General features: G+C 31.7%; 2 protein-coding genes and 1 pseudogene across 2 annotated transcripts; all 3 read right to left on the bottom strand.

The window, feature by feature from the left end:
- Positions 1-15,088: 15,088 nt before the first annotated feature.
- On the bottom strand, positions 15,089-16,948 carry LOC114174418. The gene is made up of 5 exons (XM_028059262.1): positions 16,864-16,948; positions 16,232-16,756; positions 15,835-16,146; positions 15,516-15,603; positions 15,089-15,428 (listed from the first exon to the last, which is right to left on the bottom strand). The coding sequence occupies exons 1-5, from the start codon at positions 16,946-16,948 to the stop codon at positions 15,089-15,091; spliced, it is 1,350 nt and encodes a 449-aa protein (XP_027915063.1).
- Positions 16,949-20,489: 3,541 nt separating this feature from the next.
- On the bottom strand, positions 20,490-23,710 carry LOC114169462 (probable peroxygenase 5). Its single transcript, XM_028054622.1, has 6 exons — positions 23,401-23,710; positions 23,158-23,277; positions 22,816-22,901; positions 21,591-21,685; positions 21,338-21,463; positions 20,490-20,854 (listed from the first exon to the last, which is right to left on the bottom strand). Exons 1-6 carry the CDS (start codon positions 23,438-23,440, stop codon positions 20,707-20,709), a joined length of 615 nt encoding a protein of 204 aa, XP_027910423.1. The 5' UTR covers positions 23,441-23,710; the 3' UTR covers positions 20,490-20,706.
- A 27,097-nt stretch (positions 23,711-50,807) lies between these two features.
- Positions 50,808-69,773, bottom strand: LOC114174417 (annotated as a pseudogene).
- Between the last annotated feature and the right edge of the window lie 2,316 nt (positions 69,774-72,089).

Genomic DNA, 72,089 nt, shown 5'->3' with positions numbered 1-72,089 from the left:
TAGCAGACGAAAATAGAAGAGCCCAGTATGATGTAAAAGCCAGAAATATAATATCATCTGCACTAACTCTTGATGAATTTTATAGAATTTCAGTTTGTACAAGTGCCCAAGAAATGTGGGAGATTTTACGAGTAACCCATGAAGGAACAGATGATGTTAAGCGTGCAAGGAAGAACTCATTAATTCAAGAATATGAGATGTTTCGAATGCAACAAGGCGAAACCATTTATGATGTGCAGAAGAGATTCACCCACATCGTTAATCATCTCTCTGGGTTAGGTAAAAATTTTGATATAGATGAATTAAATATTAAAATGTTGAAATCTTTGAACAGGACATGGCAGCCAAAGGTTACGGCGATCACTGAATCTCAAAATCTTACAACAATGTCCATGGCGGCTCTTTTTGGTAAATTGAGAGAGCATGAACTTGAACTTGGGTGTTTAAATGAAGAAGAGAACCAAGGAAGGAAAAGGAACATAGCTTTCAAATTTGAGATCATCAAAAGCAAAAGCCCCAAAGAAGATAATGACTCTGATGATGAGAATATGAGTCTAATGATAAAGAAGTTCACAAAGTTTATGAAGAGCAATGGCAAAGGTCATCACAAAAGGTATAAAAATGAAAACCAAAACTTTGTTTCAAATTTCAATTGCTATGGATGTGGTGAAACAGGTCACGTAAAAGCGGACTGTCCAAATGCTAAAAAGGGTAAAGAGAAGAAGGGCAAAAAGGTTTTCAAGAAAAAGAAATGGGAGGATAACGATTCAAGTTCTTCTTCAAGCTCATTCAGCTCTAGTGAATCTGATGAGGAAGCAAATCTATGTTTGATTGCTGAACATGATTCTTCTAACAGTGAGGTAAGTTCTTGTAGTAATGACAATGATTATGATTCTTTGTATGATGCATTTCAACAACTACTTCATAAATCTAGTAAGTTAGATGCTGCTCACAAGAAATTAAAATATGATTTTAAGGAGTTACAAAGTAAGTTTGAAAAATCTCTTGAAGAAGAAGAAATTTTGAAAAATAAAATTTCAATTTTAGAAAATAAAGAGACTGAAATTATTGAATGTGCATCTTGTAAAAGCTATATGTTTGATTTAAATATTCTAGAAAAACAACTTGAAGATGCATTAGAAATTAAAAGTGTTAAAAAGCCTAATTTTAAGAAAAATGATTTAAGTAACAACAAGCAAGCTCCTAAGAATAAGAATAAAAGAGTCCATAGGGTATGGGTAGAAAAAGGTAAACCTTATTCTAGGAATATAAATTGTGTAACATGTTTTTATTGTATGCTAAAGGGGCACACTTCAAATAAATGTAGAATCAAACATTTTGATGTCCCTAATGGAAGATATGCTTGGATTCCTATTATAAAGTAACATGCCTCTAACCTCAAAGGACCCAAAGAAGTTTATTGGGGACCAAAATTTTATTGTTCTCTATCTCACAGGTTATTTAAAAAATAAAAATAAAAAATCAAGAAAGTCCCTTTGGATGTTCAAAGATCTAGTATATTTATCAAACCTTTGGTATCCTGGTGAGTTATATGATCTTATAATGGGTTTGAGAATATTAGATATGTGAAAAAGTGATAAAAATCATTAATTTCAGTGTTTTCCGAAAAACTCCGCTGTGATAATCGATTATCTCAGGTGATAATCGATTATCAGTAATCGATTATCTCAGGTAATAATCGATTATCAGCAAATCTGGAAATTTTTGTTCATGGGTATGAACCAATAATCGATTATCTTAAGCTAATAATCGATTATGTTGCATAGTAGGACACATATTTTCAAATTTTTTACTGTTTGAGTGAGCTTTTCAAAAATTTAGACCATGAGCAACAACTAGGTACTTCGTAAATGCAAATTAAATGTTGGAGTTCATTTTGTTAATATAACATTTCCTTCTTTAAACCCATATTTTTTAATCTTTATAGTCTTTCTTTGATTTAGGGAGAGTCTTTGATTTAGGGGGAGTCTTTGATTAAGGGGGAGTCTTTGTTCTTGAAATGTTTGTATCAAAAAGGAGTTTTTATATCTTAAACAATTTTTTAAGGGAACTTAAGTTATCTGATTTAAGGGGAATTGTCTAAAGAATTCATTTTTGATTATGATCAAAAAGGGGGAGATATATTTGTGTTATTATCTTGTGATAAGTTGTACCTATTTAAAGGGAAGATATATGTTTATTGATATCTTGTAATATCTTATGTTTTAAAAGGAGAGAAAAATTAATTATCTTTTATTTTGATTAACTACTCTTTTCTTTTAAGTTGTTTATTAAGAACAGGACATATCACAAGTCTTCAGTAATTTTTGATCATCATCAAAAAGGGGGAGATTGTTGACAAAAAGAAGAAGATGAACATCTTCCTCTAATAAGGAATTTTGATGATGATGATGACTATAAAGAAGTATGGAAGACTTGATGATGATGCATGGAAAATGTTGAAGACTTAAAAGAATGTTTCGATTCAAGAGATTAATTGAAGACTTAATAGTTTAGTTGTTTAAAGTCTTGTAATATGTGTACATTATTTAAGATAGTTAAAATAATAGGTCAAGAGTCAAAAGGCAGAACCCAAACAACAAAGCACTGAGAGAAAATTCTTATTTTTACAAAACGCACTGTGATAATCGATTATCACTTATGATAATCGATTATCATAAGTTTTCTTTTAAATTTTTCAGAAACTGCTCTGAAATAATCGATTATTTCAGAGGATAATCGATTATCAGTACGAAACAATGTTTTTTAGAAACTGCTCTGGAATAATCGATTATCACTTATGATAATCGATTATCTATGGCAGTTGTGACTTAACCTTTCATATTCTTAACCTAATTTCTAAATAGGCCTCTATAAATAGAGTGGTTGGCTTCTATTGTAAATATACAGAAGTTAGAAAAGTTTGAGTACTTGAGAACTCTCTGTGGGAAGGCTTTGAAAAACCTAGTGTGGGTAGAGCGATAACTTTCATCAAGTGAGATCTTGAGTGATTGAGTGCTGCTGCTGTTGCTAGGAGAAGCCGATCATCCTTTGTGGGATTCAAAGGAGGTGTTCATTCCTTGTGTGATTCAAGGAAGGTGTTTTCATCCCTTGTGGATTTCAAGGGAGGTGTCTTCATCTCTTGTGTGATTCATGAGAGGTGTTTTCTAAACCCTAATCTTTCTTATCATTGATTGTAAGTTTGGTTTATTTTAGTGATTTAGTTAATCTCGTTTTTGAAAGATTAACAACTGGACGTAGGGTCTTTTGATCCGAACCAGTATAAATACTTTGTGCAATTTTCTCTTCTCTACTCTCTTTATTTTATTGTGTTTATTAAAATAAAGGAAAGATTTTTAATTGATCTTTGATACAAAAAGGGAAAATATTAAAAGCACAATTTTTATTAAGAACCCAATTCACCCTCCTCTTAGTTTTTGTCTGCACGCTCAAACATTCCGCTACGCGATACCAACAGTATTTTTATACATAAAGAGGCTTATATGATTAAGGTGCTTAAAATGTTCTAAATGGACAAGTCATGTCCATTATGCACTCCAATAGTTATGAGGTCGTTAGATGTTGATAAAGACTCTTCTTAGACCTCAAGAAAATGATGAAGATCTTCTTGGTCTAGAAGCACCATATCTTAGTGTCATAGAAACACTAATGTATCTTGCAAATTATATTCGATCTAATATTGCATTTGCTATAAATTTGTTAAGCAAGATATAGTTCTTCAACTACAAGAAGAAAATGGTTTGGAGTAAAACATATACTTCGTTACTTTAAGGGTACTACGAATATGAGCTTATTTCATCCAAATGATTCAGATTCAGACCAATGGGTTATGGATATGCATGTTATTTTACATATTCTTACAATGTCACAATGGTTGATCACAAACAAGATGTTTGTTCACATGTGGTAGCACAATGGTTTCATGAAGGTATATGAAACAAACCATAGTAGCAACATCGTCTAATCATACAAAAGTATGAGGAAAGTTGTGAATATGTTTGGTTAAGGTTTATAATTCAACATGTGCAAGAAACTTGTGACTATCCCCGAGAAAGATGGAATCAACAACCATATATGAAGACAATAGTGTATTGTTCAATTGAAAGGATGATATAGATATCCAAAAATTTGTTCATCTGAAAATATGACAAGTCTATTTGTAAAATTTTTGCCAAGAAAAACTTTTGAGCAAATGACTCACAAATTCGGACTCACCTTAATGATGTAAGTTTACATGAGGGGGAGAAATAGAATATGTGATGAACAATATTGTATTAAAGAATACAGAATGTTGTACTCTTTTCCTTCACTAGGTTTTTTATCCCAAAGGGTTTTTCCTAGTAAGGTTTTAACGAGGCACATTCTTTATCAATGGACACTCAAGGGGGAGTGTTATGAATTAATGATTGTCCATTGATTTGATACATTTACTGATATGATTCATTACTCTTTGTGGTAAATATTTGTATTAACTAAGTTGATTTGTTTCCTTTATGGATTACATATTGTATCTATAAATAGGACTCTTCCTATCAATAATAATATACAGATGAGTTGCTCCCTATTCTCTATTCTCTATTGTTTCTTTCTCTTCTCTCTTATCTATTATTCTTTCTTCTCTCTGTTATTCGCTTTATTTCATAACAAAAACATGATATTAAAATTTGTAAATAAAAACACATAGATATCAACAAACATATACAAAATATTGAAATAGATTGATATATGAAATCAAATATATTATTATTTTTTTAATCATAAATATTAAAATTACAAAATAACATTTGAATCAATAGTTAAATATTAAAATAGTTAATAAACATTACTAAAGACTATTTAAAAATATATATATATATATATATATATATATATATATATATATATATATATATATATATATATATATATCACAGTAAAAAATATTAAAAAGTAATGGATATGGATAGCTAGAATTAGTATTTAAACATATTTGAAGGTATTATATACTTAAAATAAACTTAAAATTTGAATTAAAATTTAAACTAATTTATCTTTTTTTTTTATACTTTATCTATTTCAATTATACTACAAATACTTTATCACTTTTCTACTTTTCTAATTTAAGTAATGCATTTATATTATTTATAACGACATTTATAAATATCCAATTAATAAATTTCAACACAAAGAAACTAAAATATCTCCAAAAAAAATATATATTTTCAAACATATTCACAAAATTATATTTATTTTTATTGATAAAAATTCACCGAAAAATAACAGTTTCAACAATATTTTGTTAGTCTCTCCAACTCTTAATCCCCTATGAAAATAGCAAGAATTTTTCATTAATTTTACTACCATCACCTAAATATAGATGACAGTGTAATTTTCTGAAATTTACGGGAATATTTTGGATTGTTTCCTAGGAAATCATTTTCTCAGTTAGATAGTTGATCCTATTACTTACTGTGAACAATAAATAATGTGAATGCAAATAACATCAAAGACTTTTGGACATGATCAATGATTTGGCAAAATTAGAGGAGACAACACCACTATTGTTAGAGCAATCTAGATGTTAAATTCTTTATGACCATAAAAGGCGCATTTTTTTTATTATCAATCAAGTAAAATGATTTACAACTTAAATGGAAAGAAAAACAGATTCTATAAAACCTTGCCAATAATTACAATCTCAAGATTACCATAAGTTAGATCATGCAAACATTGGAAAAACCAAATGTTGGCACCAGAATATTCACATAGAACATGGTTATGCCATAAATTTGATAAAAAAAAGGTTAAAATACCTTTTTGGTCCAAATTTTCGTCAAGTTTATTGAAACAAGTCCTAATTTTGATTTTGTGTTCAAATAGGTTCCAATTTTCGTCAATTTTGTTCAATTGGGTCCTTTTTTGCTAACACCGTTTAAATCATTAATGACCATGAACAGGGACTGCCACGTGTCACTTCTTGGTTTTTTTGAATTTTTTTTATTTATATTTTTATTTTTTTTAATTTTTTTTAAAAATTTTTTTTAATTTTTTTTAAATATACACGTGTCAACCCAAGAGTGTGCCACATGTCACTTTGTGGTTTTTTTGAATTTTTTATTTTATTTTTTTGAATTTTTTTTGAATTTTTTTTGAATTATTTTTTAAATGTCCACGTGTCAATCTAGTAGTGTGCCACGTGTCAAAGTTAACATTCTATATTCAATTTGGTCCCTATATTTGTTATTTTTGTTCAATTAGGTCCTAATTTTTGTTAAGATTAACCAATTTGGTCCCTATAGAAGATGTGACCTAATTTAATTTTTATATCAAAGTTATAATGATGTGAATTTTAATATATTAAATAAAGATATTTAATAAAAAATATGAATTTTAATATAAAAATTAAATTTGGTTTTAATTTAGAGAGGGACCAAATTGGTTAATGTTAACAAAAATTTGGACCTAATTGAACAAAAATAACAAATATAGGGACCAAATTGAATTTAGAACATTGACTTTGACACGTGCCACGCTACTGGGTTGACACGTGGACATTTAAAAAAAAAATTTTTAAAAATTTAAAATTTTTTTTAAAAAAATTCAAAAAAATTCAAAAAAACCACAAAGTGACACGTGGCACACCCCTAGGTTGACACGTGTACATTTAAAAAAAATTAAAAAAATTAAAAAAAATTAAAAAAATTAAAAATAAAAATAAAAAAAATTCAAAAAAATCACGAAGTGACACGTGACAGTCACTGTTCATGGCCGTTAATGATTTAAACGGTGTTAGCAAAAAAGGACCAAATTGAACAAAATTGACGAAAATTGGGACCTATTTGAACACAAAACCAAAATTAGGACTTGTTTCAAAAAACTTGACGAAAATTGGGACCAGAAAGGTATTTTAACCAAAAAAAGAATGTAGTTAAATATTCCAAGAGGATCTTTGACATTGTTCCCAGGCTTCGGAGTAGCATCCTACATTGTCCAACTATCTGCATGAACCTTTTGCCCCATTTATACCAATGCATTAATCCTCACTTTGAACTCTTCATAGTCCCTCTTTGTTAACAAACATGAGAATAACAAATGCAGTCAATTATTGGTTGATGCCAAATAGAAGGGATGAAAGATGATAGGCAACAATAAAGGACAAAACTTAGGTACAACTCTCTATGTTTTTAACATTATTATTCAATGATTTGGAATTCATTTAAGTGACTATATTAATTTGTAATGCTAACATTTAGTATGTAAATTTTCTAGTAGAACTTTAACTTTGATAGAAGAACACCAAAATAGTAGATATGGGTTTTAGGGTAATATCCCTAATAGTTAGTTTTCTTAGTTTTTAAGTAGATAATTAGAGTATAAATCATTTCATTAATCTCAGAATTTTAAAAATACAAATGCTTGAGCACCATTCACGTGATACATGCATTATGCTGGAAAGACATTAATAAACCTCAACACAAAGAAAATTTTCACTGCTTTCAATTTCAACTTTAATCACTTCCTCTCTTTCGTCGGCTCTCCAAAACCCCACCTGCTAAAAACCCACAAAAAAGAATCAAGGACACATAATCCTCTGTGGTGGCCAGCGACCAATCCTCCATAGACCCTTCTTTATGCCTTTATGATCAACAACTGTCCCTCAGTCTTTCCCAAGTTAAACTCACGATGGCTCAATCAAGAAAGATCCCCGAAAAATTGCAAGAAAGTAAGTATCTTTATAAAAATATTTAATGGGCAAACTAAATCATCAACAACAAAATAGGAGAAATATGGTGGATCATTTCTACAAGCTATTTTATAGAACCTATGGTTTAAAGCATAGAGGAACATGATTCTCCAAGTAAGTTACACTACTCTTTCCCTATTTTAAGCTCATCCACGGGCATCTCATTTCAAACTGTTATTAGGAAAGGGGGCATTTTATTTCTTCACCACCATTTTCAATCAAATTAACTCTGTTAATTCCAAAACTAAACCATGCATGCTTCAATATAATACAAGAATGAGAGTTTCAGAAGAGACATACCGGGCGATACTAAATCATTCTATTCAAAATTGTCAAACAGATTGCCTCTGATGGATCTTCCACTTTTACACCACAATCACTGTAAACAAAGCTCCATTAACACAATCAATACAAAGGGTTACATTAGTCAATTCTAAAGGCTATTTCAATGTAAATAGTGGACATGTCAACTTTTGAGGTGCCAAAGTATTTGCTCTTGTCGGAACATGTCAACTTAGTGATGAAAAAGAAACCTTTTTATTTAACAAATAAATAAGTACAAAACTATATGGAAAGCATATGCTAACAAAAATTGTGTACTTGAAAAAATATGACAGTAAAGATAAAACTACTTTATTTTTTTTATTATGTTTGACCAAATACAACTTAATAACATTGTTAACATGATTTTAGCTTGAGTTTCTTTAGCCATCGGAAGAATTAACAATAATCACTTGTTGAGTTATGTAAGTTCACTTTACATAATAATAACTATCCAAGTATTTTATAGAGGAATAAGCTACTTAATTGGTTTTTACCCATTTTGTCTACTCTGCTTTCAATTTACTGAGAGCAATACCTTTTTATGTCTTGGAAGAACTATCAATATCAGCATAACCACCGGTGCCTTTTCTGCAATCAAAATGTGTTCCTATAAAGTTTTGTCTAATTCCCTTTTAAAACAAAATAACTACATCGTGTTAGTTGATGCTTCCCTAATTAGGTATGATAGTACTTACAACTCATGTACTATAGCATCTTGAGTAAACTCAATTGCATGCTTTAGACTACCAAGTTGAAGTATTTAGTGGTTATAGGAAGATTCAAATCAACTCCATTCATTAAGTTGAAACTTTAAACAAAAATAAAATGGAGTAAAACAACCAATACATACACACACAATAAATAAATAAATAAATAAATAAATATATATATATATATATATATACCAAGTTCAAAGTCTAAACCTTAAATCCAACCATCAAATCTTACAGCACATGAGAACCGGGAAATTTACCATAAGTTTGTTGTTAAATGTTTTTTTATTCAATGAAATGATCATGCACCATTTCTTAGTTTTACTAATTTCAATATTTGATGGAAGTAACCACTTTTACTACATATGTTCAAGTCAAAAAGGTATGAAATTATTATAGAGCCTTAGCTTCCTTATGATATACACATGGCTAAAATATATAATAAATATGCAATGCAGAAGTTGTACCTGTACCATTAAATGCTGGAGAGACAATTCCCTCGAGAATGTGTCTAGTAGAATGTCGACATACCATTTTTTGTAAATTTTTACATGTAAAGACCAGGCTTTTTTAAGTTGTTCACAACATCCCTTGGAGCAAGCTTTGCCCTCTCATCATACATGAACATAAATCTTTCCCTGCCTAAATTATAAAGGATGCCCCCATCACCTCTGACAGCTTCGGATATCAGCATTTAAAAGAGTAGTTCACTACTGTTACAAAAAATCTCCCAAGTGAGCTCTAGAAATCCAAACAATTATCTAAATAATGTTTTTTACTGGAGGCAATTATGTTGCTCATATAACTCTCAGACTTGATAGATATAACCTATTGCAAATTTTGTTTATTTTCAATTAATGGTGTGAGATATTCATTAAACAGTAATTATTTAGTTTTGAAATAATTTACTCACTCAATGAGATGATACATTACAATACTTTGAACACTGAGAACATATAGTTTAAAACACAACACTTTTAGTTTCAAGTATACTTCATGATTGCCAATTGATATTTATTTATACATTAATCATCCATTCTAAAATTATAGTGTATCATCAAAGTAAATAAATAACATTATGAATGACTCAGTACCTATAATAAGGAATCCTTTACTTTCAATTCCTTCTATTCGGAGGTAATCTTGTTTTATAATCATAATTGGTTTAGCTATTAGAATAAAACTACATTATGACCACCAATTGCTATGTGATATAAACAATTAAAACCATAAAAGAAATTACCAAACAAATTAAAATTCAAACAAAAGTTTTCACTAAAGTTGGAGCATCAAACAATTTTGCAATGTTGACCCTTACTAAAGTGAGAAAACCCAGAATATGCAGGAAATTTAACAAACATTTGCTCAAAATCCTGCACATGGTATCTCAAATACCTTTCTATGGTAGTCACTTGCATAAGCTTAATGGGATCAACTTTTCCCAACCTTTCAATATAAATAGGTCTTTATCCCTATCCACCACATGATAACCATGTAGATGGTACTACAGGACTTCATTCAACTCACTAAATTCAAAATCATAAAGATAAAGACATCAATACCATAATAGTTTATAGCATTAACAATGAATTCAAAAAACAAAAATGTAAAGATGATCAAAATCAAACATCATCAACCAACATGAAAATAAAATATTATATTTTTCAATTCAAATGACTCACCATCATAGGTTTCCTTTAATGTGACCTGTCCCTTAAATTTAACTTGATATACTCCAAACTTTTATTTCAATTCCAATCCCTGCCACAGACCTTGTTGCCTCATTCACCAGACACTCGGATGACAACAAATATATAATATTGAAACCTATAATACAAAACAAATCACATACAAATTGATAAGGAGAAAACATAACCTTTGAGTGATTGATGAATTATAGACACTAAAAACATAACTACATACAAATTGATAAGGAGAAAACATAACCTTTGAGTGATTGATGAATTATAGACACTAAAAACATAACTACAACACAATAAATCATCATTATTCCTAATCTAAATTCCACACTGTTTATAAAGCACTGACCTTTGACCAGCTATATGCATTGAGATGTAGTGGGAAGACCCCTTTGTCTTTGTTGCCTCAAAATTAAAAGGGCCTGAAACACATTATCATTTGTTACATGATCCATAAAGTAAACCTAGGGACAACAAATGTCACAATCGGAACCACACACCATAAAGTAAACCCAAGGACAACAAATGCCATGACCGGAACCACACACCATAGTAAAGGAAAGAAGGTTTACCTGTATCCTCACATAAATAACTCTAAATGCCAGTATGGGGAGGAGAGAAAAACCACCACAAAGATTCCAAGAACACATAAACCCAGCATTATCAGGATGGGTTGGCTCAAAAAACAATTAGGAACTCGTAATCTTTTTTCAAAGCTTGTTTAGCCATACTACTTGATCAGCCATAGATCTTGTTCAAAGCTTCAAATACAATTAGGTTGTGATAATAATAAAATTACCTTAAAGATTTAACCTTTCTTCAACTTCCTTCAAAAGGGAATAAAATCATGGCATGAGGAACTCGTAAACATAAATTTATTAGTAAATGAAAACCTTAATGATAAAAAAATAACCAAAGTTATGAAACTATACATACTAACCGTTTAAAGATTGCTCTGTTTAAAGATTGTTGTGTTAAAATAAAACATCGAAGCAGAACAATATGAGATGTAAAGCTTTTTTGGAGACATCTAAAAAACAAACAAAAGCCAACTCAGAAATCTTACTTGATCAAAGCAGAAGAAATAAGTAACTCTGAAGAATTAATAAAATCAAACTCAAAAAAATGGGGAAATAATAAAAATCAAACCTTTTTACATATAAAGCCTCTTAATAATGATTTTGCATTCTTTTGCCTAGAGAACTTCATCTTGGGTCTTTAAAAGTCTTCGATCTACTCTTCAATAGAAGAAACGTTAAAGTACAGAGGGACAAAAGAATAAGAAAAGTTAGAAAACTTTAGAACACACAAATGGTACTAACAAAAAAGAAAAGAAAAACATACCCTTTTACACAAAAACTTGGAGTCAGCACCTCAAGATCGCAATCCTCACAAACAGAAACGACAACACGATCCCGAGCCACCGCCATCATCGGAGCCAACGCCTGTCCCTGTAGTCATCCTCGTTATTTCAACACGGTCAACCAAAGTGAAAGCAACATACATAAACCAATTTTGTAACAACTAAATCATTTTTTTCTTGGAACTGAAAAATGGAGAGGAGCAGAAATGGTGTTTAGTAAGGAGAGAAGCAGAGAGGGTGTTTAGGAAGGAGGAGAAGAGGAAGGAATTTTGAAATTTGCAAGCCATCCTCGTATGCCACAAACCCTAAAAGATGAGCGGGAAGGGAAGCGGAAATGTTAAAAGAGTTAAGAGAGGAGAATGACAAAAAAACCAAAAAATTGGACAGATGTCGAAAAATTAGATACGGGTATAAGGGTAACTTCCAGAGGTGTTTGTTTTCATATATTTTAGATTCAACTTCTGAAAGACAACTGCAAAAGCTTTGTCGGATCTTAACATCCAGAAGCTATGTCACGTGACATCTGTGGTCATCGGATGTCGACATCCGAAAAACATTTATACATACCGGATCTCCACATTCGAAAGTATAAAGATTTTATGTTCCTTCTGGAACTCAACATCCAGAAGATAACTGAAAAAGCTTTACCGGATGTCGATATCCAAAAGTTATGTCATGTGACATTCGTAGTCACCGGATGTCAACATCTGGAAGGCACTTAGAAGTATTGGATCTCGACATTTGGAAGTATGGGAATTTCACGTTACTTTCGAAACTCGACATCCGAAAAACATATGGAAAAGCTTCACCAGATCTTGACATCTGGAAGCGGGATTATCCCAAACCGAAAGTGTCATTTTCTTACCAAATCTCAAAATTCGGTAACGTTTTAAGCTGGATATGGATATCCAGTTTAGGTTTTAACTGCAGTTCAATTTGAGTGAGAGACAAGAAATCATTTGGGAATGCAGTGTCACTGATATAACCACCACAATAAATACCACCAATTGCCATAATTACTACTTAGCAAATTAAGATTTTAATTTTCATTTATTTTTCTTAAGGGCATAATCAAAATAATTGAAAACTTTAGAGGTGCAGAAAGAAGAAACCATACGAATTCTACAAAATTTATGGGCCTAATATGACTCTAATCAAGTCTAGAAACTCAATTAAAAGAATATTTCTTTATGCACCTCTATAATATGACCTCCATATATTTTCATTTTTATTTTTACCCTCTTTTCATTTTTAATTTCGCAACACATAATTCAAAAATATTTTAGAATATACAATCCAAAGTACAAAATTTATATTCCAAATTACATAATTTAGAATATAAAATAAGAAATGCATAATTTGAATTATACAAATTTTACATTCTGAATTATATAATCTAAAATTTATTTTATTATTTTTCATTCTGAATTATACAATTCAGAATCCATTTTTAATTTTTACATTATATTTACAAATTGTATAATTTGAAATATAAAATTTTTATTCTAAATTATACAATTTGTAATAAATAAAATATATTTTGAATTATACTATCTGAAATATATTTTTTATTTTTATTTTGTATTTCAAATTTCAAGAGATATGCTTAGTAAAAAAATGAAAATGAAAATTAGAGGAGAGAGCTGTAGTTAGCGTAGGGAAGGAGGTTTTGTGCTTGGAATCGGAAAGGAGACGATGTGTGGAAGGAAAGAGAGTTTGTGTCCAATCAACGTGTCTAATCATAATTGTTTATCTTTTCGATAAAGCTTTGTAGTATATTTTCTGTAACTTGAGAAAATTGGATATATAATCAGAGACCGCGGGAAGAAAAAGAGATAGAAGAATTGGTGGCTTTTTTACAATTATGGTGCAATTTACTTTTATAATTTAAAAAATGGGGCAATTTTTTTAAAAATATTCAAGGAGAGAAAGTTGTGTCAAAATAGTAAGATTTTGTTGTGAAAAAGTCGTGCTAAAATGAAAAGATTTTGCTGTAAAAGTAAAGTCATGTCATTATGATATGACTTTAATTAATTACTTAAGCAAAGTTGTATTATATTAGTACGACTTGAGTCTTGTAATTTTGATGAAGTAGTCGTTTGAAGATGACAAGTAAATTTTTTTATTTTTCTAAATTTTTTTTCACGTTTTGAATTATTACAATTATTTTTTTTTAAATTAAAAATTTAGTTGAGTAATTAATAGGAGAATAATATGCACATGAAAGAAAAGGAAGATTTCCTTAATAAAAAGTACAAGAAATGAAACATCTTAATAATTAATGGATGACATACATTGAAATTAAAGTAGACAAAGTTGATGCAATGTAGTGATAAGAATTACTCAAAATGAAAATTTAGTATCTATTTGGATAGTTTCTTCTATTATGACCAATATTTCTGCAAAATTTTAAATAAATGACTAAATTGAGCACAACCACTACCAAGGTTATCAAACTCGAGAGTCTACATAGACTCGTGAGAGCTTCGTAGACTCGACTCACAGACTCGACTCGTAGACTCATAAGAGTCTACTTCATCTGAAAAGTTGTATATAGTACCATACAAATTCAAAATTTCACCACCACAATTAATGCAAAAGGTAAACAATAGTTCAATAATTCTAAAATAACTTAGTTCAACACACATGCCCTAGTTATATAAGTTCAAAGTACACCAAACACATAAGTTAATACAAATCACAACATAAATAACTTCAAATTTCTGGCTCCAATCCTCTAAATATATCATCTCTAACATCATCTTCTTCTTCATCATCTTCTCCATCACCATCAAGCTCTTCCTCAGATGATAAGTGTGCATCATCAACATTGGCATAAAAAACTATATTATCAAGATCAAATGCTCTTAAAGTAAAATCAACTGAACTTGACCCAATTATGTCAACATTTCCCTCGTCACCTTCACCTTGAACTAGCTCAAACCCAACATTATCTCCATCTTTCGTTATCCATTCATCATCAGATTCAATATCATCAAATGAGAGAGCAACCGTTTTCCTAATTTGTTTACTTTTGAGCTTCAAGTTGTACATGACATAAACCAAGTCATTCCTCTTTTTCTGATGCAAACGATTTCTTCTTTTTATGTGCACCTATAAACAAATATGAATGTTTACAAGCCAAAAATTAGAAGCAAAAAATAACTTAACAAAGTTAACTTACCATTTCAAATGAGCTCCAATTACGCTCACAATAATAAAAACCGCAAGTTAAGTTCAAAACTCAAATAGCAAATCGCTTCAACTCTGGAGTTCCATCTCCAAACATCTCCCACCATTCTCCAGGAAGCATAACTTTCCTACAATCTTTTGCATTTTCCATTGAGAAAAGTCCTTTTGCAAAATGAAACTCTATAAGCTGCAAATTAATATTTTTCCTCTCTGCAACATCCTTGACCAATCTTTTCATGCATTCATACAACCCTTCCTTTACCTCAACATCATCATTTCTAAAATTAGGTTCATAGTGCATGTGAGGGTTAAGGTAATATGCAGCCACATGCAAAGGTTTATGAAGTTGATTATTCCACCTCTCATCAATTATGTTCCAAACTATTTCATAACTACAATTATGCAATCATGCAATGTTAGAAATAATTACACAAAATATGGATTGACAATCTAAAAGAGATAAGGTATATAAATATTACCTTTTCTTAATATTATTAAAGTTAAATTTGATCTTCTCTTTTGTAGAATCCATTTCTTCATAAATGAAACCCATTGCGGGTTTTACATCTGAATCCATTAGTAGAAGGACCACCATCAAAAGAGCAGCAACTTTGAGACAAGTGGTTACATTCTTTTAGAATCGGCTATCTAATACCACATGCTCAATTTTTCTCCCTTCTATTGAAGTTCCAAATTTGCTTGATTTCCACTCATTAGAGCTAAATAAGCTCATTAACGATGCTTTCAATTCATGGAGACATGCAAGAGTTAAATAAGATGTGGCAAATCTAGTCATACCTGGCCTTATCAAGTCTTTACCTTTGGTGAACTTCTTCAGCATGCTAATTAGCATTGCTCTACCATAAATGTAGGTAGTGATTCTTCTCCCCTTCTTGATAGTAATTTGATGGACCTTTAAATGTTTCTCAAAATCTTCAAAGATCAAATCAATGTAATAGGCAGCACATGGAGTCCAATACAAATGCCCCCTTTTTTTCATCAATAACTCCCCAGCTGCCTTGAAATTTGCAGCATTATCGGTAACCACTTGAACCACATTCTCCTCTCCAACAAATTCCACTACATCATCCAACATCTTAAACACTTTATCTGCAGTTATAAAGATATCTAATGTATCCAATGAATAAAGAAACACGTCCTTTAGGACTATTCACTAGAAATTTACAAATTGAACATCTTTTCTTATTAGTCCACCCATCAGACATGATAGTGCAACTGGTTCTTTTCCACTCCTTCTTAAACTCTTCAAGGATTATATCGATTTTTTGCACTACTTGTTTCAAAAGTTTTTCTCCATGATATGATGGAGGTTTGTAGCCAACTCCATATCTTCCAATCATTTCACACATTTTTGCAAAAGCAGGATTTCTAATAACATTGAATGGAATAGCACTTGTGTAAAAAAATTCAGCCACTTGAGTATCAACTTTTTCTTTATCCCCTTTCTTGTACAGTTGATTTAAAGTAGATTGAACACCTTGACTGAATTTTTCTATTCCTTTATTTTTGAACATCATACTATTGCTACTTTGATTGGTATCCACCTCTTCAATATGCTCATCATCAAAGTCATCAATTGTATTTCGTCTTCTTTTCTTTTCTGAAACATCCTTAGCCTCTGCCACAACTTTCATCATTACAACTTTCACTTCTTCAGGAACTGAGGCACATGGTTCAGAATCATATCTAGTACCAGATGCTTAAATCCGAAAATTCCTCAATTGAATGTTTTTGAGCAATAGTTGCATTTAACTTTTTTTCCATTGCCCAAAACATTTGTTCCATGTTTCCATCCAATGTCAGTACGATTTCCTGAAGCATTCTTACTTCTAGGTCTAAGAGGTCTAGCATTAGGCTCACAAAATTTTGAAGTTGTCCCACTTCCAAACATTGCAAAACAGCAATCAACTAAAAATAAAATTATTTGTCTTTTTAGAAAACTATAAGTAAAAAATAAACATATAAACATATGTAATAACAATAATTAAGAAACTAAGAAACAATAAATAAAAAAAATAAATTATATAAAGAAAATAAAGACCCATTTCAGCGGTACTATGTGACCATTTCAACATCATGATTCAAGACCTATTTCAATTTTAACACTTTTAAATAACCATTGTGACCCATTTCTTCAAATCAAATTATAAAATGTGAACTGTGAAATCAGAAAAGACCCATTTGTGAAGACCCATTTGCTTACCACTCAACTACGGGACACACAGATCAGAGAAGAGAAATGCGAAATACGAAATGCGATGTCGCGAAGCTGGTCGGAGGTCGTGAGGCTACGAAAATGTTGGTGCTTTCACCTTCGATTCTTGTCGGGGCTGCTTCAATCTTTGCTTCTTTTTCGATTAGGGTTTGTGGGGGTTCAATCTCTGATTTCATATGGGTCTTCAATTTCTGATGTTGGGGCTTTTTTTTGGGTTTAAAATCCGCATAGGAACGACATATTTTCATGTCGTTTTGTCCCCCATTACAAACTCAGTAACTCGTTTCGAACTCGGGAGTCTGTTACGAGTCAACTGAGTTTATTCTAAGTCCACTCCGAGTCTAAAAAAAAACAAGTTTACGAGCGAGTTAACTCGTGAACAGTGTAGTGACTCGTAGACTCGTACGGGTTTACGAGTCAACCCGTGAGCACAATAACCATGACCATTACCACTACCACGTGTGTGCGTGCATGTGTGCGTGCATGTGTGCGTGTGTGGTGTGTGTGTGTGTGCCACGTGTGTGTGTGTGTGTGTGTGCGTGTGTGCCACGTGTGTGTGTGTGTGCCACGTGTGTGTGTGTGTGCCTCAAGCCAAAGTTCGAGTACGAGACGTTACAGCGCTGAAGCGCTGAAGTAATCCATGCCATACTCCTAGGAAAACAACCTTCAACAAATGGGTACTTGTACCCGAAATCGACATAGGTGGGTAGGTAGAGAATACCTAGGGGCGTGAGACATCTCTCTCTAAGGAACTCGGCAAAATAGCCCCGTAACTTCGGGAGAAGGGGTACCTCCTCACAAAGGGGTCGCAATGACCAAGCCCGAGCAACTGTTTGTGTGTGTGTGTGTTTCGTTTTTTTTTCACAATACATTTAAATGTATAAACATATTTTTCTATCATGATTATGCCTTTATGCTTTATTATGTATTTAATAAATTATTTTAGTTTTATTCATGTTTTTTATAGGAGTATTTGATCTATACAAGTTTGAATCTTAAATTTGGTCTTGAATTTGATAATCTAAAAGATGCATGGAAGTTTTTGGTTAATTATGATAGTAATAAAGGTTTTGAAGTTAGAAAATACTACCCTAAAAAGAATAAAAAAAAATGGGTCTATTACTTCTTACATTTAAGGAAGGTATGCGAAAATCAGATAAAAGAGACTTTAAGACCAATAAGACCTGAGACAAGAAATGGATGTGTTGCAATAATGAAAGTTAAAAGAGTTAGGAAAAGATATAAAGTAGTTGATTTTGTTGATGATGATAATCACTCGCTTCATCCACTAGAAACCATTCATATATTACCTTCTCAACGAAAAATAACATATTATCAAGCATATGATCTTGAAATAGCATAACAGACATGGATTCAATAAAAGGCATCATTTGATTTGATGAGTAAATATGTAGGAGGTAGAGAGAATTTAGGCTATACAAGAGAAGATACAAAGAATTATTTGAACTCAAGGAGGCAAAGAGATATGACATATGGTGAAGCTGGAAAGAATGTTATTTGACTATCATTATTATGGAGCTGTCGTTTCGTTGGACACAACATATTGTACAAATAGAGATCATAAGTCCCTTGCAATTTTCTCGGGATTTAATCATTATAGAGGAGGAATGATATGGGGCGGTGTTATTGTATTACGAGATCATTGAGTCTTTCACTATAACATTTTATAGTTTAGACCACACTAAATTAGACAACAGCTAAGTAAATGTGGCCTAAATATATAATAAACATTTTTATAAATGTTGTATAATATCATGAAAGTCCATGATTATATAACTGTTGCTTTAAACTATGTGAGCAAAACTAGTAGAAATGTGGTCTAAAAGTATATGTAAGGTCTAAAATCAACCAGAATATTTGTTGTCTATTGTGAAGATTTTAAGCAACAATTTTAAGGGTATTGTCGTACTAATAATCATTGTTTATTATCTATAGCTACACTCACCTATATCATGCCTAAAAAATTATGGTCTAATTTTTAGACCACGATTTTTATAATTTACATCACATTTGTATATCGTTGTCTAAAGTAATTTTGGTTAAGTGTAATTACTAATTTAGTATCTTAACTTTTTGGTTAAGTTCAATTGGTATTCATACTTTTGGTTTGATGATTTGATGTATATATTAGAAAAAGTTATTGTAATATATATATATATATATATATATATATATATATATATATATATATATATATATATATAAATTGTAATTAAGATTATTTACTAATTTGATCTTAAATTGGAGAGGACGAAATTGGATCATTTTAAAAAGTTAGGATACTAAATTAAACAAAAAATTTAAATAGAGGACTAAATTGAATATAACTATTATCACTGTCACGTGTCATGATTGTAAGCTACCACGTGACACGATGATAAACTGACACGTGATAGGTTTAAATTTTTTGAAAAAAATTTAAAAATTTAAATATATATATATATATATATATATATATTAAAAAATTAAAAATTTCACAACATGTATAGATATCAAATTAAACTTAATCAGAAAATTGAGATACCAAATAAGTAATTATACCTTTTGTTATAGTATTTCAAATAATTATTTTAAACATTTTTGCAAACATACAGTAAAAAAGATTTATAAACTTTTTTTACTAATCAAGACCATGTCATGAAAAAAGCATTAAAGAAAATTATACCATTGACAAAGCATTATTTATACGCATCATATAATAAAAAAGAAGCAAAACATCTTAAAAATTTAATGAAAAACCACTTACATTTTTTACGAGATTTCAAGAAATACTATTTAATTGTTCCTATTTTCCATATTATATTTCCTTCGAACAAGTTCATCCATTCTCTTTTTATCATATCCTTTTCACCACCATGAATATGTTTATTTTTGTTCCAATATATCTCTCCATATCGCTTTCCAATTCATAATTTCGAAATTCATTTTTCTAGTAAAACTATATTGAAAAGGTTTTGTTCCAAAAGTTCTCTCCTTCCTTGGATTTATGTATTTTTTCTTCCATAATACATGCTATTTTCCTACCTTTTTCCTCAGTTTCATAGAAGTTTCCTTAATTACTAATAAAGATATTTTAAAGGGGACGTTACATTTATTTTTTGTTATGCACTACCATTTGTCCTCAATTAGGTAAATATGTAAAAGTAAATAAATAAATATCTACAAATTTGAAGCCAACTTCATCATCATACAAATGTTTAATCTAAAATACTGTAATATGTAAGAACACCAATTTAATACATTGTCTTCTTGTTTCACTATGTACAAACTTTTTAGGTATAAATTCCAAATGATGACACAAATACCTTTGACTTGGCAAATACAACAATGACGAACATAAAAGTAGACATACACTTTGAATGTTGAAACAAGCTTCCATCATAAAAATAAAAATAAACTGTGTCTGAAAATTTTTACTTCTTTTTGCCTGAAGAGTGTTGGTTTTTCAGCTGTTCAAACAAGCTTCCATCATAAACACCTCTGATTGTATCTTTTTGAAGCAAACCACTCTTATCTTTTGCAAGTTTGTAAAGTATGTTCCATTCCACAAAACTACCAATTCTGTGCATTCATCATCATTGCAACATGTTAACGATTACTTGTGAAACCACCAAAAACTATCACTAATTTCATATAATAGCTAGAGTTTTTGTCACAAACTATATATAAATTCTTAACTATACAAGACAAATTTTTTCATACCCGGAAATAAATAATCATAAATATGAGAAAGTATATAGTTATCAGAAATTACTAAATCAACTTTGGTTGATTAAAAGTATTTATAAAAAAAATCAAAGAGTAACATGCTATAATATGGTATAATTTACCTTTTTTACAAAAAAATATGGCTAAAAATCATGCATGATCACATATAAAGATAAATCAAACATCATAAACATATTTTTCTAACCTTAGATTTCTAATATCGATATAACAGACCATGCATTTTAAGCATGAATCATCATGCATAATCAATTTTATAACTTTTACAATTAATAATATTAATTATTTGTGATTAAATGATATATATGACAAACTTACCTTCCTGTTAAATTCTTAGGCTCTCTATTTGCCTTAATCATTTCCTTCAACTCATCATATGTCAAATAATTTGGATTTGTATGTGCATGCTTGCTGAAAATTGCTTCAAACTTTGAAGGAACAAACCTAAACACACCATAAAGTACATAAAAATAGAGATTTATCAATGACCATGAAAATATATAATAATGTTTTGTAATTTTATGACTAAAATTATTACCAAAAGATATTAAAAAAAATTGAACAATTATACCTTCCTTCAGTATCATAGACTCCACTGTCACTGCCATGCTTGCCTAGTTGGATATTTTTAACTTCAATTGGGAAAAGTAAAGATGGAAACTTTCCCTACACCATGATAAGTTAATAAGTGATGCAAAACAGACATTTTTTGGGCAATTTATTTTAATTAGTTAGTAGAATTACAAATATTAAATAAGTTATTGAATCATTCAATGTGTATTTTTTTTCTAAATATATAGATAACGAAATTATCATTAAATGAATAAGTTAATGATTCTGATTTACTCAAACTGCTTAGAATAAAATATTGTTACATTTCAGTTATATTTAATTGAAAATGGAAATACAAGCACAAAAATATATTTATCTACATTTTTATGTAATAAATAAATATTACAATAAAATGGCTAATTAATAGATTAAATAAATATCATAACTTTATTATTAAATAAATGTTAAAAATATAACAGGTAATTACTCTTAATTTAATGTAATTATTAAGGATTCATTTTGGAAAATAAAAATTGTAACTATTAAAACTGATGGCTAAGAGAGAGAGAGAGAGAGAGAGAGAGAGAGAGAGAGAGAGAGAGAGAGAGAGAGAGAGAGAGAGAGAGAGAGAGAGAGAGAGAGAGAGAGAGAGAGAGAGAGAGAGAGAGAGAGAGAGAGAGGGATTGCTGAAAGGGAGTTCTCAATAATGACATAAGAATAAATTATTATTTAAATTTCCAAAATATTATTTTGGAGATAAGAACTTTCTTAAAGTACGGCACAGGGGATCAGATACCTTCTCTACTGCCATAAAAGGGATAAGATATTTTAAGGGCAATGGTTTGTAATTTCATCACTCCATCACTTTGTTTTCTTTGTTTCACCATCCACCATGGTTAAAATTCTCAATACACCCTTTTCTACTCACTCTCAATTCAATGGATTAAATTTTTTAAAAATAGTAACTTTAATATTAAAAGGTAAAACCCATTAGTATCTTTCATATTAAAAGATAGTAACTTTAATAAGTTTTAATTAACCAAATTGTATATAAAAAAGTTAAAAAGAAAAAAAAAAGTATTATACCAGAAAGAGTGGAAGGAAAATCTAAACAACCACCTACTTTCATCCTTTTTAATTTTTGATAAAAATCATAAATTTAAAGAGAAAACATGGTAAGGATTTTACTGAGATTAAAATAGACAAATACTTTAAGAAAACATATAAAGAGTTTTGAGAGTTACAGGACGAGTAGTCTGACTGAGAAACAGATTGATGAAAATAGCACCTCCAATGGACAATAAAATCCCACTCCCAATCTCACGCATTCCTGCACATACTCAAAACACAACCATAAAAATTACCAACTCCAAAAATTTTCTTAACTCTATGTATCATAAACTTTTTCTAATTTTTCTACCCTTTCTACAACTGGGTTATAATATAAACTCAATTTTTCATTTCTTTTACATCATGATCTTTTCTTGCAGAACTGGCTTGGCAAACTTTCAAAAACCACTAACCTTCCAAAATGATCAGTAGTAAGAAGGAAAAAAGATTGAGAATTGAAGGGAAAAAGTGAAAACCTTGAAAAGTTTCCCATGGATAAATGACACCATCTTTGTTTATGTCAAAGAATGCAGCATGCTTCTGCAGAACGTTGTCTTCAAGTGAAATGGATTTCTCTCCAACCACACCTGCTACTTCTGCAAACATTCAAGAATTTGAGCATAACATTAGAAAGTTTCTGAAACTATTTTGACAGAAAAAAACCAAACTTTGAACAGAAATTTTCTGAAAGCATGAGTTGTTGTTACATGCATACATACCCTCTTGTTTGTGGTTGAGTGAGGGTGGTGAAGAAGCCATGTGTGAGTGAAATTAGAAGCTAAAGAAGATGATATGTATGATAATGGTTAAGAGATGAGATGAGATGTGTGCATATATAGGTGAGGGGTTGCATATGATGAAGCAATCATGGGTCTGAGAATTGGACACGTGTAAGTAAGATCTTAAGCCGCCTTTGATGATCTGATTCTGAAATCTTTTACTTCTTCGTCTTGGTAACGCAACAGTTGTGATGATATGGTATGGCAACAAGTTGCAGAGATATCAAGATTCCAAACAATTTTGTTCTCAAGAGTTCTTTCGGTCGGTTCCGCAGAAGTGGAGATCAAATGGATATTTTATAAAGAAAAGGGTAGATAGTTTTCGGTAAAATAACTATTTGTTTTACTTTTTTAATAATTAATATAATTGAAACAATTAATGTTAATAACCGTTAATTTTTAATGAATATTTTAAATTTTAGAAAAAACAATAAATTAAACAATAAAAAGTTTTTATTTAAAGATAAATGTTTGTTAATGTTAATCAAATGTTTAATTACCTTAAATAATTTAAACAAAATTAAGAAATTCAATTTTTTATATTAAGATTATAATTTTTGTTTTTGAGATTTAATAGATTTTTTAGTATTATAATTTTTATTGAAATCATTAAATGATTCTTATTTTTTCGTATTATTATAGTTCTCATTTTTGTTAAAGAAATTAATGTGATTCTTCTATTTATTAAATTGATACTAAGGGAAACAATGTGGATTGTAAATTATACTTGACATTGCATGTAAAAGACATGTGATGCTGAAATTTGGAGTGTTAAAGTTAGTCAAATCAAAATTGGTTAGTAAAATGTCATTGATAAATTTTATTGGCAGGTCACGAAATTTAAAAGTTAATTTATATTATATTTTATATATATTTTTTAATTTTATTTAGATTTTATTTTAAAAATTCATAATTATTCTTTAAATATTTATGAATATCTATGGATTTTTTAAAATTTATCGTATTCTTTGAACAAATATCACACGTATGAGTCAAATTTTTTATTGCGGATAAACATTACATATGTTCGATCAAATTTATTGTCAGTCCTACATATGATACTCATTTTATGGTACATTGTCATTCTCTAAATAGGATCAACACAAATTTATAGAAGAGACTAAATTAATTATTTTTATCAAAAATAAAAATTATATTGAGATAGAAAAATTGAAAAACTGAATTGAATAATTTTAACAAGATAAAAAAGATTATAAAATCTGTTAAATATCGAGAAAAGTTGTATAAAGTTAATCTTTGTGTTTAAAATACACATAGGATGAATGTATTTATAATAAAAAGTGATACAAGTATATATGGAATTCAAAATAAATATGGTAAATAAAAGATATTATTATAAACAAATTTTAAATTGTTTAAAAGAATTTGAAAGTGTTAAAAAACAGATCTGTCTAATAGCTCAACCCAGAGAGGGATCTGAATTGATTAATGAGTCTTTCACTTGTTTAAGTTGAATCTTGAAAGAGTCTTTAAGTTTTATAACTCAATTAATCAATTTCGCAGTTTTGTGTTAATGGACTGTTTAAGGCAATTAAGAAAGATTGTAAGAGAAGAGAAAAACCAAGACACAACAGTTTATACTGGTTCGATTCAAAAAGAATCTACGTCCGGTCTTCTCCTAAGTAAACCCACTTAGGAGGATTCCACTAATACAATTAGGATCCAAGAATTACAAGAACACCTATATAATTCTAGAACCTACAACCCAAGAACTTGATCTACCAATCAAGAACTCCCTCTAGGAGCAATGCATCCACGCAATTGCACCTAGACCTACACTTCACACAATGAAGCAACTGTAATCAGAAATACAATAAACAGAATCAAGAAACGAATACACCTATGTTGTGCAGATTTGACAATATGCTCCTTGATTCAAGCAAGACCCATCATGGTAGAATCAATTATCAATCTTCTTGGATCTGCACTTGAATGATCTTTCAGAATGCTCAATATCTCTGTGTCTCTCAAAAGGCTTTCTCTCAGAAGGAATCTCTGTGATCTGTCAATTTTCTCCAGGCTTAAAACAGATTTTAAAAACAGCTTTTATACAGAGTTCTCTATTGTCATTAATGGATTAGCAATTTACCTAATCGATTATCGTGAGTGTATTTTCACTGCCTTAGTGCAGTACTCACAGCTAATTCATTAGTTAAACAACTAATCAACTTATAATTGCACAAGCAAGAGTGTGATGGTTAATTACAACTTAATGCAGGCTTGATTTACATCTGATAATTTCATACAAACAGCTTAATGCACAGCCTAACTAAAACATGACTAATTCTAAACTGGTAATGCACATGAAGTGTAGCCTTGGACATCATCAAAACCATCTTCATATGAGTTGAAGTAGCTCCCCCTTTCAACAATCTCCCCCTTTTTGATGATGGCCAAAATATGTCCTGTAACATAACATCATTATGTGTCCTGCAATACAGAAACAAATAGCTTTCTCCCTCTTTGGACATTAGCAAAAAGAGCATAGGGGTGTAACACAACCAAACCAGGACATACCATGAACATCACAGAGTAACAATACAAAGTATGACAATACTAACAACGCAACAGGTGAAATCAGTAGCACATGTTAACATCAGAGTGCAGACAGCCATAAATCAAATTAGCAATTAAGTATTGCAATATCAGTTTAAATTAGTAGTGCAGAAGTTTATGGAAGTATAGAGCAAATAGAAACCAAGACCAATGGGATGGATAAACAGATCCAACAGCAGGAATATCAGAGTGCATACAGGCAGTTAAGGATTACAGTACTAGCAGATGACTAATCTAATGAATTATGTAGTGTTCAGAAGCAACAAATTAGCCATAGCAGGAAAACGATAATCCATTAGAGAATTACCTAATGGATTAATTTATGCAGAAATATGAAAAAAATGCACATGTTACTTCCTTTTTAGTGAACAAACTGATGAAGGATTGACCCCAACCAAGGATGAAGACACATGCTTAAGAAGACTAAGCATGTTTAGAAAGGAAGTTCACTAATCCTTCATCCCTTTCATTTGTGTTTGTTATTTTTGATTCCCTAAGTTGACTTAGTTGAATCAACTTTAGTTGACTTGTTGACCTTTGACTAGGTTTGACTTGTTGACTATAGTTGACTTGACTTAAGACAACATGTTAATCTATGTTTATTTGCTTTGTAGGTTAATTAGGAGTAAGAAAGAAATGCTAGGTGGCGCATGGTGATTGGGGAGCATAAATGATGTGGAGGAGAGAGTAAAACAAAGACATAAAACATAAAGTAAAAGGCATAAAGCAAGTGTACCTATGTACCTTTGGTCTCCTTTGTTTTTAGCACACTTTGACCACTTTTGGAGACATATGAGACACCTTCTTGGTCTCCTTTAGTGCTAGAACGAAATTAGCCTTGCACACACCATAGTTAGCTCTTTTGTCTCTCATTTTGTAACCTTATTTGACCTAGTTTCTAGAAGCTAGGGTTAGGTTTTTGTAGAGACATCCTTAAGTATCTTTTATTTTCTTAGAGGCCCCTAAACTCTTCTATTTAAGGGGTGCTCTACCACTTGTAAAAGGGTTGAACATTTTGAAGTAAAAACACTCTTGTGTCTCAACCATTTGTGAGAGTTTCCTCCCTTGGGACTGAATACTTTTAAGCCTTATCTTGCATAGCAAGTGGCAACACACATCCACTCATCTTCAAGGTTGCCATGGCTTCTAGCCTAGCCTTGTAGTGGCGTGCTTCTCACATTTTTACCATTCCTTTCCTTTCCATTTTATGTTTTCTTCTTCCTTTAATTGTTATTGGTTGTCTATGGTTTATGTTCTTTCCATTTCCTTTTTGTTTTTAATCAATCCATCATCTTCTTCTCTTGAGCTTTGTGAAAGGAACCTTCACATCTAGATAGCTTGCTATCTTAATGTCCAGTGGGGATTTCACTTAGCTTTCTTAATCAACTCATACCATATTCAGTAATCTTAAAAAGGAACAAGTTAATCCTTCATCACAAACATGTACTAAAATCAAAATATGGGAGTACTTCAACCAACAATTATACTTGATCACAATAGAAGAGGAACTTTTCACCTTGGCAATGCCTAAAATTTGACCTTTGTTATTATCACCTCTTGTAACATGACCATTAATTGGCTTTGTAAGATATCCTGCAGAAGTTTTTCACATCTCCTTTCATGTGTCTTGAGCATCCATTATATAGAAGCTACATTGTTTTCCTTGCATCATGACACACCTGAAACAAAGATTAAAGAGAAGATGCAGGTACCCAATTGAACTTGGGTCCTTTCATGTTAGTGGTTTGAGGTGTTCCTTTAGGTACCCATTTGTACTCTCCTTTAGGAACCCCACAATTTTTAAAATAGCAGGAATTTGATGCATGACCAAGTTCAGAATAGTAGGAGCAAATGACAGATGTTGGTTTACTCATATTTAGAAAATTTTTGGTGCCTAATGGATTAGATTTGCCACTGTAAACTATTCCCTCTTTATTAAGCACACTCCTTTAAGATCCTAACACTGCATCAAGGTTTGATCTTCCCAAAGTGGATTTTGAGAGAGTTTTCATTAGGTAATCTATCTTTTCTAGCTGTCCTGGGCATTTTTCACATTGGGGAGAGCTTGTGTCATCTTTGGACCTAAAGTGTTTCTTAGACTTCTCTAGTTTTTCAAGACTTGTTATCAGATTTTCATTTTCATTTTCCTCTTCGAGTTGCTTTACTCTACCTTCAAGCAATTTAATTTCTCCTCTACGCTTATTATTTGACTTTTGCAATTTTGTGGCTTCTTTATGCAATTCATTAAAAGCATCAAGTAATTTATAATAGTTGTTTTCATCATCATTGGAGTTGAAACTACTCACACTACTCTTAGAAGAGCTTGTTCCAGCCATAAGACAGAGGTTGGTCTCTTCCTCAATGCTTCCATCAGATTCACTGGATGAGCTGGAGTCACTGTTGTAAGCTTTCCTTTTCTTCTTGTGCTTGTCTGCCTCACCTTTCTCTTCTAGTTTTTGCTTCAGCTTGAGGACAGGGCATTCAGGTTTGATGTGTCCCATTTTTCCACACTCATAGCAGGTTGGAACATGTTTTTCTTGCTTCCTAGAGGATCTTTTAATTTTTGCAAAATTACTGTTAGATTTGTTCTTGTACTTTAGAAATTTTGAGAACCCCTTTACCATTAGTCTCAAAGCTTCACTGTCAAAGTTATAATCATCATTAAGTCATCTGCAGATTCTGCTTTCTTCAGTTTTACTACAGATTTTACAACACTCTTCAAGGCTATTGTGTGCCTCTTTTCTCCATCCTCTTCTTCCTTGAGTCTTCCGAGCTCTAGTTCATGTTCCCTTAGTTTCCCAAAGAGTGTGGCTATGTTCATGCTAGTGAGATCTCTAGATTCTGAAATTGCAGTGACTTTGGGCTGCCATGTCCTATTTAAGCTCTTCAAAATTTTGATATTGAGTTCCTCTTTGTCAAAAGTCTTGCCAAGAGCTAGGAGGTGATTTACTATATGTGTAAATCTTTTCTGCACATCAGAAATGCTTTCTCCAGACTTCATCCTGAACATCTCATACTCTTGAATGAGAGTGTTCTTCCTTGCCCTTTTAACTTCATTCGTGCCCTCATGGGTTACTTCCAAGACATCCCATATTTCTTTGGCTGATTCACACACAGATACTCTGTAAAATTCATCCAAAGTTAGTGTAGAAGATATAATATTTTTGGCTCTAACATCATAGTGTGCCCTCTTATTTTCATCAAGAGTCCACTGTGAGAACTCTTTAAGAACAATTTTTCCTTCCACTATCTTAATTGGTTTAAAAGGTCCATTCACCACAGCATCCCATACCCCTTTGTCCACTGATTCAAGAAAAATTTTCATTCTAATTTTCCAAAAAGGGTAGTTTTCACCAGCAAATAGAGGTGGCATGTTGATGGATGCCCCTTCAGCAAAGGTTTGAGATGTATTAGACATATCAGGATCTTTATAATCGATTATCGTGCGATTAACCAGCTTTGGTGCCAATTGTTAAAAAACAGATTTGTCTAATAGCTCAACCCAGAAAGGGATCTAAATTGATTAATGAGTCTTTCACTTGTTTAAGTTGAATCTTGAAAGAGTCTTTAAGTTTTATAACTCAATTAATCAATTTCGCAGTTCAGTGTTAATGGACTGTTTAAGGCAATTAAGAAAGATTGTAAGAGAAGAGAAAAACCAAGACACAACAGTTTATACTAGTTCGATTCAAAAAGAATCTATGTCCAGTCTTCTCCTAAGTAAACCCACTTAGGAGGATTCCACTAATACAATTAGGATCCAAGAATTACAAGAACACCTATATAATTCTAGAACCTAAAACCCAAGAACTTGATCTACCAATCAAGAACTCCCTCTAGGAGCAATGCATCCACGCAATTGCACCTAGACCTACACTTCACACAATGAAGCAACTGTAATCAGAAATACAATAAACAGAATTAAGAAACGAATACACCTATGTTGTGCAGATTTGACAATATGCTCCTTGATTCAAGTAAGACCCATCATGGTAGAATCAACTATCAATCTTCTTGGATCTGCACTTGAATGATCTTCTAGAATGCTCAATATCTTTGTGTCTCTCAAAAGGCTTTCTCTCATAAGGAATCTCTGTGATCTGTCAATTTTCTCCAGGCTTAAAACAGATTTTGAAAACAACTTTTATACAGATTTCTCTGTTGTCATTAATGGATTAGCAATTTACCTAATCGATTATCGTGAGTGTATTTTCACTGCCTTAGTGCAGTACTCACAACTAATCCATTAGTTAAACAACTAATCAATTTATATTGCACAAGCAAGAGTGTGATGGTTAATTACAACTTAATGCAGGCTTGATTTACATCTGATAATTTCATACAAACAGCCTAATGCACAGTCTAACTAAAACAGGACTAATTCTAAGCTGGTAATGCACATAAAGTGTAGCCTTGGACATCATCAAAACCATCTTCATATGAGTTGAAGTAGCTCCCCCTTTCAACAGAAAGATATTCACGGTCATTATCACTTCACAAAATTCGAACAGAAACAACAATCTGAGTTTTAATTTCATTATAAAAGGTTTGAAAAATATAAAATAAATCAGAACGATTTTTCATTAAAAATAATCAAGTACATATGGAATAATCATCAATAAAAGTAACAAAATATTGAAAACCTAAATTAGACTTAATACGACTCAGTCTCCAAATGTCAAATTGAACTAAGGCAAAAGGGGATGAAGCACGTTGTGAAACACTACTAGGAAAGGAACTACGATTATCTTTCCCTAATTGACACGACTCACACACCAAACTAGACAGCTTAGATAAGGTGGGAACAAGTTGTTCTAACGTGATCAAACTAGGATGACCTAGCTGAGCATGAACATGTGTGGAAGAGCGAAGATGATAAAGACCATGAGACTCACATTTGGTGCCAATCACTTGTCTCGAACTCTTGTCCTGTAAACAAATAGAAAGTTTGGTAAAAGAAATAACACGATCAAGAGAACGAGTTAGATGACTAATGGATAATAAATTAAAAGAGGAGCTAGGGACATAAAAAACATTATCAATGGATAAAAAAGAAAAAAGATTAACCATACCAACACCATGAGCGAAAACCGTAAACACATTAGCCATTGTAACGGAAGGAAAATTATTCAGACAAGATAAAGAGGAAAACAAAGATTTATTACTAGTAATGTAATATGTGGCTCTTTAATCGAGAACCCAAGGATTAATAGAAGAAGATTAAGTTAAACCAAGGTTTACGATCGTCATACCATTTAAGAAATTCATTAATGATAGCAAATTTATCAACAAAAGGATTAGATGAAGGAGGATCCATAGTAGATGATTGTGAGGGAGGATCAGTCTGAGCAACAACAACAAATTGAGGAGGATAACCATGTAAAGCATAACACTTGTCAATTTTGTGGCCTAGCCTACCACAATGATCGCACTTGGGACGCCCTTTGCCTAACTTGTGAGAGCGATTGCGATCATCACGTTGAGATGCCAAAGTAGAGGGATCATCAAAAGAAATAGGTGGATCATTGATAGGTTTACATGGCACACGCAAGAGGGTGGAACAAGTAGAAGTAAAATTTTGTATAACTGGGGAACCCAATATCTGATCACGGACATGGGAATATTTATCAGCAAGTCTGTATAAAGTCAACCATGAAGAATTTTGACCGTTGCTCTAATTCTTGCGTAGGATTAGAGGTAGGAGGTAATAACTCATTAAATTCATGAAGAAGAGCATGCATCTTACCCATATAATCAACCATAGAGTCCTGATTTCGAGGGGCAACAACATTAAAAAGATTGTGACAAAAACCATAAAGGCGTTGAGTATCATTGGTGTATAATAATTTGACATGTTCCCATACTTCAAAAGATGTATCGTAGGCACGAAACATTGTTTTAAAGAAGATTAGATGTTATTCTTGTGAACCATGCATATATGGCATTTATAATAAGAAGTGGTATAAGTATATATAACAACAAAACATAAATATGATAAATAGAAGATATTGTTATAAACAATATCTACCAATATCAAACAATATCTATTTTTTTCTAGTAAACAATAAACATAATATTTTCCTAAATAACATAAAACTAAAGATAATGATTTTTTAATCTATTTTTAATCCACCACTTTAATCACTATTGGATCATCACATCACATCACTAAAAAATCAAGATAGATAATTGAAAGGTGATTGGAATGGTAGGTTAAAAATAGATAAAAAAATGGATCAAAATATCATTATTCATATATTATTAATACTTATTTAAATATATTAATACTTGTTGTATTGTAGCAAATTCACTATTTATATAAAGAAAATAAATAATAATAATAATAAGAGTTTTAAAAAAATAATTTTAAATCTAATCTAACATCACAGAAACGGTTTTCTAAAATAAATTCTTCATTCTATATTTGGCTAAAGTCTCACGCTTCTTCATATGTAAAATATATATATATATATATATATATATATATATATATATATATATATATATATATATATATATATATTCTCATAACTTTTTGAACTGTTTTCTTAAAGATAAAATCACGATGAATAATATAGCTCGCAATTAAAAAAACTACTATCAACTTTGACGGAAGATTTTTAGAATCATAAAAGACTTTTGATTGATATATTTATAAAGTATTCATATACTTTTAAAATCTATATAACTATTCTAATAGTTTAAAGTATTAGTATTCATCAAACTATAATAGATAAATTTTACTTTTTAATGGTTTTTAGTGAATTCAATTAAATAAAAAGCTAATAAAATTATAATATAACTGTTCATAGTGTTTAAAATAGACGTTAAAAGAAACCTACCACTAAAAATAAAATAGAATAATATTTATAAAAAATATTATAAAGAATAGAAAATTATTTAAATGTAATTATTTGACTTATAAATTATTATTATTATATATATATATATATATATATATATATTGTTTAATTTATTTGAGAGTTATGGGCGAAGGACCCTCCACATGCCTAAGAGTACTTTTCTTCTTCTTCATAATTATTGTTGTGTCCGATTGTTCACCTTTATATCAATTTTTTATTATCTTATTTTTCATTTCTTCTTTTCTTCTTTCACATTGAAAGCAACATGAGAAAGGAAACACAATAAAACAAATCAAAAATCAAAAATCATCCTAATCAACATTGGATAAAACATCTTTTCTAAAAAAATTACCGAATAAATAAGAAAATAAAACAAATATATAAAAACTAGAGATAATATTCTATACAAGAATGACTCATATGAGGAGAAAGATTTGTCTTTTGAATTACTAATTAAAAATAAATAACAATCAATGCAAGAAAAACTTATTTATAATATGGAGTATGGAGGTAAGCTATTAGACTCATCCAAAAAATGTATAATTAGACTAATAGTCAATAATATCTAAATAAAATTTTTAATAATAGAAACAAATATTAAAGCTGAATACAAAATACATACAAAATCTAAATATATTGTATCACGTTAATTAAAATAGTAATATTAGATGGTATCATTTTTTCTAATTCTAATTTTATGCTTTGAGTAATAATTTAAGTAGATTAAAAATTTAGAAATATAAAAATATTATTAACATCAATGCAAAATTAAAAAAAAAAAAACTGAAAAATAATGCAAACGTATCTATGAAAACATAAAACATAGCATTCCTTTCTAATCAACAGAAATGAACAGATCAGATAATATATTTAGAAGAAAACACTAATTTTGGTTTCAAAATGGATCATAAACAAGTAATAGTATTTTAAACTATAAATGCTGATAAAAAAAAAATAGACTGTGAATAGTTAACTATACTAATCTCATTTGAAAAGGAAAGCTCTTTCTAACTCTCTACTTTTATATTAAAAACTAAATCTCAATATCTTATCTGAATAATAAATATCTGAGATTTTTATTAACTACAACTCCATTTATAATATATAAAATAAATAAATAATTATATTTCGTGAATAGTAATTTTTGTCATAAATTTTGTAAGCCCTATTTATTTTTAGCCTTATAAATGATTGTGCTTGGCCTTTTCATGGGCCCAAGGCTAGCCCAGCACGGGACCTCCAATACCCCCTTTCCAGTCCCTAACCATTCACTTTGTCCTTTTCCAGAAATCAGAAACCCTCCCTCAACTCCAACTTGACAGCTCTGCTAGGGCACAATGAACCTCCCACTTTCGAACTAGCTAAGTTCGTTCTGCCTCCAAGTAAGTTACTCTTCAAGTCTGTTGTATCCTTTCTTCCCCTTTTTAGTTGGGTGCTTTAGTTGCATTTAGGGTTTGTCCTCTTATACTCTTTTTGCCCTAGTATTCTTGTTTCATCTCACTACCATAATTCTTGGAGTTGTAATACTCCTTCGTTGCGGGTATGTTGCATTTTGGCATCTAAGCAAGGTAAGGGAAGCTAGTTTTTTTTTTGTTTTTATGTATGTTTGCTCAGTTTTGATCTGTTTTGCGCGTCTGGTGCTTGAATGATGATTATGACTGCATGAATCTAGTTTGGTGTGGGTGTGCTTGGCTGAAAATGGTGTTGCAGGTGCAAACAGGTGAGAAACCTGTTAATCTCGCCCAAGCGAGTGACCCTCGCCTAAGCGAGAGTAGCAAGAACTCACCCCTGGATTCCAGCTCGAGTTGTCGCCTAGGCGACTGATTTTATTTTTGAGCGAGGCACAATCTCGCTAAGGCGAGACGCTGTCGCATGAGCGAGAACTCGCTCGAATCCTTGCAGTACCCACTGTCGAGCTCTCGCCTGGGCGAGGAAGGCTCGCCTGAGCGAGGGAACTTCTCTCGCCTGAGCGAGGACCTCTAGCTTGGGCGAGACTCGGGTAGGAGGCACTGTATTGGTTGTGGCTTGTTCCAAGATTTGTTTTCTTTACTTTTCCTTGCCCAATATATGTGATCATGTTGAGGTGTATGCTTGGATAATGAGACTGAAATGAGTGTGTTGTTATGTAATAGGATTAGATATTGTTATGCAAATTTTAATGAATGAGATTCTTGTTAGATTGAGTATAAAATGGAAAAACATGATATGTTTGGTTGGTGGTGGATTGACATGAGAATTGAATGATTAAGATGGCATGTTGAATGTGTTGGTAAAAGAGTTTCATGGGAAACTCTTGGTGTTGTGTGTGGTTAGTGTATACCTTGATATAAGAGATGTCTAGATAAAGGAAGTATCTTGAACTCTAATAATTATTCACGCTTACATAGAGTAGAATAATATATGTGGTGAGAGTGGTAGGAGGTGTTAGTCTTGGGACATATTGGACCCAAGACGTTAGATGATTAACCTTGTGTGTGGTTGGGTGATAACCCCTTGCGTATAGACTCTGCAGAGTTTAAAAGCCAACACAGGCGCATACTTCCTTTAGAATTCTATATCAAGAGTATGATCCGAATATTGAGTCATAGTATCCTGCTTGGTTGCTATAACATGATTTATGACTACCTTGTTGCATGCTTGAGAACTGTTTTAAGTATCTGTTTGCTGTAATATGTTGAAATTTATTTTACACTAGCTTGCCATTTCATTTTTGTGTATGTTCTTGTCTCGCTTTTCCTTTTGCGATGATCACCTTATTGGTGGGAGCATATGGGGAAATGTTGAAGGTAGACTTGATGATGGCAGCGGTGCAGTTTAGGTGGCATGTTGTATGTGGCTCTTAAGAGTAGTTTTAAGGCACTAGTGCCTTTGTAATTCCTTGCTCTAGGAGCAACCTTTTGCAAACTATTAAACTTTTATATTATGTGTTGTTTATGATATTGTAGTATGCCTAAGTTTCCTATCAAAGTACATTCATAGATAAGTGTAATAGTGGATCCTCGTATGCATATTGTTCTTCTTATTGCTCCATGAATGCTATAACTATACGATGTTTTTATTTAGTAGATTTAATCTATTTAAATGGGATGTCACAAATTTAGTGTGGTCTTTTATGCTTTATATTTGTTTATTTTATTTTTTTAAATAAATAATTGATAAACTTTAGATCTCAAAATACAAAATAATGTCTAAAATCTTATTTTTAATATAGTAATATAATATATTCTAACAAAAATTATTAAATTTATTGTGTCATCTATTATTAAATTATTCATGAATATCTAATATTATATATGAGATATTCATGCCTCACCAAACAAAAATATATTAAGAATCTCACACAATTTAAAAATAGCACTAATTTATAAATAAGAACAAATCTTACCATATAAATTTTATAAAAATAAGATATACTAATTAAATTTATATTTTAACTAGGGATCTTTACTAACTTTTGAAATAGGTAATATTGCTTTATTTTTTGGAAAGACAAAACCATCCATGACTAAAGTGCATTGAATTTGTTATCATCTTCATGTACTGTAAAGATAATGAAAGGTATGAATGCAGCTTTGTTAGGTTGTGAGGACAAATCAGAAAAGTTGCTAAAATTTGTTCGACAAATTCAAGGAAAACGTGTACACCCAACATGCACAATTCAAGTTGTCATTCTGCTTTTGCCACAAAATTATTGTACTTATTTCAGCAAGCACATGTGTATTTATTTTTTCCGTAAAAAGATAAAAATATTATCACATAGATTAGATAGTTCAGTTTACAAAATATTTATAATGATAAAATAATAAAATAAAATATATCGATAAATGATAAAATTGTTCAAGAGCCAAACACAGTAAAAACAGTTGAATTAAAAAAATTACGAAAACATAACAGATAAAAAATTAAAATAAAATATACCAAAAGGTAAAATTATATTCAAATTACATACATTAAAACACGGTCGCCAAAGTATATCTCCTCTATAATAACAAAAATAAATATTATAATTAAATTTTATATTTTTTTTATAGATATTTTTTATTATATATAGTTATTTTAATTTAAGACAATGATGAATCGGAAAAAAATTGTCAAATAAAAAAAAACGGTAAATTTTAAAAAAAGAATGCTTAAAAGATAAATTTGGTAAAATTGATTTAAAGAAGATGTTACTTAAATATATAATAAGAAAAAAATGTAGACCAAAAGGTAAGATCCTTATATAATGGTATAAATTATTTAAAGATATAAATAGAAAACAAAATTATTTTATTTCGAAATTTAAAAGATATAAGAAGTTGTATTTTTTATGAAAAAAAAAAAGAAAAAAAAATCATTAGAATAGATGAAGTGTGACATCCCATTTAATAGTCTAACATCATCAAACAAAACATTTTATAGCTAATGATCATAAATCATAGAATATCGACATGTAAACACCATATTACAGTGATTCCAAGATATACTAAAATATAAATTTAATAAATTTATATGTGATAAAGCTAAAAATCTAGAGTTTTTCAAAAACATATCTATATACACAAGAATTCTAGATGCTAACTAGACAATTGCATCCTCCTCTCCTTGAACCAATCTAGCTACAGCTTCCTTGTTTGCTCACACCAATCAGGTGATCATTGCAAAAGAGAAAAGAAAACCCAAAAAGACAAACAAGATACAGAGAAGAGGGTAAGCTAATGTATAAAAAGATTAAATCATTCAAGAATACAATTACTTAAGTCATACATAATCAATCATCCTATTTCATACAAAGACCTATACTTATAACTCAATTATCCAGATACATGCATTGATATTGGACCTTGGTAAGTTGTGCACTTGTAGTGGCATCTAGTGCTCTACAGAGCGATAGACAAAGATTTATACTTTACCACACACAAGGTTAGTCTGTTAACTCCTTTGGTCAAGGTAAAACCCCTAAACTAGGACCTCCTACTCCTCTCACCACATATATCATTCTTCTCTATTTGAGAATTGAATGGTTATTAGAGTATCAAGATAACTTCTAACTTAATCCCTACATTAATGCATATACTACGACAATTCACCATAATTATCCTTGAATTAGTATCAACAAATCTCAATTAAACCTCAAGTACAATTGATCATCTAACAAGTACTTGTTGGTTAAAGAAGAAAGCTTTGAGATTTTGAATGATGACCAAGCAAATTTGAAGATAAATTGAAGACAAGCTTTTAATGTTTAAAGTCATCTTATATAATAAGTTAATTGTTGTTGTAAAGTAGTTTAAATTAACTAAGAATCTTCATCTCTCTAGGTTCCCTCATTTTTGTAAAATCCACAGTGTAAGGATAATCGATTATCTTAAGTTGACTGCAATTTTTCAAAAACACACTGGAATAATCGATTATCTCCCTAGATAATCGATTATTTGCTGGAACTTTTGTTTTTAGAAAACCCATTGGAATAATCGATTATCATAAGTGATAATCGAATATCCTTGGTAGTTTGAACATGTTTGTTCAGTTTTTAACCTAATTTTTAAAACCCTTATTTAAAGAATTGTAGTGCTACTTCGAACTTACCTTTTTTAGAGCTAGAGCCTTACCTTGTGTTTGGATGGAACATTTCAACAATGCTTAGAAATTGAAATGCTTTGTATTTGAATTGCTTGTAATTAAATTCCATTCATTTTTTAAATAACTTGTTTGGATAAGGAAATTAAAATACCTTACATTTCAATTTCTTGTTTGGAAAAAAAATTGAATTTATTGTGAGATAAAATTTAATTTTAACAATATTTATTTTACGCTTAATTATGTTTTGAATTCATGATAAATTTGGAAACATATTCGACAACCTAGATGGGTTGGGCAGACCCAACTACGCAACCAGATTGGTTAGACCCGACGACCCACCTGAGCTGGACCGACTGGGAAGCCTAGACAGACTGGGTGGCCCGATGATCTAGAGGCCTAACGGCCCATACTGCACAATTGTGTCGTCAAGTTCGTAAATATGGCCCGGTCCAACCCGTCTACGTCATTGGCCCAATCCTCCAAACGGGTTCGACGACCCGAACGGGCCCGACGATCAAGACGGACCTGACGACCTGGACGGGCTCGAAGAGCTGAACGAGCTCGAAAATCCGGATGGGTCCGAACACCCGGATAGGTTCGACAACCCGGACGTGGCCGTACCCCCAGACGGGCCCAAAGACCCGGACGAATTTGACGACTAGGATGGGCCCAAGGACCCGTACGGACCCGACGACTTGGACACGTCCAATGACTCGGACAGGCCCGATGACGTAGACGGGCCCTTTCAAACCTTCGGGTCCGTCTGGATCGTCGGGCCCGTCCGAATAGTCTGACCCGTACGAGTCGTCGGTCCCGTCTGGATCGTCGGGACCGTCCGGGTCATCGGGCCTGTCCGGGTCATCGTTCCCGTCCGGGTCGTCGGTCTCATTCGAGTCGTCGGACCCGTCTTGGTCCTCGGGCCCGTCCTAGTCGTCGGACTCGTCCGGGTCTTCGGGATCTTTTAGGTGTATGGGCCCAATGATTTGGAAGGGCCTGTCCAAGTCATCAAGCTCGTCCAGGTTGTTTGGCTTGTCTAGGTCGTCAAGCCTGTCCGGGTCATCGGGCCTGTGTGGATCGTCGGGCCCGTTTGGTTTGACAGACTTGTTTGGGTCATCAGGCCCGTTTAGGTCGTCGGGCTCGTTCGGGTTGTTTGGCTAGTTTAGGTCGTCAGGCCCGTTCGGGTCATCAGGCACATCTGGGTCGTCGGGCCTGTCCGGGTCATCGGGCCCGTCCGGGTTGTCAGGCACGTTCGGGTCGTCGGGCACGTCTGGGTCATCGGGCACGTCCGGGTCGTCGGGCCCGTCCGGATCGTCTAGAATGTGAGGTTGAAATTCCACCTATTTTGAGGGTATTTGAATTTCTACTAATTTAGCTAATTGAAATCCTTCAAAAAAATGCTTGCATTTGAAATGCTTTTTAATTTCTCTATCCAAACAAAGCATTTCATTACAAAAAAATCTAAATTCTTCAAAAAAATGAATTACTTCATTAAAATATTCTATCCAAACACACTCTTAATGTTGTGTGTGCAAAGTGTTCTTTGAGTATTCTTAAAAGAGCTTTAAAAAGCCTAGTGTGAGTGGAGTGATAACTTTTCCTAAGAGGATTTCTAAGAGATTGAATGTTGTTGTTGCTAGGAAAGCTAGGTCAAGCTCTCTGTGTGATTCAGATGAAGTTTACTTTTATCTCTTATGTCTTCAAGAGATATGTTTTCTTTTCCTTATTCTCTTTAATCTGATTGTAATATGATATTTATAGTGATTAAGTTAATCTCTTTGTTTAAAGAGATTAACAATTGGACGTATGATCTTTTTGATCTGAACCAGTATAAATACTTGTGTTGTATATTCTTCTCTATCTCTTTAATTAATCTACAGTTGCATTTAAAGGAACTAAAGGTTTAAATTAAATGGTAAATTTTTGGAAAATTTTTTAAAGTATTAATTTTATTAATAAACCAATTCACCCCCTCTTGGTTTTTTTCCAAACACAAATTATTTCGCTGCATGTTTTCAATATTACTTAGGTTCTGATCCACTCACTTAGTGAAACTATCTCCTCGCTAGGCGAAAAGTGCACAAATGTTCACTTGTCCAGCGACTAGATGACTTGCCCAACGAGTGTATCACTAGGACTCTAGGAGGAAAATCCTCTAAAATTCGCTCAAAGAGGGTGCTCTCTACCAACGACTACAAATTCAGTAAACTCTTTGACTTTGGATTCGTTGAGCGAGTAGGTACTTGACCAACGACTCCTAAGTCAGTGACCCCCTAACTTTAGGTTTGCTCAGCGAGTGAATTCTCGCTTAGCAACTCCCAAGTCATTAAGCCTTTAACTTTGGATTTGTTGAGTGAGTTATCCCTCGACCAACGAGTTGCATAATTATGTGGAACATGATTCTGCATAATTATGCATTCCCAATCAAGTCTAAACAACTCACGAACCTTCACAAATACCAAACACATACCAAACTTGAATGAATCACAAACATGAGTGCCAAAAACTCTCAAATACAAAACCAATTCAAATGTTATGCACAGGTAACAACCTCAAGTTTAAAACATCAATTTCACGCAACCATATATCATTCCATAGATCAAACACACCAACAATTCATAGTATCATCATATAATCTATCAATTCAATATTCCTATAACTTAAAAACACTTCAATTAACTTCACGTACTTGTAAGATGACTCGAACCACTCAAGGAGTGTCAAATCTCCCTTCTAGCTATCAGAACGGACTAGTCAACCTAAGAACATCATAACATGATCAAGGAACATCATTATAACCATTGATCAACAGAAAGTCACGAGGAAGACATATAAGTCACATGTGAGCCAATATCACTCACATGCATAGAGATTAACACCAAACCAAGGAAAAAGATAGAAATTTGACTAACTCAATTTGAGAAATTGATTGGACGGGAATGGAGAGCTCACCACAAGGTTCACTCTAGCGATTTCTGATCTTCAAAAAGATGAACACATGAATGAGAATTCTAGAGAGAAGAAAGAGAGCTATGAAAAAATGTTTTTAGAGAGATGAAGCGTTTATAAATAGTGGAACTCGTTTATAAATTTCTATTTATACTTTAGCTTTTTAATATTAAAATAATCGAATATCATTATTTTAAACACTCTATCAATCTTAAAATACCATTTTCTAAATTTTTACTTGAAGTAATTTTAGTAATGGAAAACATGATTGAGAAATACTTTATTGAGAAGTTACTAAACTCTATCTTAATTAATACATCATTGTGATTAACACTAAATGTGATGCATCTATGTATTATATAACTTTGTTTTTTTATTACTAATGAAAGAGGTCCATTGTTACAACCACTTACAGTCCTGCAACGTTGAGTGATTATCAGGAACAATAAACATATTACACAAGTGTTTGATTCATTGGGAAGGAGTACCATCCACATAAGCCACATTGGAAGATACAACAGTTATTCAAGAACGTTATCCCTATGTCAATTTTGACAACAATATTATCCTATTCAAGAACGTTATACAAAGCACATTTCCTTTTTCTATTTTTAAGCCTTATATTTTCTTAGCTTAAATAATTAAACAATTTCATGATATATTTGATAGTAATTCTATCATTGACCCACCACATAATTAATTTTAAATTATGTTAAAAAATTGGTTATGAAATTTTGTTTTTAAAAATGATAATAGTTGTTTTAAAATATTATTAGTAAGACATACCATCTAAACCAAAATCATGCAAAGTTTAAGACACTATTAATGATCCATAGATTGAACACACATCTATGAGTTCAACCACATCTCTATTAGCTAAACCACACCTTTATAGATCAACTTCTAACGCAAATTATTTAACCTAAAGTTCAACTTAATTAAGAAGTCATAAGTAACACTTTACACTAACAAAAAATCATATGCATCATAACAACCAATTATAATAACAATCAAAAGTTTTTCTATAAATAATTATTATATATTTTTTTTTACACTTGGTCAAGGTTGATACAATCCACACATTTCTTAATCTAAATTTCAAAGTGAAAACTCACATGCAAGAAGTTATACTTAAAATACATACGCCAACTTCAATTATAACTTAAATTTGATGTAAAAGAAGAAAATAAGATCGCCCCTTTGTCTAAATTTTCTTTTCAATATAAAGAAGTAAAACTTCACAGAGAAAACAAAATCACAAAATGTTCCTTAAAAAAAATCAAAAATCCTAAATCAAATCTTTTATCTTGTAAACATCAATAAACGGGCAAGTCTCATAAAGTTATTTCAATAAAATTAAAATTACACAAATATCTTAAAAATAATATAGCATTGTGAAAATCGTAAATTAAGATGTTATATATATATATATATATATATATATATATATATATATATATATATATATATATATATATATATATATATATATATATATATATATATATCGTAAAACTCCTTTTAAAAATTTTAAATATGTTTTTATTAAAAAGAAAATTCAAACTCTCCTACTCCAAAAGTTTCAAACATAGAACCTTTGCTTCTCTTATAAAATGCATTATCTCCACAACTTCCATCTTATTCATGAAGCTTCTCACTCATAGTTCATCATTCTCGTGATCATAGGTCGAGGTTGCGATCGTTGTGAAGCCCTCTTTGAATCTGATCGAACAAAATCCTCTTTCAGGTAAGTCAAAATTTTTGCCTACTTCGATACCTGCTCTTTTTCTGGGCCACGCTTGTAAGTCTTCTTGGGTTGTATGTGCTCATAGATTCTTTGTTTTATCTCCTTGCTAATCAATGGTTCGTTTGGTTAGGTTCGATTGTTTCTTTTCATTGTCTCTAGGTTGAGATAGAATTTTTGCAAGCTTAAGGGCATTTTTAGGGTTTTTAGAGTTTTAAGCGGTCCTTTGAAGGCGAGTGAAGCTAAACTTTACTTCTTGCATAATGATTTTGTTTGAATGTCTGGTTGTGTGTTGATGTTGTGTTTGGTAGCTCATTGATTTGTTGGTTTTGTTCTTTGTGGATAAGAGATGAAAAATCCTTAATTTCATGTTTAGGTATGTATGGGTAAGAAAAAATTTGGGGTATTGTTGAATGCATGTCGTTTAAAGATAAATTTGATGAAAATTGAGTTTGTAATGTGAAATTGGAAATGTTTCTAACTTGTATGAAGTTTATAATGAGGTTTAGGTTCTTGTGTTACTCCCAAATTGTAGAATTTAAGTTTTTACGTTATCCCAAACTTGCTCGGCGAGCCCTCCACTCGTTGAGCGAGTGCTGAAATTAACATTGGCAGAGAGGAAATCTCGCTGCACGAGTTGGATTTTTCAACTTTGAGTCATCTCGGGAAAATTGTGATTTTAGTTTATTATACTTCAGATCGAGCTGAAATGTTTACAATATGTCCTAGTCATATGATTCTTTATTTTGACTGTTGGGATCTTTGATTGAAGATCTATAGTCATAGCACTTTGTTTGGGTAAGGTTCCTATAGTTTAGGTTGGTGACAACTTCGACCTCCGTTGATTGTTTGGTATATAACTTTGTCCACAGTTACCCAATTGGGTTGATTTCTTTTGCATTAAATTCTTAATTCAATTATATTTAGTTTGAAGGTAAGAACATAATTTTTGGAATTTTGTAAAAGATGCAATTTTATTTTTAAAACCCCCAACCAATATGCATGTGTTGTTAAGTTACTGTGTAATATACTTGGTGATTATGTCAATGTTTGTGGATGCTATGAAATTTTGGAATATAGTGATGTATGATCTGTGATGATGATGACCTTGTCAATGGATAAATGTGTTGTATATTAATGATATTATGTATTTGACTTGTTAAACTGTGAATTGAGAACAATAATGAATTTTCAAGAGAAAATCCTTTTAAAGTATGTGTGTTTTGATGTGCATTAATGTAAGGATTCAAAATTTAAAAGTTTATCGTGACACTCTACTAATCATTCAAACTCATATAAAAGAGAATAAATTAGTAGTGGAGAGTAGTAGGAGGTACTGGTTGGAAGAACCATTTGTAGTTCTAGGAACCAATATATGATTAACCTTGTAGGTGAAAGTTATCCATCACAAGTGTCAAAGCTTCCAATTAGTTCTACACCAATGCTTGTTATCCGGACAATTGAGTTTAATGGGTCTTTTACAACGTGACTTGTTGCTTATAATGATGTGAATTACTTAGCTTCCTAATATGAGTTAATATGTTTAATAAAAACTTTTTTTTTTATGTTAGCTTACCTTAATTTGTGTGTGCATCTTGTGGTGTTGTTCTTCTTTTGCAATGATCACCAATATTTTTATGTAAGCAGATAAAGATTTAAGTTCCCCTGATGATGATGACGGTGATGGTAGTGCAACTATTTAGTTCTTTAGATTTGCTTTCATAACTATGTTGTGTCTTTCTAAAAATTTTTGTAAGGTTTACCTTTTGTCATATTTGATTAGAGTTTTAGATTGTAGCAATATATCAATTCTGTGTTTATTTTTTGGAATAACTACAATAGAAATTCCTAGTATATGGTTGTCTTAAGGTATTAAATATGTAATATTTTTCTTGAGTTGAATTATTCTATTAAATAGAATATTACGTATATTACTTATACAATTTACGATAGTGATAAATAATATATATTTCCGTAATTAAAAAAATGTAATTGATCGTTTACTTTTAAGAATACATTTACACAAATTATAAGAAATTTCAAAAAAAAAAAAATTTAATAAGTTAAAACTAATTAATGTATAAATTTAAAATTGAAGAGTTAGAAAATTCATATAAGAACTTCCACCCATTAACTTGTGCTGAAACAATTTTAACTTTAAAGAAAAAAAATTAATGTTTATTCTTTTACAAAGAAAAAATAAAAGAAAAAAATGTTAGCAAAATGCCAGCTAAAACAATGTTTGGTCCTTCAATTCAACAGCCTAACTCAAATGATATATACTTTAATAATTAGTTGCTTGGCGTGTTAGCACGTTGGCATCACATCTTCAATGGATTTCCTTTTTTAGGTCAACCAAACAGGGAAACGCCAAAAAATTTCATAATCACGTTTCATTAAAGCGATTAAACTTTCCATATATGTCTAAATTCTCCAAAATCATGCAATTTTATTAATATTTTTTTTTCTTCCATGCAAACCTTTTTTGTATAAATTTTAATTAAAACTAACGCGTTAAATGTCAATACATAACATCGTACTAAATGTGTTAAAAAGTAAATATCAATTGACTAATTTTAAATTTACATTTGAAAAATATAGTAGTTTTTCTCCACCAATCGTTTAGAAATAATTATATAAAATATAAATACTTTAAAAGTTAAATATATTTTTTATTCTTAATTTATTTAAAAAAAATTCTTTAAATTGAATTATATATTTATATTTTACGAAAACAATATAAAATATTTTTTTTCAGCAAACTGTTACAATCCATGTACTCTCAATGACGAACCTAAAATCCTAAAATCCTAAGTACAAACAATTAAAAATTATTTGGTTTCAATTGAACCACCTCTAAAATAAAAATTAAAAATTAGAAAAAGAGAACAAAATTAAGAAGAACAAGTATATAAAATTGAAAATACAAAATAATTTTTTTAAATATTTAATAATAATTTTAACGAAATCAGAAATGCAACTTACACCCCTCGCGATTTGTGAACTTTTTTTTCTGAAAATATTGTGATAACATAAAAGAAAAGGCTTAAGAATTGAAACAAACCCTCCAACTAACTTGCTCCTGCTACAATCGACGTGCACAACAAAAGTATAACTGTTCCCAATGTTTGTTGAGTTGTTGGTCTGTGACCACATCAAAATATTGTCCTTTTTGAAAGGCCGAATTTGTTTTACAATTTTTATTTTAAAGATGAAAAATTAAAAGAGAAAAATATATTTAAACTTGTTTTCACGTTAAATAATGTGAAACCAACCGAAACAATAACAAAACCTCATTTCCCGCATATCACTTAAGATATTACCTGTTCTAATACAAAAAATTGTAACATCTTACTACTCATAAAAATATATAGATGTCGAAGAAGATAAATAAACAATCTTATAATATACTGTTTAACTAAATTTAAATAAAGAAAATTGTATATCTTGATCTTTCTGCATGTGGAAAATGGAACAACAATTGCATATATGTAAGTAATATTAGAAAAAGAAAATTAAAATCGACAAAATCATTATCAAATACGACTTTTAGGTACATCTCACAAAAAGTTTCGGAATAAAATTGTAAACCATCATAATTGAGACAACTGTGAATTAGATTTTCTTTTTCCTGCATATTTAATTATATTTTATAACACGCAATTAAATTTTATTACATTTCTATTTGTTAGGTATCCTAGTTATGCATTTTGTTATATACTTTTGAATTTCATTTGCATAAGTCGAGTAATAGTTGTATAATTCTAATTTCTTCAAGAGTGTTTATATTGAATATTTAATCAATACTATAATAAATAATAATGTATACATATAGTGGCGGAACTTGACCAAAAATTTTAGAGGGGTCAAATTACATTTGTTATATATAAATTATTTTTTTAATTAAAAAAAATTAATTTCTTACATTATTTTTTATTCAAAATAAGCACTCATGACAATATAATCCAAATAATATAACAATAATATATATGAAAGAGTAACATAAAGTTTATCATCAACAATAATATATAAAAAAAAACAAAAGTTACTTTTAGTCAAAATGGTCCTCCAACTTTTAAAACCTATAAAAAAAAAACATTCAAAAAGTTAAAACATGTTAATAACAATCAACTTATTGCAAATTAAAATTCAATAAAAATAAACTCAATTACCTGTAAGAATGAAAACATATGAGTCAAGTCCTCCGCTTGGTTTTTCACTAAAAAGATAGCACGATAAGCAATATGTAGCATCTTTTAATAGTGAATACTCTAACCATGAAGGAAATAAGTTAAACCATGTGTACTGAAATCTTCTTGGATGATCATCTTTACCAGACAACGAATAATTTTCTAGATGCATTTGATATGGACCCCATTTTAGATAAGTCATTCGTACCTCATCAATTTGACTTGGTGGGTATTGCCAGATTTGAAGACACTTCCTCGGATCACGTTTTAAAATATTTTCAAATTCATTATATGTAACTTTAGGAACCTTAGAGAGTTATTTTTCGTTTTCTTCAATATTTGGATTATCATGAAGTTTCTCAATTTTAGATGACATAAATGTTTTTTTTTTCATCTTCATCACAAGTCTTCCTCTTGAAAAAAGAATCAATTCTCTTACCTTTTATCATAATTTTCCTAATATAAATTTGTCAATTCTTTTACAAAAAAATAAAATTATGAATACCCCAAATTAAATCTTAAAAGCAAGACTCAATATTTTAAGAAAACTAATAACTTCTAAATGATTAGATTCCCTTACCTTAGAGTAGATTCCTAATCTTGCTCTTTCCTTATACAACTTCAAAGCCTAAAATAGTTCTATCTACACAAAGAAGAGTTTGATCAACAATTAAAACATGATTTTATGATCTCTAACAGATAGAGATATGCCTAGAGCATAGAAAAGCAACATACAAGAGGAAAATAAATTGCTTTAAAAAAAGAAGGGAAAAATGAACTTACTCAAAAGAAGAAATTGTTCAGTCCAAAATGTTCATTAACTCTTCAATTTTGTCATAGTGCAATTTGATTTTGAAAATAATAAGGAATTGATGGTGAAAATTGAGATGGAAATAAAATGAGAGAAAGAGATGAAAGCACGGAAGAGAAAAACCAAATAAAAAAAATATAAGAAATTATAATAGAAAAAAAAACATGATTTTTAAATTTAAAAAAAATTCAAACTAAATTAATATAAATAAGGTAATAATATATAAATAAAGTAGTAATATATAAACAAAGTAATATTATATAAATATATTTTTTAAAACATATAAAAAGTAAAATAAAATAAAAATCAATCAATATAAATAAAGTAATAATTAATAAATATTATTTTTTAAATAAATAGAAAAAAAGAAAACGGTTAGGGGAGGCGTGGCTCCCCTCTGTCGTAACCTTGTTCCGCTTCTGTATACATAGATGCATCACATTTAGTGTTAATCACAATGATGTATTAATTAAGATAGAGTTTAGTAACTTCTCAATAAAATATTTCTCAATCACGTTTTCCATTACTAAAATTACTTCAAGTAAAAATTTAGAAAATGGTATTTTAGGATTGATAGAGTGTTTAAAATAATGATATTCGATTATTTTAATATTAAAAAGCTAAAGTATAAATAGAAATTTATAAACGAGTTTCACTATTTATAAACGCTTCATCTCTCTAAAAACCTTTTCTCATACCTCTCTTTCTTCTCTTTAGAATTCTCATTCATGTGTTCATCTTTTTAAAGATCAGAGATCGCTGGAATGAACCTTGTGGTGAGCTCTCCATTCCCGTCCAATCAATTTCTCAAATTGAGTTAGTCAAATTTCTATCTTTTCCCTTGGTTTGGTGTTAATCTCTATGCATGTGAGTGATATTGGCTTGCATATGACTTCTATGTCTTCCTCGTGAGTTTCTGCTGATCAATGGTTATAATGATGTTCCTTGATCATGTTGTGATGTTCTTAGGTTGACTAGTTCGTCTTGATAGCTAGAAGGGAGGTTTGACACTCCTTGAGTGGTTCGCGTCATCTTACAAGTACGAGAAGTTAATTGAAGTGTTTTTAAGTTATATTAATATTGAATTGATAGATTATATGATGATACTATGAATTGTTGTTGTGTTTGATCTATGGAATGATATATGGTTGCGTGAAATTGATGTTTTAAACTTGAGGTTGTTACCTATGCATAACATTTGAATTGGTTTTGTATTTGAGAGTTTTTGGCGCTCATGTTTGTGATTCATTCAAGTTTGGTATGTGTTTGGTATTTGTGAAGGTTCATGAGTTGTTTAGACTTGATTGGGAATGCATAATTATGCAGAATTATGTTCCGCATAATTATGCAACTCGTTGGTCGAGGGATAGCTCACTCAACAAATCCAAAGTCAAAGGCTTAATGACTTGGGAGTTTCTAAGCGAGAATTCATTCGCCGAGCAAACCTAAAGTTAGGGGGTCACTGACTTAGGAGTCGTTGGTCGAGTACCTACTCGATTAGCGAATCCAGAGTCAAAGAGTTTACTGAATTTGTAGTCGTTGGTAGAGAGCACCCTCTTTGAGTGAATTTTAGAGGATTTTCCTCCTAAAGTCCTAGTGATACACTCGTTGGGCAAGTCATCTAGTCGCTGGACAAGTGAACATTTGTGTACTTTTCGCCTAGCGAGGAGATGGTTTCACTAAGTGAGTGGATCAGAACCTAAGTAATGTTGAAAACATGCAGCGGAATAATTTGCTTTTGGAAAAAAACAAGAGGGGGTGAATTGGTTTATTAATAAAATTAATACTTTAAAAATTGTTCCAAAAATTTACCATTTAATTTAAACCTTTAGTTCCTTTAAATGAAACTGTAGATTAATTAAAGAGATAGAGAAGAAGATTCAACACAAGTATTTATACTTGTTCAGAATAAAAAGATCATACGTCCAATTGTTAATCTCTTTAAACAAATAGATTAAGTTAATCACTATAAATATCATATTACAATCAGATTAAAGAGAATAAGGAAAAGAAAACACCTCTCTTGAAGACACAAGAGATAAAAGTAAACTTCATCTGAATCACACAGAGAGCTTGACCTAGCTTTCCTAGCAACAACAACAACATTCAATCTCTTAGAAATTCTCTTAGGAAAAGTTATCACTCCACTCACACTAGGCTTTTCAAAGCTCTTTTAAGAATACTCAAAGAACACTTTGCACACACAACACTAAGACTCTAGCTCTAAAAAAGGTAAGTTCGAAGTAGCACTACAATTCTTTAAATAAGGGTTTTAAAAATTAGGTTAAAAACTAAACAAACACGTTCAAACTACCAAGGATATTTGATTATCACTTATGATAATCGATTATTCCAATGGGTTTTCTAAAAACAAAAGTTCCAGCAAACAATCGATTATCTAGGCAATGGCAAAATTGACCAAAAATTTTAGGGAGGCCAAATTATATTTGTTATATATAAATTATTAATTTTTAATTAAAAAAATTAATTTCTTTTAATTAAAAAAAATAATTTCTTTACATCATTTTTTTTATTCAAAATAAGCACTCATGACAATAGAATCCAAACAATATAACAATAATATATATGAAAGAGTAACATAAAGTTTATCATCAACAATAATATAAAAAACAAAAAACAAAAGTTACCTTTAGTCAAAGTGCTCCTTTACGCTCTTTCAATGACTTAAAATCTTCAATAATTGAATCAGAGTTGAAGCTAGTTACAATATCCCTTTCAATATAGATTATCATAGGGCTTGCTAAAAATTCAGCCTCCATCTTATTTCTCAACTTGTTCTTGATTATTTTCATTGCAGAATAAGATCTTTCAGTTGTAGGTGTAGAAACTGGAAGAGTCATGATAAGACGAAGTAATCTATCTATCAAGTAGTAAAGTAGTAAACTTCAGACTTTTTTGTTGTTGCCAAACATGTACATAACTCTTGCATTGTTGATAAATTCTTCAAATTTAAATCTTGACGAGCATTAATAATGAAATGTTAAAGTTGAAAATTCAAATTAATCTTCTCTTACTCATTGAAAACCATGGGATAATATTTTTCCACAAGAGTGCAAATTTTATCAATATTAAAAGCTTTATAAGCATCCTTAGGATCCAAAGCAGAGCTTAGAATTAATAACTCCATTGCTTGGTCATTAAATCTAGAATTTAACTCTTGTAATTGCTTATCAATGGTAACAAAGAATATTTCAACTTTGAAATAATGCTCCACTGTAATATGATCTTTTTGGTGACGAGAGCGTCCTTGCCTTGCTACATAAGAAGCCCCAAAATTAGGCACCTCAATATCATGTTTTCCACAAAAATAAGTCACATTTTTTAATAACTTATCCCAACCATTTTCTCTCAAGTTTTGAATAAGTCCTTTTGAAGAAGAAACTAGACGCATAACATTAACTATATCCTGAGATTGTTGTTGTAATGCTTGACAAAGAATATTTGTTATCCCCATAATTTCTCTCATCAAATACAAGATCAGTAGAAACTCAAATGAAGTCAAGCTTTTGTAAGCATTATCAGCATCACCATGTTGTGAATAAGTAGATCCATCAACAATAATTTTTTCTAGAACTAAATAAGTTGCATCATACATATTGATCAAGCTACAAATAGAAGAGAAATGGGAGCTCCAACGGGTATCCCCAGCTCGTTTTAAAGTACCAATTTGATTTGCCCCTTTACCATTTTCAAGCTCATCAATTTCTAACAAATATGCAATGTGTTTAAGGAAAACACAATTTTTTCCATTATTGTGAGGTGAACAAGGATCCTTCCCAATGTGTTTAAGGAAAACACAATTTTTCCATTATTAACTTTCCTCCAACTTTTAAAACCTATAAAATAACATTCAAAAAGTTAAAACATGTTTATGACAATCAACTTATTGCCAATTAGAATTCAATGAAAATAAACTTAATTACCTGTAACAATGAAAACATTTGAGTCAGGTCGTCCGCTTGGTTTTTTACTAAAAAGATAGCATGGCAAGCAATATGCAGCATCTTTTAATGGCGAATACTCTAACCATGAAGGAAATAAGCTAAACCATGTGTACTGAAATCTTCTTGGATGATCATCTTTACCAGACAATGGATAATTTTCTAGACGCATTTGATATGAACCCCTTTTTAGATAAGCCATTCGTACCTGATCAATTTGATTTGGTGGGTATTGCCAAATTTGAAGACGCTTTCCTGGATCACGTTCTAAAGTATTTTCAAATTCATTATATGTAACTTTAGGAACCTTAGAGAGTTGTTTTTTGTTTTCTTCAATATTTGGATTCTCATGAAGTTTCTCAATTTTAGATGACGAAGATGCATTTTATTCATCTTCATCACAAGCCTTCCTCTTGAAAAAAGAATCAATTCTTTTTCTCTTTATCATAATTTTTCTAATATAAATTTTTCACCTCTCACTTATTTACAAAAAGATAAAATTATGAATACCCCAAACTAAATCTTAAAAGCAAGACTCAATATTTTAAGAAAACTAATAACTTATAAATGATTAGCTTCCCTTATCTTAGAGTAGATTCCTAATCTAGTTCTTCCCTTACACAACTTCAAAGCCTAAAATAGCTCTATCTACACAAAGAAGAGTTTGATCAACAATTAAAGAATGATTTCATGATCTCTAACAGATAGAGATATGCCTAGAGCGTAGAAAATCCACATACAAGAGCGTAAAAAAAAGGATAAGATGAACTTACTCAAAAGAAGTAATTGTTCGGTCCAAAATGTTCCTTAGCTCTTCAATTTTGTCGTAGTGCAATTTGATTTTGAAAATAATAAGGAATTGATGGTGAAAATTGAGATGGAAATAAAACGAGAGAAAGAGATGGAGGCACGAAAGAGAGAAACCAAATAAAAAAGTATAAGAAATTATTGTAGAGAAAAACGTGATTTTTAAATTTTAAAAAATATTTTCTAAACTAAATTAATCTAAATAAGGTAATAATATATAAATAAAGTAATAATATATAAATAAAGTAGTAATATATAAATATATTTTTTTAAAATATATAGAAAATAAAATAAAATAAAAATCAATTAATATAAATAATGTAATAATTTATAAATATTATTTTTTAAATATATATAAAATAAAGTAAAAAAAAAATGGTTGGGGGAGCCGTGACTCCCCTCGTCACTTCATTCTTCCGCCCCTGTATACGGTTGAGACACATCTTCTTTGAATGGTTTGAGTAAAGAAATAAGAAACACAAGATGAAGGTAATTTGAGTTTATATATCAACAGACCCTATTCTTTCAATTAGTTCAATGGATCCAAAATACTTTGTTCCCAACTTTTGATTGTGTTTTAAAGCCAAAGAGTGTTGTCTATATCGTTGTAGTTTCACTAATACTAAATTTCCCACCTCACTCTAAATGCCTCCTCTTTTTATCAGCTTGTATCTTCATATTGATCTAAGCTCTTTCCAAATTTTGTTTTAACTGATATAATAATATATCTCGTTGTTGTAAAAACTCCTTAAGTGAAGGAGGATCCTTGACTTCTGAATTATACTGAGTCAAGGTAGGAGGATCCCTGCCATACACAACTTTGAAGGGTATCATCCCTAAACTATTGTTGAAAGTTGTGTCATACCAATATTCTGCCAAGCCAACACCTTAAACTAGTTATTGGGATTATGAAATGTAAAACAATGCAGATACATCTCCTAACATTTGTTCAATACCTCAGATCAACCATCTGACTGAGGATGATAAGGAAAAGACATCAACAAAGAGGTTCCATAAAGCTTGAATAATTGCTGCCAGAACTAACTAGTAAATACATTTATCTCTATTTGAAATAACACATTTAGGTATGCCATGTAATTTCACAATATTTTGCATAAACACTTTGATGACATTTCTACTATTGTAAATTGTTTTAAGATCAACAAAATGACCATATTTGGATAGTATATCAATTACCACCATAATTACTATGAACCCAAAAGAATTAGGTGAACTAATAGTGAAATCTATTGCTAATCCTCCCATATTTGGGTCGGGATAGGTAGTGGTTGCAACAACATAGGAAGGAACACATTTTGGGATCTTTCCTGTTGACATATCAAACATTATTGCACAAAGCAACTAATATTTGCTTTTCATTCTCGCATGACCACCCATTGGAGAGTCATGGTATTCCACCAATATTTTTTAGTAAGAGTAGCATCCAAGGGTACTACTACTTGCTTTTTCCAATACAATAATCCTTACTTTACATCAAAATTAGGATTTGTATCAATGTTTGATAGCAAGCTTCCAATTGTTGCAACGGTGTTAGATCTTTCTTGTCAGCTTTTTTTACTCTTTGTAAGAATATTGGCTTAGGTTCAGACCATGACATCATGAAGGAGCGTGACAGCCCATCAGCTACTAATGTTTTCCTTCCCTGGTTTATACTCAATATGAAAATAAAAACCCAAGATTTTGTATAACCATCTTTATTGCTCTCGAATTTGAATAAACTTATTGGTGAGATATTTTAAGCTTCGTTGATATGTTCTAATTGAAAAATGTTGGCCTAACAAATAGTTTCAAAACTTATCTAAAGCTTCTGTTATAGCATACATCTCCCTTACATAAGCATATTATTTTTGCATCCATGGATAAAACTTGGAGAAATATACAATTAGGTGTTCTAGATAGCTCCAATGCCCATACTTGAAGCACCTACCTTTAGCACAAATGAAAAATCTGGTAAAATCAAGACAGGTGCATGCGTTACTACTTGTTTGAGATCCTCATAAGCTTGCTTAGCCTTATCTATCCATAAGAAGCTATCCTTTTTTAACAAATCAGAAAATAGGGCTATTATTTCTGTGTACCCTCTGATTGCGATAATAGCCTGGTAAACCTAAAGGCCTCATCAATTGTTTTACGTTTGAAGGTCCATGCCTAGTGACGGATTGACCAAAATTTCTGGAGGAGCCAAAATAATATACTTAATTTATATATTTAAGATTTTTGTCACTAATTCAAGAAAAAGTAATACATAATTTAATATAGCTATAATTATAACAGAAAATACATATATCTAAATAATATTGTCATTCATTTTTTCATATTCTTGAACTTATCAAATAATTGAATCATAACTACATTTTTTATCTATTTTTTTCAATGTAAATAACCATATTATCCGCAAAATATTGATTTTCCATTTTACTAATATGCACATATCGATTCAAAACTCATCACAAGCTTTTGTTCTCATATTCACTTCTTTTTTATCAATTTTAAAAAATAAATTTATTCTTTAATTTTTTATCAATATACGTGTCTATAAAACAAGTTTAAGACTAAAAAAATAATGTATTATAATTTAATCAAAAATTGAGAGACATAATTTCTAAAAATAACTATGATAATCAAGTTACACTTAAAAATCCTCTATAAAAAATCACATAATACATACATTACTTGCTCTTCTCTTTTCATAAAAAATGAATATACAAAAGGGTAATGAGATAAAAAAAATAGGGCTAAATATTAAACAAGTATTGCACTACCTAAGTGAGACAAGAGAAATTTTTTTCCTTTAAGAATAAGAGAAGATGTGAAAAAGATGAGGACAAAAATAATGAGTTTCTGTTTAATTTTATTTTATTTTTTTGTAACAAAAGAAATCAGGTAAGAGTAAGAAATGAGTACAACATGTGAAAAAACACAAAAAACAATATGAAAAAAAATAAAAATTATCTTAACAATTTTTTTATTATATTTAATTTTATATTGTACTATTTATTAAAATTAAATGATGTACTTTATAAAAAAAATACCTAATTTATTTTTTATTAATTTTTGATATATTATTTTCTATTTAAAATAATACACATAATTTAAAACATTTAAAAATATATAATTTTTAAATTTTTAAATACATAAAACTTTAAAAAAAAAGTTAAAAAAGTTGGGGGGCCGTGGCCTCCACCCGCTCCTACATGGCTCTGCCACTGCCCATGCCACCTCATGATAGCGTCTACCTTATTTTTATCTATCACAACTCCATACCCAAAAACGATATGGCCCAAATAGCTAATCTCCTTCATGCCAAAGGAACATTTAAATAGTTTGATAAAGAGATGATGATACTCCAATATTTACAAGATTATCTTTAAATGTTGTAAGCGAGAGAGCCAACGTGGGCTATAGACCAAAATGCCATCAAAGGAAACTATAACTGATTTCCTTAGTTGTTGATGAAAATTTTGGTTCATAAGTCTCTGAAATGTTGTAGGCATATTGGTAATCCCAAATGGCATTACAAGCCATTCATGGTGGCCATAATGAGTCTTAAATGTTGTTTTCATGCTATCTTCAGACTTCATTAAGATTTGGGTGATACCCAAACCTAAGGTCCAACTTGGAGAAGTACTTAGCACCAAATAGTTCATGTAGCAATTCATCTACCCTTGGCATAACAAAAACATCTTTCACAGTTATAACATTTAAAACTCTATAGTTTGTGCAAAAACATCAATTCACATATTTTTTCTTTACCAAAATAATCATACAGGAGAAGGGACTATTGCTAGGTTGGATAATATCTTCCTAAAACATCTATTGTACCATCTTTTCAATATGATTTTTCTATCTGTGAGCGTATTTGTATGGTTTTACTTTCATTGGATTAGAACCATGTATCAGGTGAATAACATGGTTTTGGTCTTTCTGTGGTGGCAATCCAGAAGGAGTATAAAAAACCCTTTTATAATTATGTAGTAGTTGATCTAACTCTCTCTAGTTCTATCTTCATAAGATCTTGCAACTTATCATTTCCAAGATCTATCAGTTGAAATTGCAGCATAAAGGATTGTTGAATCGCATGAGTGTGTTGCAATCTTTTCAAATGATGATATTCAACTTGTGTAGGAGTCTCCAATTTGTGTCCCTACAATGTAACAATGTCTCCATCCACATACAACTTCAAGGTTAATGTGTTGTAATTTACCATATGTGGGGCCAATGTTACCAACCAGGATGCTCCAAAACCAAATTTGCCATAGGTATCGATAAAAGAAAGGCAAAAATTTGCAATACATGATTTTGTATCTTCATTGACGAAGAAGGGAGTATTTGGAGCGAAGAGAAAGGTAATGGTAGAACTTTTGGTTCCTTGAAATGTCACTAAATTATTCACTACATTTGTTTGTCATCATTTGCTGGGAAAATTGCCCCGATGGCAAAGAAGGGATTGGACATATTAGGAGCAGGCATCTATGACGAGATTATAAAATTTTGTTTTTCATACACAATCATAAAATAGGGAAGTGAGACAAATACCATAAAGATAAAACAAAATAAAGAGTAACATTTATAAAAATATATATAAACTTTTTTTTAATGGAACAAGTATAAATTATTTTTGTAGTGACTAATCAGGATAAATGAGTTTTACATGGCCAACAACAATAATCCAAGATCATCTTTTCTTCAATAACAATTTACTCATTTAAATTTCCAAGACAACACCTCCACTACAAATTGATTTAATTTAAGGGAATATAACAAATAATAAATAACCCGATAAAATTAATGTGAAAATTCATATACATAAATTAAAATGAAATAGGTAAAGTAATAAATAATATATATATATATATATATATAATAACTACTTTTAATTATCATAATATAATAGATTCTTACATGTAAATATCTATAGCTTTATTTAAAATATTATAGTTACATGATTACGTATTTAGTTATATACATATTATCATAAATAATATATATATATATATATATATATATATATATATATATATATATATATATATATATATATATATATAACTTCATACGGTATATATATTCTTCATGTTAATATATATATATATATATATATATATATATATATATATATATATATATATATATATATTAGTGAACTAATCATTTATATATATTAGTGAACTTCATACGGTATGAACAATGCATAAATTTTCATTTTAGAAAAAGAAATACATTAATATTTAAGTAATTAGTTTAATGTAAATTGTACTTCAAACTTGGTGTTTTTATATGTTTATATTTTAAACATTTATTTTTAAATAATTTTATTTAAAACTTTTAAAAAGTAAAATTTAAAATTATTTATGAATATCATATATATATATATATATATATAAAGTCTGTAATATTTTTATTTTATCCAACAAATAATAGAAAAATATCAGTATAAAATTTTGGATTGATTAGATAAGAAACACAAATGAGCAAGTCAAGTTGCTTGAAGAAATCTGAATTTTAGGAATTTAAGTAAATGTGAGCTATTTGGGTCAACTCATCACTAGCATGTGCGGTGTAAGTTATGCGAGACAGACCTAAACAAGCTAACAAGCTGGAATACTTTATCCATTTAGTGCTTTTTTTAAAGGCTGATTTACATGACCTCGCGTATTGTCATCCCTAACGATATATATGTTAAAGGAAAAAAATAATGCAATGAATATATTCCATAATTTCATCATTAATTCTCTCTTTAATCTTCTCTCTTATAAACTTCATCTTAATATAAATAAAAACACTTTAAACATGTTAGAATTATAGTTTGAATTTAAGTAAGGTCAATTAAAATATTTTCACAATAAAATGAATAATTTTATTTTTATCACTTTAATCAAAATTGTAAAACAAATTTTACAAAATATAATGATATATCAAAAGAGAAAGTACATGAGAGAAGAAACTAACGTCAATATTTATATTAATTCATTTTATTATAGTAGATAGATTTATCAATAGGTCACATAGCTAAATAACTCTTTTAAAACTTGATATTGTGTGATGGGGGAGATTTTGGGTCTCAAGCTCTATGGATATAAATCTCAACCCAAGTTCGCCCCATCAATCAACTATTAAGAATGAGTATCAACTTTGATGACGAAGTTTTGGGATAATGGGTATTAAATACTCTACTATATGTTAGTATTATGGTGCTTGATTTAGTCCCACATCGCTTAGAATAGTGAGATGTGGTTCTCTATTTTACTATATAAGAGACTCTATGTAAAGCTTTAACATACACCAGAAATACAAATACTTCCTAGTGTAGTCGTGGACGTAGGCATACACATTGTACGCCGAACCACGTTAAATTATCTGTGTCTATTTTTCTCTCCTTTATTCTTTCCTTTATTGCCTTGTTCCTAACAATTGGTATCAAGAGCCATTTTTCTTAATATGCTTTGTGGTTGCAGCATTGTTTGATCTTCCACATCAGAAAAGATTTGGTTTCTATTTTCTTCTTGGGGATCTCAGTTTAGAGAAGTAGTGGGAGCTTTGGTCAAAAGCCGCAGCAGGAGCTTTGGTCAAAAGCCGCAGCAAAAGCTTTGGTCAAAGGCAGCAAGAGCTTTGGTCAAAGGCAGCAGGAGCTTTGGTCAAAAGCAGTAGGAGCTTTCGTCAAAGCAGCAAGAGCAATGGCATTGGAAGAAGGGAAGGTGAGGATTGAGAAGTTTGATGACAGTGACTTCGGGTTCTGGAAGATGCAGATAGAGGACTACCTGTATCAAAAGAAGTTGTATCTACCCTTAACAGGGCAGAAGCCAACTGACATGGAGCAGGCAAAATGGGATTTGTTAGATCGGCAAACACTCGGTGTGATCCGATTGACATTAGCCAAGAATGTTGCGTTCAACATCATGAACGAGAACACAACCATAGATTTGATGAAGGCATTGTCAAATATGTATGAGAAGCCATCTACAGCCAATAAAGTGTATTTGATTCCCAGGCTAGTCAACCTAAAAGTGGGTGAAGGTAACTCGATTACTAATCATATTAGTGAATTCAATACAATTATTGCGCAGTTGACATCAGTGCAGATAACATTTGATGATGAGGTGAAAGCATTAATTTTATTATCATCTCTTCCGGAAAGTTGGAGTGCAACTGTTACTGCAGTTAGTAATTCTGCAAGTAATAGTAAGTTGAAGCTTGATAACATCCGTGACTTGATCTTAAGCGAAGATGTTCGCAGGAAAAGTTCAGGGGAAACTTCCAATTCTAGTTCCGGTTCAGCATTGAGTACTGAAACTAGAGGAAGAAGTAGCCAGAAATGTCGTAATCAAGGTCGAGGCAGATCAAAGTCTAGAGAGAAATCAAAACCAAAATTCCGGAATGATATCACTTGTCGGAATTGTCAGAAAAGGGGTCACTTTACAAATCAATGTAGGGCTCCAAGGAAGAACAACAACAAGAGGCAAGATGATGATCAATCAGCAAATGCAACAACTGATGAAATTGAAGATGCACTATTATGTAGTCTAGATAGTTCTATTGACTCATGGATTATGGACTCAGGTGCGTCATTTCATACTACACCTTCCTTAGAACTATTATCTAACTATGTTCCAGGAAAGTTTGGGAAGGTCTACCTTGCAGATGGAAATCTCTTGATATTATAGGAAGAGGCGATATCAATATCAGAACCTCTAATGGAAGTGTGTGGACTTTGAACAATGTCAGACATATTCCTGCCTTAAAGAGAAACTTAATATCTATAGGGCAGTTGGATGATGAAGGTCATTACACCACCTTTGGAGATGGACACTGGAAAGTAATGAAAGGTAATCTTGTTGTTGCTCGTGGAAAGAAGCGAGGATCTCTTTACATGATTGCAGATGAGGATATGATATCAGTTGCAGAAGTTGGCAACAGTTCCTCTTTGTGGAAACAGAGGCTTGGGCATCTATCAGTTGGAAGTCCAAACTTCAAGGAAGAGTCTCCCTTTCAACCACTGAAGCTGAATATATAGCTATCTCAAAAGCAGCAAAATAGATGATATGGTTGAAGAATCTTCTAAAAGAATTAGGAAAAGGGCAAGATGAACCTTCATTGTTCAGTGACAGTCAAAGTGCCATTTGTCTTGCTAAAAATCCAATTTTTCACTCCAGATGCAAACACATTGAATTGAAGTATCATTTTATCAGAAACTTGATAAATGATGGAAATTTGATTTTGTTGAAGATTCCAGGTGCAGAGAATCCAGCTGATATGTTGACCAAGACTGTCACAACGACTAAGTTGAGGCTTTGCATTGCCTCAACTGGCCTTCGAGAAAATTGATGATGAAGGCACTACACTAGGTTGTAATGTAAATCAAACCCCAAGTGGGAGAATTGTTAGTATTATGGTGCTTGATTTAGTCCCACATCGCTTAGAATAGTGATATGTGGTTCTCTATTTTACTATATAAGAGACTCTATGTAAAGCTTTAACATACACCAGAAATACAAATACTTCCTAGTGTAGTCATGGACGTAGGCATACACATTGTACGCCGAACCACGTTAAATTCTCTGTGTCTATTTTTCTCTCCTTTATTCTTTCCTTTATTGCCTTGTTCCTAACACTATAGTCTTAGGAGATATTTTGGGTTTTAATTACAAACTCAACCCTGATGGTATTGTTTTTTATCCTATGGAAAAGAGTGGTGTTTTTAATGAAGAGATGAAAAGGAAGACACATGGTTCTTCATCTCAATATGAGGTGCTTGTCACAAAAAATAGGGGTGAACTCAAAAAAAGGAATCGAAGGGTGGTAGAGAAAAGAGTAAGAGGAAGTCCAAGTCAAGATACAAGAATATAGAGTGTCATTATTCTAATAAACCTGGGCAATTCAAATATATTTTTGGTTAAAATAACTTTTTGGTCCCAATTTTTGTCAAGTTTTTTCAAATAAGTCCTAATTTTGGTTTTGTATTCAAATAGGTCCCAATTTTCGTCAATTTTGTTCAATTGGGTCCTTTTTTGTTAACACCGTTTAAATCATTAACGGCCATGAACAGTGACTGCCACGTGTCACTTCGTGGTTTTTTTTATTTTTTATTTTTTATTTTTTAATTTTAAATGTCCACATGTCAACCCAGTAGTGTGCCACATGTCAAAGTCAATGTTCTATATTCAATTTGGTCCCTATATTTGTTATTTTTGTTCAATTTAGTCCTAATTTTTGTTAACATTAACGAATTTGGTCCCTCTCCAAATTGAAACCAAATTTAATTTTTATATTAAAATTCACATTTTTTATTAAATATTTTTATATAATATATTAAAATTCACATTATTATAACTTTGATATAAAAATTAAATTTGGTCACATCTTCGATAGGGACCAAATTGGTTAATGTTAAAAAAAATTGGGACTAAATTGAACAAAAATAACAAATATAGGGACCAAATTGAATATAAAACATTGACTTTGACACATGGCACGCTACTGGGTTGACACGTGGACATTTAAAAAAATTTTAAAAATAAATAATAAAAATTCAAAAAAACCACGAAGTGACACGTGGCATGTTATTGGGTTGACACGTGTACATTTAAAAAAATTAAAAAAAATCAACAAAAAAAAACATTCAAAAACCACGAAGTGACACATTGCAGTCACTGTTCATAGCCGTTAATGATTTAAATGATGTTAGCAAAAAAGGACTCAATTGAACAAAATTGACGAAAATTGGGACCTATTTGAAAACAAAACCAAAATTAGGACTTATTTGAAAAAACTTGACGAAAATTGGGACCAAAAAGGTATTTTAACCTATATGTTTTAAGTGGAAAAGAGAAAATAAAGGCAAAAAGGACAAGCAGGAAAAGAATGATCATGATGATGATGATCTTGTTATTGTTACTATATATAGTGATATTATTTTTCTTCATGACTATGAGTTTGTTAATCTTGTATCTGATGAAAGAATTTGGATAAATAGTGTTGCTACATTGCACTTTACACCGAGGAAAGAGTTTTTCACATCTTACGCTTTTGGTGATTTTGAAGTGGTGAAGATGGGTAATGATGGTGTTTCAAAGGTTATTAGTTTTGGTGGTGTTTGCTTGCAAACCAACATGGGAGTGCAATTATTACTTAAAGGAGTCAAACATCCTTTATATGTTCATTTTAATATTATCTTTGTACATTTGCTTGTTGATAGTGGTTATGATGATCACTTTGGATCCGATAAACGAAAACTCGTTAAAGGTAACTTGGTAATGGCTAGAGGCGAGAAAAATTCTAAATTGTATTAGACTAAAGCTATGGTTTCTAAATATAGTGTGAATGTTATGTATATGGAGACATCTTTGTGGCATTGAAGCTTGGTCATGTAAGTGAAAAGGGGCTTCACTACTTAGCTAAAAAGGGTGTGTTTTTTGGATTGAAGTGTGCAAAGTTGGAGCAATGTTCTCATTGCATGGCTAGTAAACTAACCATAGTATCCCTTAAAAAGAATTATCCTTCAAGGAAGTCAAAGTTGCTTGAATTGGTGCATCGTGATGTTTGTACTCCATTGAAGGTAAAGTCGTTTAGTGGTGCACTTACTTTATTACTTTTATTGATGATTAATCTAAGAAACTATGTATCTATACACTTTGGAGAAAGGATCAAGTACTAAGTTCAAATAATTTCATGCTTTGGTTAACAGACAATAAGGCAAGAACCTAAAATGCATTCGTTCATGATGGTGAGTAGTATGGACTCTTTGATGTTTATTTTAAGCAATAAGGTATCAAACGAAAATAATCCTACTAAAAATCCTCATTTCAATGGTTTAACAAAGAGGATAAACAAGACTTTGGTTGGTTGAAAGAGTTAGGTGTATGCTTTCTAAAGCAAAATTGCCTAACATTTTTAGGGAAAGGCATTTGCATGTTATTTATATAATATATTATTATTATTATTAAATTTCTTAATATTATTAGTAGTAAAATTATTAATATTAGAATTATCGATAAAAACTAATATAAAATATAGTAGTATTATTATGGTTATTGTTATTACGTACTTTTACTAATTATTGTTAGAATTATTAATAAAATTTATTAATATTATTATTATTTTTATTAAATTTATTAATATTATTAAAAGTTGCAAATTATTATTATTAGCAATATTAATATATAATGTATTAACATTATTAGTAATATTATTATTGTTAGTATTGTTTGTAATATTAATGTATCATATGTTAAGTAGAAATATTATTATTATTATTATTATTATTATTATTATTATTATTAATTATAATATATGAAAATCAATACGTAGATTAATAATGAAATTATTAGTATTACTATAAGTATTATTATTATATGTATTATTAGTGGTAAATTATTAATATTACTATTAGTATTATTACTATTATATAATATAATATAATATATATATATATATATATATATATATATATATATATTATTACTGTTTTTATTAATATATTAATATTATTAGTAAAATTATGAGTATTATTATATCATTAATAATATTAATATATAATATATTAGTTTTATTATGATATTGTTATTACGTGTTTTTAGTGATTATTGTTAAAATTATTTGTAAAATTTATTATTGTTATTATTATTAACTTTATTAATATCATTAGTAGTTATAAAATTATTATTATTAGTAGTAAAATTTAATCTTATTATTATTAAATTTATTAATATCATTAGTAGTTGTAAATTTATATTAGGGTTAAATATGTTTTTGTTCTCTTAACTTTCAGTAAATTTTGAAATTAGTCCATTTCAAAATTTTAGACCAATTTAGTTCTTCATATTTCGAAATACGTGGATTTATTCATTTTTGTAACACCCCATTTAAATAATATCCTTAATTTAAATGAAATGCTATACAGATAGAGTAGAAGAAAAAAATCCGGGAGTTTAACCACTACTCCTTACAATATCCAAAAAAAAAAAACTAGAAAAAATCAAGGCACATCACGATACCAGATACAAAGTATAATATAAGAACTTGACAGTAGTTATTAAAGTACTAAAAGACAAAATAGTACATGGGTCATAGCCCTATGAAAAAGCCCAAGACAGTATAATCCAGCCCAGATGGGCTACGCAGCGGAACCATCACATCCGTGTTAACCCCGGGTGTTCCTCGCATCTGCTCACATCAATAAATTGATAATCATCGCAAAAGGAGAAGAACCACACACAAGCAATCAAACAAGCAAAATGGTAAGTTAGAGTATAAAACAGTTTATCATACAGTTACATGTTATTTCAAATTCCAATCAGTATATCTCATCCAAATATGTTATGACCTTTCAAACAATACACTAAGACTCAAACTCAACTCATCCGAATGCATATAATTTAGTCGGATTCAGCGGATGCTTGCACTTGTGGTGGATTTCTCTGCTCACCCCCGAGCTAAGTGTTACAATGTTGCAATGTCTCAACCCCCACACACAAGGTTAGCCCTTGATGAATTTCAGGCCTTTTGCTACTCTCACCACAAGAGTCAGTCCGCTCTATGTGAGACTAACTGACTTCTTAGAGCGTCAGGATGCAACCTTACCTTGAATCTTTACTAAATTATATAGATGGGGCACCACCATGAACTCCCACTAACTGGGGTCATGGAATTACATCCCGACCACTAGAGCACCACCATGAGGTCTCACCTAAAGACTCATGGAATTACATCCTGACAACATACCAATCATATTCAAACAATCATGTAATATTTATCATGCTTATAAATCTCATGCCAACCTTTATAATCTATCCTCATACATGTTCCATGTTGAATCCATTCCAAATCATCCTTCCCAATCCATAAATATAGAAGTGTAATTCATACCGACACCATGCCACTTTGATTACCAATCATCTCATACAAGTCACATGCCAAGGTCATGTTAAACTTATCAATCACAGACCATAAACCATTCTACTCATACCCATTCGCCCAATTCATGCTTTTAAAAGTAATTGAATCAATCCACAAGTTCAAGTTAAAGTAAGGAATTAAAATTCTGCAGCAATTCTCGCTTAAGTTAGACTGATCTCGCTTAAGTTAGACTGGTCTCGCTTAAGCTAGAAATTCTCGCTTAAGCTAGACTAATCTCGCTTAAGCTAGACTGATCTCGCTTAAGCTAAAATCTCTCGCTTAAGCTAAACTGACAGATTTTCACTAGTTTCAACATGTAAAAGCACAAAATTCCAAACAACAAAAATTTAAGAAAACACAAGCACGTTGTATAAAACGTTGCCATCATATTTCATGCTTTAAAAGGGTGAACAAATCAATCATGGGAGCATACAAACATTTAAACAACTGTGTTGTCAATCTCGCTCAAGCTAAGGAGCTCTCGCTCAGGCAACAAGGGTCCCTCGCTCAAGCGAAAAGCTTTCGCTTAAGCGAGATTGAAAATAGAGAGTACTTCGAGTTCTCGCTCAAGCTAGCCCATCTCACTCAAGTGAGAGACCTTCGCTCAGGCGAGCACTCGAAACTAAAGGGGGCGAGTTGTAACATTCCGATAGGATATTACTAAAAAAATAAAGAGTAATTAGATAATTAAATAAATAAACAAGGCGGAAAAAAATAAATACCTCATTTATTATATAATTCGTTTCCCAAAACACGGGAAATTTTCAAAACTTTAAATCATTTACAAATCCAAATATTCTCAAACTGTACAAACTTTAATAAAATTACATGGAAAATTAAATAAAAACAGTTCTAAATTCCCCTCGTATGTTGAGCCCACTCTCTATCACTAAGCGTCTCTTGGCTCACCTGAAACATCATTTGCTCCCGGATAATAAATTACTCGATCATTGCCACACACACAGATAGGGTGAGCTATGCACAATATAAATATATATACATGAAATAAATATGCCACCCATCCCAAAATTCACACGATTAAATATATCATTGTTTTCAAATTACCCATCCATGATCTCATAGTCTTTCATGAGTCATATACATGAACTAGGTCTTGGGACTTCACTGTGCTCCCACGAAACTAAATCATTCGTGGTCCAACCCTATGAGTCTATCATGCTCATAGTCCTACCCTACAGACTCCTCGTCTGTAGTAAATAATCCAAGCCGCTCTCGCTTGGACCATAACACGCATGCAATCACCATACTATGGACTCCTCGCCCAATAGCAGCCGACGGGAAACCAACAGTTCCTTGCCCGTTGTGCGTCTGGCGCATGTAATCACCATCCTAACAACTCCTCACCCATTAGTAGCCGACGGGAACTCAACTAGTTCCATGCCCATCATGCGTCCAACCATCAAGCACATCCCAGACCCCTATTGGACTTAGTCCTTCAAGCCCAAACACCACAAGCACAAGCATATAATTCCTATCCTTTAGGAAATAATAAGCAAACAGTCCAAACAGTGCACAAGAACATGACTTCGCGCTCGCTTAAGCCATGTCTGTTCGCCGAAGCTAGAACCTCGATCTCGCTTAGGCTAGCCCACCTCGCCTGAACGAGATTAAAATAGTGGTTTCTCCACGTTATCTCGCTTAGGCGAGCTCTTCTCGCACGAGCGAGTCACACCTTCGCTCAAAATAACCCACACACCTCGCCTGGACGAGGATTCGACGAGAAATGGTACAAGTTTCCATCGCGACCTCGCTTAGGCGAGCCACTCTCGCCTAAGCAAGAGTCTCTGTCACTCAACTCCAACACAAGTCGCCTGAGCGAGCAGCGTGACCCAAGAACAGAAACGAGGTTCTGCAACTCTAGCTTAGGCGAGATGGCTCGCTTGGGCGAAACTTGCAGAATTGGTCTCTGTTCACACACACAATTCACCACAACCAAGACCAAAACCACATTCCAATTCATGCCAAATAATAGAGAATCATGCACCACACATGTACACGTAATCAGACCCAAAATAATCACTATAATTTCAGTTTACAACATAATTCGCACTTACGGTACCCCAAAAACCCTAATCCAATTCTTATAAAACACCACAAGGCTTGGTACCCAACATACAATCCATCAATTCCGAATTACAGCGCATAAAATGCCAAAATCATACCACATGGAATCCTATTGAAGGCAAAACACAGAATCACAAGCAATATAGAAATACTCATAAATTCAGCACCACTAACTTGGAATTTTGATTAAATTTGAGAAAGATGAAGGACCCTTGGTTCACGTTCACAATTGCTGAATCGAAAATTGGGTTTTATGGTGTGTTTAATGCTCATTTAAGGGTCATTATAGGATGGTTTCCAGCCCCTCTTAGCTACCCCTTCTAGGGTTCTCTCTATCTCTTCACATTCATTCCAAGCTAACTTTCGCAAAAATAAAGATTAATTTCTGTCTATCAAGGTTTGAACCCGTGACCTTTCACTCATATATATATATGGCATACATAGGACTCGAACTCAAGTCCTTTCACACAATCAAAGTACTCTCAACCATTTGAGCTAGTACTTTCCACGTCACACCAAACAACATTTAATGCCATAAAGGCTCTTCCTACCTGCATTTATTAATTAATTATTTATTTAATTAATTAATTTTCACGGGTCTTACATTCCCCCCACCTTTAGAAGTTTTCGTCCTCAAAAATAGAACTTACCAGCAAACAGGTGAGGGTATGACCTCCTCATGATGTCCTCCATCTCCCATGTCATCTCTTGTGTCGTCTCATCCCATAGTACCTTTACCGTCTTTAATTCTTTGCCCCTCAGTTGCTTGACCTGAGTATCCTGTATACGAACCGGTCCAACTGGCATAGTCAGATCTTCGCGCACTTGCACCTCATCTGACTCCAACACATGATCTGGACTTGCAATGTATTTCCTCAACTGTGAGACGTGGAACACATTATGTAAGTTGGCTAAGTAAGGTGGTAGAGCAATCTCATATGCCGTCGTTCCTATCCTGCGTGTAATCTGATAAGGTCCTATAAATCTTGAAGTCAACTTCCTTGATTTAAGAACCCTTCTGATATCCGTGGTTGGAGTAACCCGGAGAAACACATGGTCTCCTTCATCAAATTCAAGTAGTTGTCTCCTCTTATCAGCATAAGACTTTTGCCTACTTTGAGTGGCTCGCATCCGATCCTGAATCAATTTGACTTTACTAGTCGTTTGTTTTAGAAATTCAGGACCAAGCACAAAGGCTTCACCATCCTGATACCAACACAATGGAGTTCTACACCTTCTTCCATACAGTGCTTCATAGGGCGCCATGCCAATACTAGAGTGGTAACTATTATTGTATGTGAACTCCACCAAAGGTAGCACATCATTCCACTTTCCCATATGGTCCAGCACGCAAGACCTCAATAAGTCCTCTAGAGATTGGATGGTCCGCTCAGACTGTCCATCCGTCTGTGGATGATAAGTTGAGCTCATCCTCAACTGTGTACCCAAGGTCGCTTGCAATGATTGCCAAAACCGTGATGTGAATCTAGGATCCCGGTCTGACATTATGCTTTCGGGTACTCCATGCAATCTCACCACTTCTCGCATGTACAACTCCGCTAATTTGTCCATAGACCACTTCTAATTCATAGGCAAGAAATGTACACATTTTGTTAGTTTGTCTACTATCACCCAGACTAAATCATGGCCCTTTGTTGACCTCAGAAGATGCATCACAAAATCCATAGAGATACTGTCCCACTTCCACTGAGGTACGTCCAGTGGTTGCAATGTACCTCCCGGCCTTTGGTATTCAATTTTGGCCTTTTGACAAACCAAACATTGAGCCACAAAGTTTGCAACATATGCCTTCATTCCGTTCCACCAGAAAGACTCTTTCAAATCCTTATACATCTTAGTCATACCTGGATGTATGCTAAGACGACTCTGATGACCCTTTTTCAGAACCTGCCTCCTAAATATAGCCCTCCAGGCACGCACACCCTACCTTTAAAGCATAGAATGTCGTCCGCTCCCATCTAGTAGTCCTTTCCTTTATCTGTACCCAACCATCCTATAAATTGTTGCAACTCCATATCATGTCCTTGAGCCACTCGTATCTCATCTAAAAACTCATTAGTGACTTTTAACAAGCTGCATTGTATAACTCCTTGCCCAAACTGCATCCCCAGATTCATATCTCGGAGTTTCTCAATTAGCTCCAACTCCTTTACCATCATGCAAGACATATGCATCTATTTACGACTTAGAGCATCAGCTACGACATTTGCCTTGCCTGGGTGATAAAGCAATTCAAAGTCGTAATCCTTTAAGTACTCCATCCACTTACGTTGTCTCATATTTAACTCCTTCTGGTCGAACAAGTATTTCAGGCTTTTATGATCACTGAAAACTTGAAATTGAGACCCGTACAGGTAGTGCCTCCAAGACTTAAGAGCAAACACAATGGCGGCTAGCTCCAAGTCATTAGTCGGGTAATTTTTCTCATGCACCTTCAACTGACGAGAAGCATATGCCACTGGCCTCCTTTCTTGCATCAATACACACCCCAGACCTTGATATGATGCATCATAGTACACTTCAAACATCTTCTCTATATCAGGAATTACTAGCATTAGAGCGGTAGTCAAACACTTCTTCATCTCCTCAAAACACTCCTCACATTGTTCAGTTCAGGAGAACGGCTAATCTTTTCGTGTAAGTTGTGTCAAAGGGTTCACCTTCTTTGAGAACCCCTCCATGAATCTTCTGTAATAACCTGCTAAGCCCAAGAAACTTCGCACCTCTGTCAATGTCTTAGGCCTTTCCTAGTTAAGCATTGTCTCAATCTTAGTCGGGTCTACTACAATGCCCTTAGCTAAGATGACATGTCCAAGAAATTGTACCTCTTCTAGCCAAAATTCACACTTGGACAACTTCCCAAACAACTGGTGATCTATGAGTATCTTCAATACAACCCTCAGGTGGTCTGCATGCTCTTCTCTCGTCTTAGAGTAAATAAGAATGACGTCTATGAAGACAACGACAAACTTATCTAACCAAGGCCAAAATATTTTATTCTTGTAATCCATGAATATCGTAGGTGCATTTGTTACTCCAAATGGCATCACCACATACTCGAAATGCCCATACCTCGACCTGAACGTCGTCTTCTATACATCCTCTGACTTGACCAAAATCTGATGATATCCAGATCGCAGGTCAATTTTGGACAAGACTCCTGCTCCCTTCAATTGATCGAGCAGATTGTCAATCATCGACAGTGGGTACTTATTATTGATGGTTAACTTGTTTAGCTGCCGATAATCAACGCATAGTCTTGAACTTCCATCCTTCTTCTTCACTAATAGAACCGGGGCTCCCCACGGCGATGCACTGGAACGGATGAACTTCTTCTCTAGCAACTCTTCAATTTGCCTCTTGAGTTCTGCGAGCTCTACTGGTTCCATTCTGTATGGAGCCATAGACACTGGACCTGCACTAGGAATGAGATCAATGGTGAAGTCAATGTCTCGACTCGGCGACAACCCTGGCACTTCATCTGGAAATACATCCGCATAATCGCTAGCTACAGGTATGGATTGAATCATCTCTGCAACACTTTTCTTCTTTGGCTTGGCCACCACCATATAACACATGGCCCCTCCTTGCAATTCTTTCAACACCTGTTGAGTCGAGATCAACTCCAACCCTGCATTTTATGGGAATACCAAATTGCGCCGTCCACAGTCAATCATGATGTGGTTGTCAGACAGTCAGTCCATCCCCAGTATCACGTCTAGTCCCTCCAAAGGCAAGCACACCAAGTTCACCTTGAATCTATGACCAGCCACTCCCGTTGAACACCCGACGTAGACTGAACTGGTAGCCACCTGACCCGAGGAGGGAGTTGAAACAAGCAACTCACACCCCAAGTCACGTTTCTCCAAGCTCAATCTCCCCAAACATGCATTAGAGATGAATGAGTGTGTTGCTCCAGAATCGAACAACACTAACAATGAACTACCCAACAACAAGCAAGGCTCAAGTATAAGGTTACCTGACTGAGTAGCCTCAGTAGATGTCATGGCGAAGACCCTCCCAACCGCTCTAGCTCATTCTGTTGGCGATGTTGCTGCCTTTTTCACACCCAAATTCTTCTTTTCTTGACAATTATTAGCAAAATGTCTTGGTTTGTCGCATATACTTATGACGGTCTCCTGACCCTCC

This window comes from Vigna unguiculata, chromosome 2 (genome assembly GCF_004118075.2).
Source record: "Vigna unguiculata cultivar IT97K-499-35 chromosome 2, ASM411807v1, whole genome shotgun sequence".
Taxonomy (NCBI): domain Eukaryota; kingdom Viridiplantae; phylum Streptophyta; class Magnoliopsida; order Fabales; family Fabaceae; genus Vigna; species Vigna unguiculata.
This window is presented reverse-complemented; position numbering and strand designations above follow the sequence as displayed.

Bases quoted from the DNA above. Each gene is read 5' to 3' on its own strand.
- LOC114174418 (XM_028059262.1), bottom strand. From the start codon at position 16,948: ATGTTTGGAAGTGGGACAACTTCAAAATTTTGTGAGCCTAATGCTAGA. The intron at 16,757-16,863 runs GTACTGACATTG...TTCGGATTTAAG, and splicing joins TAAGAATGCTTCAGGAAATC to CATCTGGTACTAGATATGAT. The intron at 15,604-15,834 runs GTATGACTAGAT...TAATGGATTCAG, and splicing joins TAAAGACTTGATAAGGCCAG to ATGTAAAACCCGCAATGGGT.
- LOC114169462 (XM_028054622.1), bottom strand. From the start codon at position 23,440: ATGGCTTCTTCACCACCCTCACTCAACCACAAACAAGAGG. The intron at 23,278-23,400 runs GTATGTATGCAT...GAATGTTTGCAG, and splicing joins ACTCAACCACAAACAAGAGG to AAGTAGCAGGTGTGGTTGGA. The intron at 21,686-22,815 runs GTAACTCTCAAA...ATCATGGTGTAG, and splicing joins TCAGTCAGACTACTCGTCCT to GGAAAGTTTCCATCTTTACT.